The sequence below is a fragment of the Arachis hypogaea genome, chromosome 5, assembly GCF_003086295.3.
Source record: "Arachis hypogaea cultivar Tifrunner chromosome 5, arahy.Tifrunner.gnm2.J5K5, whole genome shotgun sequence".
Classification (NCBI taxonomy): Eukaryota; Viridiplantae; Streptophyta; class Magnoliopsida; order Fabales; family Fabaceae; genus Arachis; species Arachis hypogaea.
Genome location: NC_092040.1, coordinates 29,309,809 through 29,381,897, shown reverse-complemented (window position 1 = coordinate 29,381,897; position 72,089 = coordinate 29,309,809). Strand labels below are relative to the sequence as shown.

Genomic DNA, 72,089 nt, shown 5'->3' with positions numbered 1-72,089 from the left:
TTTTACGATACCAATATTAAAAAAATTTACAGGAACAAAACAAAAAAAGGAATATTTTATATTGATAAAAAATTAACAACAGAAATCAAAACTAAAACTTTTAAAATTTTATTGGACCAAAACCAAAAGAAAGATTTACAAAATCAAAATCCAAAACATGTGTTTTATAAGGGGGAAAAAAACTTATTTGACATCCATCAGCAAATATTCAAAACTTTAAACTATATAATAAAGACATTTTGAATAAAATATGAGTTATTACCTGACAATATTATTCTCTCTATGTATAATTTTACACTTTAAAATTCTCCATAAAATATTAATATGAATTTTTATTCTCCAGAAAAAATATGCTCATTAACAAAGCCATATTTGACAAAAACGCTCTGATTGGTTAATCATGGTGAACAATAATGGATGTAAATTATAGGCAGAAAGAGTTAGTGTGAATGGACAAAGCACACGTAGCTTGAGGAAGTATGTCATGTGATTATGTGAGGCAGCAGAATAATTAGGCGACAAAATTGACGATTTATCCTGTAATTAGCATTTAGCAATATGCTACGGAGCTTAGGGCAGTAGGTAGTTACCCTAAAGATAGATATATAATAGGGCCTAGCTGTTCTGTACCAGCAAGATTCCTGGGGAGAGGTCTTTTCCCTATGCATGCAAATATTGCATGGTTAACTCAACCGTCCCATCCACTTCATGCATCTCCATTATATTTTCATATCATATTATCACTACATGGAGTAAAAACCAAGGTTTTGAAAATCAGACTACGGTCATTACTCTGTTTTAGTTACTAGTATACTATTCAGTATTCAACTATTTTAATCGAAATTTAATTGAAAAAATTATTTTATAATAAATAAATTATAAATAAACACTCTAAATCATAATTATAATCTAATATAAATTTTGAAATATCTTCTAAATTTAAAACATTATATAAAATATAATTAACTAAAATTTTATAATCTTATAAAAATATAAACTCAAAAATTTACTTCATCAATTTTAGTTTTATATATATATTTATACAGGGACAGAGCTAAAAAATTTTTTGGGAGGGACGAACATGAAAAATATAAGTTAAGAAGAGAAAAAAATTAAAAATTAAAAATTAAATGGGAGCTAAACTTAAAAATTAGAGGCTTGGGAGGGGCCATTGCCCCCCTTTCCACTATAGCCTGGGAGGAGCCATAGTCTGAGGAGAGGGGCATGCGCGGCTGAGCACGAAGAGCAAACGGGTTGGATTGTTCAAGAGGAGTTGGACTGTTTGAGATTTCGACCATGATAACCACTGACGAAGACTACTGGTGACGAGCTCGAGAAAGATGAAGACCACTGACGATGAGTTCGAGAAAGACGAAGACCACCGATTGTTGAATGAGGAAGAAACACAGATGTTGTGGTGCCCGAGCGCCACGGATGGCGGCAGCGACTCTTACTCCTTGCAGTAGCGGTGGGAGAGACCACTTTCCTAGGGTTTCTCACTTTCTTTTCTCCCTGTTTTGGCTTTTGGAGGAGGAAAAGCTATTTGAGAATGAGAGGGAGGGCTAGAGGCTTGAGGAGGAAACCCCATTTCTTTCTCTTTTTTTTTTCTTTAACAATGAAACGACATCATTTGAACAAAACCAGTTGGGTTTTGGTTCGATTCGACCGACCGACCGATTCTCTACCAATTTAATGATTTATGAACGGTTTTAGAATTTTTGATTTTAATCAATATACCAAACCGCATTACTATATGGTTTGCAGTTGAATCGGTTCAGTCCGATTTTTAGAACCATAGTAAAAACCAAGATTGCGAGAATCGGACCGGTCATTAAACCGGTCAAGTAACTGGTTTAATGGTTCAATGGTTCAATCGGGGTCAAACCGTGGTCGAACTGGTTTAATTAAATATACAGTAAAATTATAAAAAAATTCAATATATAATCAAAAATTGAATATAGCATTAAAAAATTAAACAAATTTTCAACTAAATAAAGACACTACTCATTAGTAATCATAATCATCATTAAGTATTCCATTGTTTCCATCATAAAGATAATCCATATTACAAAATTGAATATAACATTCAAAAATCCAGAATTACAGAATCCAAAATCCAAAATATTCTATATAACATTCAAAATAAACTAAAAAGCAGATTTTGAGTGAACATCAAATTGCAAAAGAGCCTTTTATACTTTCTGTAACAAACAAACCACACAAGCAAAGATCATCCATTGATAACTCTTCTTCCAATATCAAATCAGAGATAAATCCACAAAGATCTCAATTGCATATTGACACATTCATTCCCAGTAAAGTACCACCAACAACTCAGAATTAGAAGAATTAGAAAAAATCAGGAACCAACAACTCAAAAATCAGAATCAGTATATTTATTAGAATCCAAAAACTTCTCAGCATCCAAAGCCATTCAAAGCCAAAGAATCCAAAAAAAAAAAGATCATAATCAACACCAAGTAAACTAACACAAGTGTTCAATATTAGCTAAGATCAATTATTTGGTATTCTTCAACCCAATTAAGACATTCCCATATAAAACACAATGTTAAGGAAACTAACATTAAGTCCTATATGCTACTAAGCAAACTTACACACAGGTTCATATAACATAGAATTCCACATCTCCAAAAGAATAATAAAGTGAAGTTTCAGGGCTTTTCAACAATTTTCTAGTCTGCAGGCTATGGCTGAGGCTATGTATTTCGCAACATTGGCATAGCGAGCAAGCTTATCAGTTTTCTCATTCGGGATTTCAACTGAAAACTCTTCTTCCAGTATCAAATCAGAGCTAGATCCAGTTGAAGAGCATAAGTATCTCAATTGTGTATTGACACATTCATCCCCAACAAAAGTACCATCAACAACTCAGAATTAGAAGAATTAGAAAAAAATCAGCAACCAACAACTCAAAAATCAAAATCAATATAACAAAACTCAGAAATCAGAATCAATATAACAAAAGTTTTTAAGTTTAACTAATTTCACTCTGACACAAGCCAACAACGAGTAAATTAAATCAGAATTTAAAAAAAATAGCACAAAAATAACTCAGAAAATTACCAATAATTAATAATAATTAACCCAGAAGACAGAACAAAACAACAACAATCCATCCCTATTAACAACAATGAACAACGAAGACAATTAACTCAGAAAACAACTAATTAACCCATAAAAAATCAACAAAACATAATTAAATCTAGAAAAATAGTAATTAACCCCAAAAAATGAAACTGAAAAAGCAGTAGAGGGATGGAGGCTTACCAATGATGACAGTGACTAAGCTACGAAAAAGAGAGAGAACAGAAACGAAGCAGAAAAATGCCGACGAGAAGCGAACGTGCGTGAGCGACGGCGATGAGAGAAGTCCACGACTGAGTTGAGGCGCGCCGGTGAGAGCCATAAACGAACCAAACTTAACGAAACAGAAAAATTAGCAACTCAGGGCCGACGACGACGACTACTGGCTTGACATTTGAGAGGGCCGAGCAGACCTTCCAGAGGGCTGTCACTGTCGGCGGCGAGAATGGCAGGGGCCGGCACGCGTTCTAGAACTTGAAGGTGGCTACAGCTCTGCTAGGGTTTCCTAAGTTCGTTTGTGAATTGTGAGAGAGAACTGAGAAGAGGGGGCTTTCTGGATTCGTTTGGCTTTTTTTTTAATATATATAGTAGCGAACCGGGATGCCCAAAAATCCGGTCGGTTCATACGGTTCGCCGGTTAACCGCCGGTTCAACCAATTTTTTCCGCCGATTTTCTGTAGGTCGATTTTCAGCATCAACCGGACCGGCCAAATGACCTTAATCCGATCGAACCGGTCGGTCCGGTCCGATTTTCAAAACCATGGTAAAAACATCACCCAAAATAATAATTCACCTAAAATATTGTACATAAAAGAATACTATATATACAAAAAAATCAATCTTATAATTAATTATTATGTATTTATATATAATATATATATATATATAATATATTAAAATAGTCAAATTTACCGATAAAATTTTTAAAAATGTCCAACAATAAAAATATTATCGTCGAATTTATTAAAATATATTCGAATAATAATACGTTCGTATGTAATAGATTATTGATGAATTTTACGGCGGTAAACAACTTATAAATAATGATTCTTAGAGAGGCATTACCGTCAGAAATTAAAATATTTATATTAGATGTACACCAAAATTTAATCATAAAATTAGTTATTTATGTAAAATACATATTAAAATATAAAATACACTACATAGTAATTATTTTTTAATGTATAAATATATGTAGTATTAAACTTATTTTTAATATATAATTTTAGTTTATTACGTATTTTATTTGAATAGTTAATTTGACCGTTAATTTTTTTATATATATTGCATGATTGATTATACATTGAAAAATATTTTTTTAAATATAAATATTCTTTTATTAGAAGTAATAATGTTTTAGCATTTGAGATTTTATAATAAAGAATTATGATTCTAAAAAAATTTAAGGCGTGTCTAATTTGTATGTTTATTTTTTATTGTTATTTTTAGTTTTTTTTTTACTTTTTTATCTAAAATTTTAAAAACAAAAAATATTTAAAAAAACACACAGTCGAATCTCCTTATTAATTTTTTTATATAATTATATTAATTATACACTAAAATAACTATTAAAATAGACTATTAGTGTATAAATATAAAAATACCCCATAATATCCAAAAACTGACAAATCAATCCCACCTTGGGTGATAAGCATGGTTCTGAAAACCGAATCAGACTGGCCGGTTCAACTGAAAAACCGGAAACCGGTCACCTAACCGGTCCGGGTAAGGTCAGAAATCGTCTGGCAAAAAACCGGTGAAAAACCGGTCGAACCGGCAGTTAACCGGTGAACCGGAAGAACCGGTCGGTTTTTTACGGTTTATTGGTTTGCATATTAAACTTCAAAACGGCGTCGTTTTGAAGAAAAAAAAAAGAAAAGGGCTACACAGAAGCCACGAACCCTAATGGCTAATTCAGTCCCAATCCTCATCTCACTATCTCAGTATCTCAGTCTCAACTCTCACCCTCTCACCCTCTTAGGAACCCTAATAGCCACCACCATCGCCACCGCATCCCACAGCCCCTCTTCGCCGTCCCACAGCCCCTCTTCACCGTCGCGGAGCTCCTCTCCTCTATCGCCGTCGCGGAGCTCCTCTCCTCCACCGTCGTCGCCGAGCTCTCCACCTCCACCGTCGTCGCCGGTAATACTCTGCCTTCCACCTCGGCTCCTATTTAATCGTCGCCTACTCTGTGCTTGATTTTATAATTTTTTGATTTTTCTGTTCATGATTTGTTAAGTCTGTGTTCATCTGTTCATGTTTTGTTAGCTGTGTTCATCAGAAGTTCAGAACATGTTAATAATTTGATTTTTCTGTTCATGTTTCTATTCCTATTTGTTCATGCTGGATTACATGATTTTGGTTGCTGCTTGATGTTTATCTGGATTACATGATTTTGAGTTGCTGCTTCATGTTTATCTAGATTACATGATTTTGGTTTCTGTTTGATGAATCTTCAATCTGTTTTTGGCTTTCTATTATGTTGCGTTTATTGGTGACTTGGGATTGAATGATGATCATTGCAAGCAATTGAGGCTGGGGCATTGAAGGCAGCTGGGGAATTTGTCATCCTTCTTTTCTCTGTGTGTTTATGTGTGCTTATTAATATTTATAGAGTTGTTTCTTGTTACTGTGTGTGTTTGTAATCAATAGCCAATAGTTGTGGATTTGAGAATATTTTTACTTTTTGCTGCTTCAATTTTGCTGCTTCATAAATCTGTTTAGAACTAGGGTTTTGTTGCTTCTGTTTGATTCAGTGACGAATATAGGGGTAATTCATGATTCATCCATTGTTTGCTTCTATTTTCTTGCCACTTTGTTCTTATTGCTTCTTGTCTTTGATTTTCTGATTGTTATAGATGGAACAATCACAAAGTATAAGAAGTTTGCTTGAATAAAATTTTTCTCCAATGAGCAGTTACTTTAAAAATTGGTCGAGCCTTAGAACCTTGAGCAATTGCAATGTCATCTATCTTTGTCAAAGAGAACACTCCTTCCACAACATGACTCAACCATTCAAGATGAAGCATCATGATCTTTACCTGCTCCGGAAACATTTGAAGCTTTGGAACAATAATACTCCGAAATCAATTGGTAAGGTGATAACAAAGCAGTGGCTAAATTGTTCAATGATCTTGAGAAGAACATTATCCATGAAACTTTTATTGCTGAGTATCTTTGTATCTGTATAATACTTGAATGCTTTCTGTAAACATCTTTGGCAGAGAAAAGTAGTCACACCTTTGTAATGCCAAAAAGAAAAGCTAGCAGTATTTAGTATTTACTATTGTGTCAATCACTAGTGATACTGTAGTATACTTCAAGGCTAAGCCTTGATTTTATATATTTAAAATTATTTTTAGGTTTTTTAATAATTTTATTTAATATTTAATTAAACCAGTTAAATTCCGGTCGAATCCCGGTCGAACCAATGAACCATTAAACCAGTGACCTCACCGGTTTATTAATCGATCCAGTTCTTGCAACCTTGGTCATAAGCGCTAAACTTCCTCTTCCCCTCCTATGATCTTTTAAGTCACGCTTCAAAACCAAAGTGGTGATACCGCACCAGGTGGGGATCTGACATCACACACAAAGAATGGCAGCATCACTTTGTATAAGCACTCCTCAACACTCGTGTTCCTTCTCAACATGGCCTCTCTTGGTATATCAGTGTGTTCTTCCTTATTAGCGCCGTACCCACATATATATTATTGGAAAAATTTCAAGTGTATCCGAAATACTTAAATTGGTTTAACCGTCGATTTTAATTAATATATAATATATATTTTTTATAATTCAGATTAACTGTTAAAATAACTAGAACATTAGTATTTTCGGTACATTTAAAATTTTTTCTATATTATTATATCCCTTTACTTCATTAGAAAATATCATAGGCCAATGTATGTGAATGAAAAAGTGAAAGTGTAGAAATAGTATTTTTATTAAAATTTAATCTGTATTTAATCATAAAAAAAAGTAAATAATTTCACGCTATTGGATAAAAACTCACATCATTAAAAATACAAATAATAGCTAATTAATGATTATAAATCACAAAATTTATTAGCGCATTAATACTTTTCCATAAAAAATCTCACCCGAACAAGCAATAATAAAGTCTTATTAATTAATATAAAAAACATATTGGGTAACAAAAAAATTAGTCAAAATTTGTCTAAATTATTTATTTTTGGCTTTATTTGTTAATTTTGATTTAGTGTCATTTATTTTGTTTCTTTCACGTGCATAGTTGTAATAATTTTGGTAATTACATTCATGAAGCCAACATACTATTCAAATCAGGAAATGGATTCTTTTCAGTTTTTTTAAAATTTGAAAAAATAAAATGTGATCTTTCATCATTAATTTTATAAGTGGAACTAAAATTAAATATGAGAGAGAAAACAATAAAAAATAAAAAATCATAATTGATACCATTCAATTTTTTTTTTTGAGAAGATTCACTCTCTTCAAGTCACGTAACGCAATTAATGATAAAAAAATTTCTTCAATAGATACCATTAATATACAATGCTTCAAGCAAGTATCCTTGTAACCGTTTATTTGTTAATTAATAATAGTAATTTTTTAAATTTGTAAATATTTTAATTTCATTTTAATAAGGCTCTATCGAGTTTAGAATCAGTTGATGATAAATATGGTGATGCACTTGTACCTCGAATAGCAATGAACGACAAAGTCTCAATAAGGAAAAAAAAACAAAAAAAAGAAGAAAAAGAAAATAAAAAATACTGATACTCAGATAAATAATAGAAGTAAATTAAGATTTTAAAAACCACATTAGGTATAAATATTTATTTTGCCATCTTAACTAATTGTTGTAATATTCAATTTGGTAAGGAAGATGTTATTATAGCACTCTCTATTAACTGACTCATCGTTAGAAAAAAACTTAAGAGACTAAATTAGTATTTTAATTTGAATTTAAAAGACTATTATAAAAAATTTTGCATTTAAGAAATCAAAATAGATAATTATATGAATCTCAAATACTAAAATAGAAATTTAGGTGACCAAATTTACTGTTGATACATGATCGGCCAGCATCTCCACTCTTCCTCTGACCAAAACAGCAACATTGTCAACAACAATAACTATACTATCAACTGCTATACCTCTCCGTTAGATCTATCGCGGCAACCGGTCTCCTTTCAACTCTATTATTGTCCTTTGTAGTGGCACCAGATCTTCTGAGTCTCACAAAAATGACAATAACAGTGGAACCGTCGAGGAGATGAGAGATGCGATTGATCAGAGAGAAACGATGATGACCTAAATTTTTTATTTGTTCTGGAAGGATTTTATGCGGATGATAGAATTGTGTTGTTTTATTTTGGCGCGTGAAAGATAAGTTGGGTAGCTAATCCATAAAGAGGAGTGTTAGGAGCATAAAATTAATAAAATATAAAAAAGATAAAAATTAATGAAAATAAAAGAAAATAAAATTAAAAAGAAAAAATAAATGAAGAACGAACGAAAAGTCTTAAAAGACTCGTTATACATGACAAAAACTTTATGTTCTTGGATAGATCTAAAGGAAACTAAGAGCTTTTTTTTTTTTACTATATCCTTTTGTTTTTCCTTTGTTTCTCTAACCCTACTAAACTTTTATATTCCCAAATAGCCAAATATGTATTATGAAAGAGTATGACGGAGGAAAGGGCCCATAAAGTTAATAAAAAATTGGAGGAGTCTGACGAAGATAAGGCTAATACGGCTCGTCTTTAGGTGTCCTCTTAAGGATAGCGTCATTTAAATAACGAGAGTCAGCACAGCGTTAAAAAAAAATCGGAAATGAATTTTCTGGAGTTACATAAGCCCAATTTGCGCGCTCTCTATTGCGTTGGAAAGTAGACATTTTGAGCTTTTCAGCTGTTTTTTTTTAATTACATATTTAATTTTTTTATTTATTTAAATTTTAATTAATGTTTATTAGATCTGCTGATGTTTTGTCTAATTAAATTTGTTGATTAATTTAAAAGTTATAGCCGATCTATAACCATACAAATTGGATAAACCGATGCCTATCTTTATCCATAATCAAACAAACTGGGTCTAATTTATTCTATATTTGTGAAAAAATAGAACTATCCAATGAATCGACTATTTCACAAAATGGATAGAGGCCCAACCACTAGTCAAAATAACGTCGCACAAGGTAAAAGGTTGAATTGGTTACCTTTTAATTTTAAACATTATAAATTTATTTATATTATATTCACATATAAAAAGTTGAAAATTTTTTTCATAAATATCCAATTAACAAAAATTTAAAAAGTTTAAATTTTTAAAATTAATTTATTCTATATTTGTGAAAAAAATAGCACTATCTAATGAATAAAAAAATATTCTTGACCAGTAAATTTTGTAATTTGTAGTCATTAATTAGTCATTATTAATATTTTTAATGGTGTGAGATTATATCTAAATTACTCATTTTTTATGATTAAATATTGACCAAATTTAATAAAAATACTGACCTCTTAAATTTTCTTATATTATATTTAGTTACATACCTATAAAATACATAAATATATATAGTGACTAATTTTAATATATAAATAGTATTTTTAAATACATAATAATTGATTTTAATTATTAATTTTAGTGTACAAATATTTTTTTTCCATATCATGACTCATCCGAAATCACTTTAATGAACGAAAAGCAATATATCTAGCACCCCAACAAATAGACTTGTTCTTCTATATCTATTTTTCTCTTTTCTTTCATTTTTACTTTTTTCCTTTTCTTTTTCTCCTATTCATCAATAAAATCACTCGCGTCTAGAATTTTTTACCAAAATCAGTTCATCCATCCCAATCTAACAAAATCTAATAAATAAAGTTTGAATCTCGCTCCCAACAAATTAAAACGTTTACCCCTTCCTTTGTATATGTGCAATGATTCTAGGCAGCTCACCAAAATAATGATGGTGACTATGCCTAATAACATGTCTCATATCTGAATTTTCAGGGATACCAACAAAACATCTTCATTTATTCATGCTATTGAATTCCAAACTAAATTTTACTTTAAATAATATTAGAAATTGATTATTTTTACTATTTTATTTTTGGAATTTAAGAAAGTTAATGTATCTAATTACCTAAAACATAAAAGAAACATGTATCTTGAGAAGGAGATGGAGTATTGCCATTTATGAGTTTAGGTGCACCATGAATTTGTGTTTGGTATTGGTGCCTTTCATTGTTAATTCAAATTCAATAATAGTATTTAGAAGGATTTTCAGAGTTTAATTGATACAATAGTCAATTCAAAATGAAGAGAAGCAATTCAAAGGTTGTTGCAAAAGGTGGGTACGTTGTCGTCCAAAATTTAATAATTTCAGATCTTCCTCTTTTTCTTTCCAACGAAGATTATGATAGTAATATAGTGCTAATAGTAGTAGCAGTATTCATATACTATATGTTAATGACTATAAATTAAAGTAATGAGGAGAGTCAGGCAAAAATATTTAAAATGTCGTTAAAAAAGAATATTTGATATTGTTCATTAAATAAATTGTCATGTATTAGATTTTTGATACATGACATAAATTAAAAGTATTTTTTATTAAAAAATAGTGTTATATTTTTTAAATTGTATGTTATTTTAGGTTTGATATTAATTTAAATTTTTAATAAAAAATTTATTAGAGAACTATTTTATCTTTTTATTATTTTATATAAATTTATTAATAATATTATTTTTCTACTTCTATTTCATTATTATTTTAATATTTTTTATTTTACAAATTTAATAATATTTTACGTGTTAAATTTTTATTTATAATTTATATAATTTTTTAAATATTTTTTAATTTTTAAAGATCTATATTTTAATCTATCGATTCTTATTGCTAATTGTTTTATTTTTAGTCTAACAATTTTTATTTATTTTTGAATTTTTTAAATAAAACTTATTATAAAATTGAATTTTGAAAAAATTATTTTATATTAATTAAAAAAATTCAGTATCATTTAATATTAGTTAAAATTATTAATTTATCGTCTATTAATTTACATAATTTAATTATTTTTTAAAATTTTTAATATAATTTACTTGTTTTCAATTTTATTCATAATGTACGCTTTTATTATTAACTCACATGTTTTAGAACATATTTTTTAACTGTAACTAAATAAACAATTAAAAAAAAAATTGTTTTTGTCGTCTTTATATACTCGAGTGGTGGTTTAAACTTTATAAAGTAATTATAAACATCATTACAAGTCTTGTTTGAAAGCTTTTCTCGAGCTGATAACCTTTAGGTTTGACCCCTTTATCATAAAAATGATGGTATACGAATCATTTTGATTATTATTAAACTAACCATGATGATTAACCGAACATGACAAATTAGATTATTTTTGTTAGAATAATACTACGCAATTAAATTTTTTTATAAACTAAATTCAATCAAATTAAATAATAAAACTTAGAATAATATTATTTATAATTAATTTTTATTAATATTAAACTAATTTAATTAAACTTAATTAATAAAAAAATTGAAATATATAGCATTATCTTTTTTATTAATATAAAATATTTAATTTTTTAATAGCTAATAATTTTATTATAAAAATATTAAAAATATGTGTAAAATAACACAGAAAAATATCAGACCATCATTTTTAATAAAAAATAAAGATTAATAAGTATTGATTTAAATATGAGACAAATACAAAAAAAATTGTTAATTTTCTAATATATATACACGGTAGTAACTAATTTTATTGGCGATAAAAGAATTGTTTTTATAGGAACTATATATATGGTTGTGACTGATTTTATTGGCAATAAAAGAATTGTTTTTATAGGAACAAAGCTAATATTTAAATAGTTGTAAAATCTATCTGAATAGAATAAGTAAGAAATTATTTTGTTTTATCTTCTAACGTGAAAAACTAAAAAAGAGAAGAGAAAGAAAAGTAATACAAATATATATCCTGGTTCAGCTATTCAGTACAATATAGCCTACATTCAGTCTCCATCACAATTATGAGGGAATTTTACTATCTTTGAACATGATTGTATTCACCAATTTTTCTAGAATTCTATCCAATTCTATATGGGACAAACACAATTTTTACCCCAAACCAGATTTGACTAAGAACTCACCCTAACTTTTAACAGCAAAGTGCTTACCCAACTTGTAAGAGAATTCCCTCAAGATCATGACAATAAAACAGAAATTTATACAAAGAATTTCTGAGATAAACATAGAGTTTTTTCTCCGAAGTCTAACTCTTTTCACCTATTTTTATTACTCAATGTTTTTTTCATACATTCTTCACTGTATTGTCTTTTACCATTGAAAAAAAAGATTAAATTAAGAAAACAGAATATTCAATAAGAACCATGAAGGAAAAGAATGGTAATAGCTCTATAAGTTATGAAAACCCAAACGTTATGTTTTCACTTCTTATTTCAATCCTTAGCCGTTCACTCCTTTATAGAGGAGTGAAGCTTCCGAAGTTTAAAACTTTGTTTTAGCACGTTGGACTTCTTCTCCCAAAAAATCAGTAGCAGTAGCGACGTCACAGAAGAGAGATAGAGTAGAGATAGTGACTGAATCATACATGCATTCATACCTTCTATCTTCTTTTTCATCTTTTTTTAAATTGTTTCTTGAAACTAAACCCTTCATTCTTACTTTGCCTCCAAATTTGATTCTTGAACGTTGATTCAGAGCAGAGTTTCATTATCTTTAACTTCTTCAACTTTTCACTTCTGTTTATATAAGGAGAAGATTTTCTCACCGAATTTCAATGAAGCATAAATGTAAAAATATTTTTTGTGATTTGTCCTTCGGATGTGATCTTTGCATTTAGCCCTAACTTCTTTTAACTTTTTTCTTCGATTGAAATAGGTAATCCACTTTTTGTACTTTGATTTTGTCCAAATCAAAGTTTCTCATTTTTGTTTTGCTTTGCTTCTAAGAAATCACGTAGGTAATAAAAAAGAAAGAAGAGATAGAAGAGAGAGTTTGGTCTCGGTGGTGTGATATTTAGTTCTGATGAGAGTGAATTTTAATTTTTTAGTTGGCTATTAAATTAGAAAAGAAATGGACTTGAATCACCTAGATAGGCTTGTGATTGTTGTTGGGAGAGATTCTTTCTTTTCTTTTTTCTTAAAGATTATCAACTCTTTTTTTGAATTAAACATGCCGATATAAGTACTTTGTTTAAACTGAACTAATGTTGAGCTTCATTAGTTTGTTGGGTCAATTTTCTTGTTCTTTGGACCAGTGTGATTAAATTAATTTCTTGCACATTAAACAAACTAATCACATATCTAATTAAATTTTTTACTCCAATAATAATGTTTAATCATCTATCATCTATAAAATATTGTTAGTTTTTTAAACTCAACAATAAATATATAATTTTAAATATTATATACACAAAATTATAAAAGTTAAATTAAATAAAATAATTTTAAATTATTTTCTCCTTAACATTATTACCCTTAAGTATTATTAGTGTACTACATATATCAACAGCAAAGGCTAGTAAGGTTATGAGAAAAATGCAGTTGAATCTGAAAACTAATGTTGATGATTTTCATCCTTTCTATCTTTTAAACACTTTTTAGTAATTTTAAATTGGATACACTCAGTCACCAAAAAAAAAAAATAATAATAATAATAATTGGATACACTCTCTTAAAAAAAGGTTAATACGTAGCTGAGAATTACGATTTAAACTTTGAGAAAGATAATTGTTAGGCAGCTTTTCTCTTAAACACTAGTCCAAGGATAGTGATTAGAATTGGAAATAGCACATAACCGACCAGATTTTATTTTAACAGCAGGTTAAACCTACAATAAAGTTTATTGGTTTAGAATTTGCTATAAATTATTTATTAAATAATAAATCTAACCTGTTGTGTAGTTTGATTTAAAATTTATTAAAAATCTAATAATTTTGAAAAGCAAACAATATAAAATAAAATAAAAGATATTATATACCAACAGCATAAGTAACCTAGTTGATAAAAATGTCTTTAAATATTATAAATACAAGCTCAAAATCTCACTATTCCATTTTTATTATATAATAAAACACTATATATCTATTTTCGCATGTCCATGCCGACTTAATATTTCATAAGTCTGAATTTAGTATATTAAACAATTTAAACTTTTAAAATAATTTAAATTACGTTTATTTTCTGTTAGTTAGGTCAGACTAGGCCAAACACGTAGATCGTACTGTAGGCTCTTAGCACGGTGGTTGATCTTTTATTTCCTGCTCCTAGTGGTGATTTATTTGTGAAAAATATACAATACTATCTAATTACAATTATTAATTAATATATTGCATATGACAAATGATTCAAAATAAGAGAAATGTCTAGTTCTAAAATATCTTGTTAGATCAAATATTTATCACTGGACAAAAAAGTAAATATACAAATCTTCTTACTTGATTTTAACTGTGTCTTAGCCTTATTAAAACAATTTACTTATTAATTACCAAGATACATAATAATTTCACAACAATGTTTGTGGAACCTTACAAAGTTACAATATAGGACAATATCTTGCACCATGGTTTATTTATACATTGGACCAACAACACCAATACAGCAACAAGCCAACAATTGAGCAAAGAAGACAAACATGTTTTTTAAGATTAATTTACGCTAATAAATGAATAAATATTAAAAAAATATAGATATCCTAACTTAAAATTGATTACACATCCTGGCTTAAATATTTTTATATAAATTGAATTAATTTGATTCGATTTACATTATTTACATATAAATTGAATTAAATTAAATCGAATTAAATTGATTTGATCAATAATAAATCGAATTAACTTGATTCGATTTATTATATATAATAAGTTTATTTGATTTATTATTAAATATATACGGTATCAATAATAAATGAAATCAACTTAAATTGATTTACTATTTGAATAACATATATATAATAAATCGAATCAACTTAATTCAATTTATATAAAAATATTTAGTACATGGCCTATAGCTAACCAATTTTTATTTAAGATATATGCATAATTTATTTTCTATTCATTTTATTAGTATAAATTACCCATATTTTTAAGGATTCATTTTTTTTATATTATAAATAATTTGGTGATATGCATTGATATTTTAGAATTATTATGTTTTATTCTACTATGATTCTGACTCAATTTTTTGAAACACATTTTGTGGATGAACAATAATTTTTATATAAATAAAAACAAAACGGCGTCAATGTTTTGTTTTAAAAGAATTTTTTTAATTTATTTATATATAAAATGGAAGTTACGTTTTGCATGATTATTATTTTTTTAATTGACAAAAAGAAAAATGGCGGTGACCGTTTGTGGCACCGTCAGAAACTTCCACAACGGCGTTAAACACGAATTTTTGACCATTTTTGTGCGTTAAGACTCCATCCACAGTAAATAATGTATCTCACATATTTGAAACTTTATTTTATTGTAAATAACGGGAAATTTTTTTCATTCTTTTTTCCTGTAAAAGAAGAATGTACTGAACTGAAATCATCAGACACAGGACATAAAAATAATAAAAAAAAATAAAAAATCCTGCACATTCATTGGAACCTGATTCTTTTTCCATAAAAGACAATAGCTTCTGCTTTTTTTTCCCCTACCTTCCTTACCATGTTTCATCAGAATTTCAGGTATTCAGAGATTCACATTACTGTTCATGATGATAAATAAATTAATTTTGGAAGCACTTTTTCTTGGATGGTTTATTTTGTTTTGTGTGATTGGGGGAAAGAATGTGGAGAAAGCAACTCTTGGCTTCATGTCCTTCATAACAACAAAAGAATTATAATAGTCCCTACCACCACCACCAAGAGCCTTTGAGAGTCCAATGTTTGGTTTGGTAGGAAGATTTTAAATTAAAAAGGGGAGAATGTTTACAAGCCAAGGTACAATACAAAACCAGTTTTTCTTTCTTTTATTTTTTTATTTTGACAAAGTAAAAACACCATTTATCATTTAGATTTTATTAGAAAAAAAATTTACCATTAAAAGTAATTTACCTTGACTCATATTTCATGAAATGAATATCAATTTCTCAACCATTTTTGTTAATTTAATTCTGATGCATTGATAATGTAAAACATTTTACATAGTCATCTAATCGCATCTATTCGTTTGGATAATCATTTACGTAGTTAATGTAAAATAAAAATTATTTTTACTGATGTAACAATACATAATTAGATGTATGTGTAAAATTATTTTACACTAATAATGCATCAAAATGACTTTTTTTCAAAATTCAATTTATAATTCCTAATTAAGAGATTAAGATATTCCATTTGTTGATAGTAGATTGATGTACAAAGCCATATATATATTACAAGAGCTTAATTTGGCACCCCATACAAGTTGCATATATATATATGAATGAGTATAATTGAGGTAGATTTCCATCAACTACAATATTTAAAACATGTCTTTTTCATTAGAATATTTTTTTCATACCCCAATTAAATAAGAAACGGGTAGATGCCATATTGATTTTCACATAGGACTAAGACTACTATATATAAAATAATAAGACTCATAAGAACCTATATAATAAGAAATAACATGAAGAGTGTAGTCCCCTACAGGGGTCATGTTTGAACAAGAAATAGTCCTTTCAATATTTAATATTTGAGGCAAAGTCACACCAACAGCTCACATGGCTTGTATAGACTGACATTTAAGGCAGAGATGTTTATACATGTGAATATCAAAGGAGAAATTTCAAACCTTCTTGGGGCAACCGTAGTTAGTTTAAGCAAAATATACTATATCAGATTTCTTTACAAGAATCAAAATCTTTCTTCAGAGAGATTTAACTCTCTTGTCCTGGCTTCAATGAGCATTGTTCATCCCAAGATATATCTATTTATATAGACAAGTTATTGAGCCAAAACATATAGAAAATGGTTATGCTCTATGCCAACAATTTTTCGGCTACATCATATATGTGGGGATTACATGTTGACAAAATGAAGACCCTTCTAAATTAAGGATATGACCCCATAAAAGAAGCATAAGTAGCAAGTTCTGTGTTATGACAGTACCCCAGAATAAATATAATTAAATGCAATATAAAACTAAAGCATATGCTTTCTTCCTAATGAACCATAGTGTTATGACAAAATGTTGGAGGTTTTTTTCCCCCCTCGATGAATAAATGCTTAGGTGCGATGGTCACCTTTTGACTTTGTAAAATTAGAACATATTTTAAATTTAATGAATACTTATATAAACATTTAAATTTTTTTTATTACAATAAGAAGAGAGAGGCTATTGTCAGAGACTGTTCTAAGTATATTGTTATGGAAGCAAGTGCCTCTATTATAATTAAAAAATTTTTTTAAATAGTAAATCACAATAGTATTTATTTACTTTTATTAAATTATTAAATTTGATTTCATAATAATATTTTATTTAATTTTTGATACTTAACTGTCAACTTTTTTTTTATATACACATAATATTTTTATTAAAATAATTATTGTCATGTTATATAGACTTTATCCTCACTGTAAAAATTTTATAAATCTACATACTATTGCTACATTCCTTTTATTAACTCTTTTATATACTTTTCCTAATGTATCCTTTTTTTGTATAACGAAATCATTCAAATGAATAAAGAAGCAATAATTTAATATCTTTTTCATTTTTATAGATTTGGATTGTAATGTTTATGTTGCTCTAAACTTAATATATTAATTAAATTTATATTTAATCCAATTAATATAAAATTTAGAAAAAATTTCACTTCTTTCCATTGAATTTTGAGAGATGCTAAAATAATATTTTCCTCTCTTTTATTTGTAAAATGTACATTTTTCTCTCTTATAATTTTTAAAAAACTTTTTCTTTAATCCATTTTAAATATTTTGTGTTAGCTAATGTTAATTTTATATATTTTTAAGAAAAAATAAATTATTTTTTACAAAAATATCCTTTAATAAAAATTTTATTTTTTTTTCATTAAATTTTGCTTACCAAAATATCCTTTAATAAATTATTTTTTATTGATTAAATTATATTTTTATCAAAATATTTTTTAAAAAAATTAACAATTAAATTATTTTTTTCTAAGATATCCTTCAATAATTTTTTATTATTAAATTATAATTTATCAAAAAAAATTTTAACAATTATTTTCATATTTTATTATTAATTTCTAATGCTAATATATATATTTTTAATATTAAATAAAAAATCTAACCACTATTAATATATATAACCATTAATATTAATAAATAATTTATTTCATAAAACTATTAAAAATTATTAACAACTTTATCAAAAGGATATCAAACCTTATTATTTGAATTAATAGTAACAGCGATGATTACACAAAGCTATGCAACAATGACAGCACCTAGGTAGCAATGATAGACAGGAGGAGGAGACAAATAAAAAAAATTGGAGAGATTAAAAGAGAAATAGCACAGGAACGATAATAGGTAAACAGATAATAGAGCGATTGCGAGAAAATTGGAATCCTGATTCTTCAAAAATTGAGTTTAGTTAGTAAATAAATATAAAGGAATATTATGATAAATTAAAATATTAATTTTATTGAATAAAATATTTAATTTTTTAAATATAATATTCTGTTAACATTTTTAATTGTGTTAACCAAATGAATTAAATTGTAAATTTAATAGAACAGAGAAAAGTGTTATTTTAATATCTCTCAGAAAAGGGGAGTAGAATTTTTTCTAAAATTTATGATTATTTAATTTTTAAAAAATATTTAGTGCCTTCACAACAATATAAACAAAAATGACAAATAGAAAAAAATGTTTTTATAGAGTTGTGCAATTAAAAGAAAAAGGTTAAATTAAATGAAATAAATGTGACAATAACTATATATGGTGTGACAGTAGTCTCTATCTAAAAATAATAACTCAAATCATGTTTTTATGAGACATGTTCTTAAGCTTTGTGCTTTCATGACCAATGAGTACTTAAGATTGTGGAGAAATAATGATACAGTATTATATTGTTAAAAAAAGAGGGGATAATTTCTAGTCAAAGTATACAAGATAGGCTCAAAAAACTTTGCTACATAAATCAATGAGGATTCTCAAAACCATAATTTGTTATTCATAAAGGTAAAGGAGTTTGTGAGTGAGTGATGCATCAGATTGTCATTAGCTCCAAACTACTAAATTAATAGTAGATCATCTTTTTCTCCAAAATGCAGATTATGATTAATGATGAACACTCTTTAAGAAGCCGTCTAAAAACATTTGTTTATATCAATGATAATACAATTAATTAATTGTCAATGGTTTATAGTGATTTGGTCTAACCCACTTTCAACAACACTATTAAGGATAAAGCTTAATTAAAGCGAATTTATTCAAACAAAGTAAAGTTTGCTAACTATATGTTAAAATTAGTTATTAAAATTAATTATTAGTATAAAATATATATTTAAAATAAATTAAATAATATATATTTATTCCTAAATATATAGTGATTAGTTTTAGTAATTAATTTTAATGTATAAATAATATTTTTAAAAATCTGCAATGGTTGCACACACATATACACTCTCACTCACACACAGTATATTTTATGCAATAATCATATATGATAATATGAATAACTAATAACAATATCATCAATTACTTGCCACGGCATAGGTCACTATGAAGCTACTTAAAATTTTATTGAACTTTGAAGCGCTCAAGAAAAGTTGTGAAATTTAAAATAGCTTTCTTAATATTATTCCCACAAAGATAATGGTGCCTTTAATTTTATTACTCTGTCACTATAGTAGTAAAACTGAGCACTAATCTTCCATGTACCAGGGAATAGTTGCATACATAAAGTTAGAAATGAAAATTTGGCAACATTCAATTTTCTAAAATAATCTTACTTTCCCATTTTCTCTATTTTTTTTCTCTTATATTTTCTAGGCAACCAAAACACTAAACAGGACATGCAAGTTTTTGTAAGGCGGATAAGATGGTGCTGTGTCCTTGTCTATCGCGTCCACTCAAAAGAATCTCTTTTTTTTTTCTAATTTTTTTAAAGCAAAAGTTAATTATACTTTATTTTAGTTTTAGAAATTTGTATAAAAAGATAAAAAATAAAATTTTATTATTTTTACCTTTAAAAAAAATTAAAAACAAAAATATTAGAAATAAAAAACATTTTGACAAACTAAAATGTTACCAATTATGGTAACCGTGCTAACTCCTTGATAAAGGAAGCAAAAGCTTGTTGAAACGCACGCTTTGATAACCCAATACTTTTTTCCATTATGAAAATTATTTTATTTTTAGTAGGAAGTAGCAATGATAATATGTAAGTCCCATTTGTCTTACCTTAAATCTAATGCTTGACCCCGTCGACATCGCCGAACACATCCGTCCAATTTCCCTCTCCTCCTCGTCCCTCCACGTGGCATTTCCACCATTCTTTACAGGCCGGTGCCGGTGCCAATCACTCCTTCCTCAACATTAAATTACATTAAATTAAATAATAAAAAAATTGATCTTGCAAAATTGCAAACATTATCTCTAACTAGATTGAACAATTATTAACAACAACAACAACGTACACACACTCTCATAACACACAATATTTTTTTATCATGCCCCTCTCTACCCTCCTCCTATGCAATTTAAAGGTCAATCCGTTAGCTTAAATTGACTTGCCTAGCATAAGATGAGTTAGTTGAGAGAAGAAAACAAGGTTATAAACATAGTGAGTTTTTATTTTCATTGTGGGGTGCTACTAGGAGCTGTATAGATAGAGACCTTTGCTTACTACTACCTCATTCCTTCTTCCTTCCTTCCTTCCTTCCCTCCCTTCATTCATTCATTCATTCTCCCTTATCTCCTCAGCCATATTTTCCCTTCATCTTTGTGAACCTTAGAGAACAGAAACAATTAGAAAGGACTATTGGATGGGGAATTGCCAAGCTGTGGATGCTGCAGTTCTTGTGATCCAACACCCTTGTGGGAAGATTGATAGGTTATATTGGCCAGTAACTGCAAGTGAGATTATGAGGAGTAACCCAGGTCACTATGTTTCTTTGATAATACCATTGCCAGTTCCTCCACCACCACACAGACAAGAACAGAATAATAGTAATAATAATAATAATAATAATCATAATAGTAATAATCAGGAGCAGCAGCAGCACCACAAGACTGTGAGGTTTACACGTGTTAAGCTTCTAAGGCCTAATGAGACTCTCAATCTTGGCCATGCCTACAGGCTCATCACTACTCAAGGTACATACATATATATATATGTGATGTGTGTATGCATATGTGTGATGATAGTACCATCAAATCTTTCTTATGAATCAAAGAAGGGTGACTTCAGTGTTTTAGTTTGTTGTTCTGGAAGAGTGATGAAATCTTGTTCTTGTTGTTCTGGTTTCAGAGGTTATGAAGGTCTTGAAAGCAAAGAAGAATCCTAAGAGCAGAAAGCAACAGGTTGAGGCAGTTGAGAAGAAGCTGGAAGAAAAGAAGATTTCAGCTACTGAAACAGGAGGGGAGTCTGAGACAGGAAATACATATCAGGTATATATGAGTATATTTTATTGTCAATATTACTTTTCTTTCCTCTTTCTTTTCTTTCCCTTTTGGTTTTTTGTACTACTACTCCATGAAAAATATTCTGGTAGCAAGTTTTAATTAATCCTTTCCAAAAGGTGAATCCATTGAAGAATTTGATCTACAACTTCACATGGTCTTGTGACCATAAGTGCAGATTCTCTCTCTGGTGGATTCATCTTTTTGAAAAGAAATAGGTACTCATAGAATCATGGCATTAGAAACAAAGATTACTCAGCAAAGAAAATAAGTCATCATAACCAAATCAAATATAATCCACAGTAGTCTTTTGAACAATAGTTTACTAGAATTGAATTTAAACTTTGATCTTCTTTTCATAAGTTTGGATAGTCATGAGTAATCATCAATTAGTATTGATGTGTTATTGCATAATGAAATCCAGGCAATGAGAGCAGAGAGACATAGGCCTCGGACGGCGGCATCGGTAAATCCAGCAGCACTAAGGTCAAAATCATGGCGCCCCTCTTTACAAAGCATCTCAGAATCCGCAAGTTGATTGGGGTTCTGTTGTGACATGCATAATGTTTCACAGAATAGAACATAATTCAACTGCCTCTTTGATCTTGCAAGTTTTCCATTTGGATGATTCATAGTAAATGAGCATGGAAATTCAACCAAGACTTGAAGCAGGATTTCTATTGCATCACCAATCACACCCTAAGGCCTCAATGGCAAAGGCATGTTTCAGTGATAGCGTATTTGTATAGCACTGAGAAGAGAAGCAAGGGAAAAGGGAAAAAAAATTTGAAAAAGTAAAGAAAAGAAAAAGGAGCAATGATGTATAAATCTATTAGAAGTGAGTAAAAGAAAAGAAAAAGGAGCAATGATGTATAAATCTATTAGAAGTGAGTTTTGTTATTGATATAGTTACAGCATCCAGTCATCCACATCTTCCTTTTTGTTATGATTTAATAAGCAAGTTATACCTATAACTTGGATCAACCTTGTAAAAAGGAAAAATTAGAAGACTATAAGTGTAAATCCCTGTAGTTTTGAGTTCCAAACTTCCCAGCTAATCAACATAAATTTAGGATCAAAATACTCACACCCTTGAAGACAGGTATTCTTGGTAATTACCTCTTCCTCAGAGGAACCAACATAACTATGAATAGCTTATCACAATGTCCCAGGACCTTCACACTCCTTGTGCAATAATTCACTAAATTCCTGTTTTTTTAACCAAGACTGGTTAAAAGTTAAAATATAATAACTCTATGCTGAAGATCAAATTCAAATATTCCATTCTTGGCTTCATTGCAGAAGAAGAATCAAACAACAGTAGCATGTCAAAACACTGTTAGCTTTGAGCCAAACATGTCAGAAAATTTAAAATAGTTTTATAAGTTGTCTAAAAATATGTGCTTACTTTGTAGTACAATTTTTATATTTTATACATGTTGGGATCAGTTATTGTACCAGCTGATATGAGGTCTGCCATCCGATTGAAAAGAAAGTAAAATAAGTTCCTTATTTCAGAAGCAAGCATTTATCTGATTATGGAAAGCTTAAATTAGGAAAAGGTTTCTATAATTTAAGGGCTTTCGTGCACAAGCTTAGATTCTCCAGTTGGTATTCGATATTAGATATATATCATCAGAATACTTCTTAATTCTTTCTCTGTCCCTGCATGACAAGAACATGATGACACATAAAACTGACTGTTAATCAATTATGCAGTGGGAAACTAATGCAAATAAGTGTCTATTGTTACCTAATTGAATCTCTAATATGTAGAATCTCAATTTGGCCCTGAAATTTGAAGCCGAACTCAAATTGATCTCTAAAATTTCAATTGACCCAAATTGAATCCCCAAATTTACAATGGTAACTTGCATGAGCTCCTAAACTCATTTTCGTTAACGTTGTGCTAATTTGACACATTAATTTGTCACACCGAATAAGACAAAACATCTTTTCATATTGGCGCCTACTCTTCAATGAAATGACATCGTTTTACACAAAACACATCTCTTTCCCATTAGTGATGATTATAAAATGATGTTTTTTAAACCTATTTGTGTGAAATGACGTCATTTTGTTGAAGATTAAGCGCCAATATAAAACGATGTTATTTTATTTTATCCAGCATGGTAAGTTAATGTGTCAAATCAACACGCATTAACAAAGATGAGTTCAGGAGCTAACGTGAGTTACGATTGTAAATTTGGGGGTCCAATTTGAATCAATTGAAATTTTATAGGTCAATTTGAATCCAACCTTAAATTTTAAGGCCAAATTGAATATTAACTCCTAATATGTATGTCCTAGCAAAATTCTAACCATGATTATATTAAAAAAAGCTGATGTCCATTCGATTTTAGTTGATATTCTGAGGGAATGAGAATGACTTAATGCACCAAGTTGTGCATGATAAACCAAGATAATCCAATGGTATAAAATGGTATAGATCTATTATGTATACCGTTGGATTATCTTAAATCTTAATGCTTTACTTGGTGTATGTATCATAGCATTTTAGGTTGTCCTCTAACTAAATTGTATTATCATAGCATTTTAGGTTGTCCTCTAACTAAATTGTATTTATCCTCAACCACGATTTACTTGCAAAAAATAGGAATATGACAGAAATTCCAGCCAGATCCATCAAGATCTGCAGGGACCTGACTTCATAGCTATTGAGAACTAGCATGGGCCTACTCCATCAATAACCAACTTGGAAGAACATGCTAATGTGAAACAACATGCAAAATGGACTCTAAATCATCTTTTTAATACCATTAATGGATGTCACCATTAATTTTCTTAGATGGACTTACTATTTTCTGATCCTTGCCAGTTGCCAACTGTATTTAAAAAAAAAAAAAGAAAAGAAAAAAAAAGAAAAGAAATAAGTCCATGTAACTTAATTCACAATTTTCCAAATTCGAATTTTGAATTATCAACATAACTAGCTTTCATCCTCCCCATCATCCAAAGAAACTGTATAGACACATGAATAGTTCCAGATCAGACTGCCTTAACAGATTGAGGTCCACAATAATCAAACAGGCAAACCTAACTAGGATTTTTTTTTTCTTGCAATCATTGACCGGAAATCCAGTAATAATAACATTCTGCCAACTTAGGACCACAGATCAAATCTACAATAAATTCTCAATGACTCCGAAAGGGATAAGAAAAGGTACACATAACATAAAGGCACGTGCAATTGGGGCCATGTTGTGACATATCATATCAGTAAACATTTGTGATATCCTTATTAAATATTACAAGATTTCCTCAAGGGAAAGAATGTTGGCCAAAAACATTAATGAACAAACTCCTTTATATGTACGAATTCTGGCCACAAAAATTATGATATGGGAATGTTCTTAGTGAAGGTGTGGAAATCAAACAATGGTATTAAATGCAGTACCTTCGACTTGGTTTTAAAATTATTTGTGATGACTGATAAGTGATTAAATTCCCATTTCCCAAGCCCCTGTGCCCCCAGTCCCTCTCCCTCCTATAAACATCTCTCCATACTGAAAGTTGAAGTAATCTAATGTGTGTTTGATATGAAACAATATTAGGCCAAGTTTAACAGGTCAACAATCAAATTCACAAGAAAGAAAGACATATCTTCATTCAAGCATTTTCACAAGCACGTGGCGCCAATGGGACACCCACATTGACCACCTTCACAACAAACGTATGAACTAAGTGAACCAAAGGAAACCATGACATCGAAAAGCATCTTTTAACCGAACTCTGAACCATATAACCATGGAACATTGTCATGCGTAACTAACATATGAAATTTCAGATAGAACAATGAAAAGGGAAAGAAATCCTTAAAAGCCTTGGCTTTCTAATAAAGTTTGGTTGTTTAGTGGGAAAACGCATTCACCTGAGAGCACTAAGGTCTACGACGACTGGTTCTGATGGGGCATTGAAGGTGTTTGTAGAAATGTGTCTGACGCGAAGAAAGGGACAGTGGCAACATAGGCGCAGGATAAGAGTGTCCGAGGTAGGTGTGTTGGTAATAAGAAAAAAACGGTTAGGTGGTTTGGCGGGAAATACCGGTACCAGGAAGATTAAAGGATAATCTAATGCTTTATATTTTAGGCACATTCTCAAGTCTCATCAAAGTTAGTGGGAGCTATAAACAAGGTTGGCACAGGATTCGGTGGTTCAGGAACTGTTTTTAGAGTTTTTTTTATCAATTGTTACGTAGTTTTTGAACTAATTTTAATTACAAATCAACTCCATATATTTTATTTAATTATAAAAATAGTTTTTTATTTTATAAATTATTATTTTATCAATTATCTATTATATTTATTAACAATCAAATACAAAAATAACAACCAATTATATCCTTCATTCATCCTAATAATTCCAATTGATTAAAAAATTAACTTTGATCTCGTTACGTTCGTCTATGGCTTCCAAATCGTGTTTCCTTGAAATTCAATCGATTGGTTTTTCAAAACAATCGATTGAATGATAACTCAATCGATTGGTTTACACTATATCATAAAACAATCGATTGAAAGTTGTAAGGTAGAATGGTAAAAAGCTTATACCAATTGATTGTTTATACTTTCCAATCGAATGAATGCCTCAAAACAATCGATTGAATTCATGAAAACAACATCGATTTGCCAAATACAATCGATTGGAAAGTGATGACATTGAAGTTTTAGCCAAATTCAATCGATTGGTAATATAATCCAATCGATTGGAATGTGATGAAGTTGAATGTTTTGCCAATTTCAATCGATTGGTAATGGTACATAAAATTAATTTATAGATTGGTAATTTATAAAATTAATTTTGCCGATCAATAGTACCTTTTGCTTTTATTCAAGTAAGGCAGAGTAAAAAATACAAAAAGTATATGATATTGATAAGGTAGCAGCGTATCAAGTAGTAAGTATGCTTAATTTATTTATTTGTGTTATGCACAAATTTAGTTTCGTTAAAATATTAGTAACCAGTGCTCTAATTTTTGTAAATATGTTTTGGGATAAGTGTTTGCAATTAGTTAAATGTTAGAATATATTGAGTAAATTCTTTTAATATATTTAGAGTTAATATAAAACTGAGGGTAAAAAACGTATTTAAGCCGAGGAGAGAAGTTTATTACGCATATAAGCCAAACAAGAATCTGTACAAGAATTCACCAAAGCACACTTTAATGTAATTCGAAACAACTTTATTCGAATTACATTCCTTAATAATTCAAATCAATACAGCTCCAATTATTCCCAACCATTGCATACAAGTAATTCGAATCAACTTAGAACGAATTATAAAAGCATAATTCGAATTGTATCAATCCGAATTGGTAGGAACACGTGAGTAGGAGGAAGTTCGAATCAAATTGATTCGAATTACTCACATTTCGAACCAAATGGTAATTCAAATTACACATTGTACAATAAGATACTAGAAAAAATACTATATAATATAAAAAAATATACTAAAAGAAGTATAAAATAAAATTATAGTAAATTAATTTTAGTATAAAATTATTAAATATAAATTAATTTTAACTCCTATTAGTATATTGAATTAAAAATAACATATAAAAATGTACTTGTATTTATTAAATTTTAATAACATATAAAAATTTAATGACTTTTTAAATATTTTTTTATAATAGGAGTATATTTTTATATACTTTAAATACTTTATATGAAAATGTACTTATATTTATCATACAAAAATAAAGTGTTGTGCCAATATAATAACATTATAATATTTTAAATCAATTTTTTTCTAGGATTTTAGATTAAAAGCAGCACATGAAAAAGCATTATTGGTATTTTAAAGCTAACTTAATTAAAAAAGATAGAACTGTATTTTTTAGGATTTTATGTACATAATTAGGCTAATTTTTTTTAATATTGATCAAAGATGTGTGTTACACTATGTTATTTGGTTTCAACTAAGTTTTACTCTACTATAAATTTTTTTTTTACTTTTCATAAGACACAAATCTAAAAAATTTTATAAATTAATTTTAAAAAAATATCATTGACGTTTTATAAATTTTATGTACCATTACCAATCGATTGAAATTGGCAAAACATTCAACTTCATCACCTTCCAATCGATTGGATTACATTACCAATCGATTGAATTTGGCTAAAACTTCAATGTCATCACTTTCCAATCGATTGTATTTGGCAAATCCATGTTGTTTTCGTGAATTCAATCGATTGAGTAACAACAACAATCGATTGTTTTGAGGCATTCATTCGATTGGAAAGTATAAACAATCGATTGGTATAAGCTTTTACCATTCTACCTTACAACTTTCAATCGATTGTTTTGTGATATAGTGTAAACCAATCGATTGAGTTATCATTCAATCGATTGTTTTGAAAAACCAATCGATTGAATTTCAAGGAAATACGATTTGGAAGCCATGGACGAACGTAACGAGATCAAAGTTAAATTTTTAAATCAATTGGAATTATTAGGATGAATGGAGGATATAATTGGTTATTATTTTTGTATTTGATTGTTAATAAATATAATTGATAATTGATAAAATAATAATTTATAAAATAAAAAACTATTTTTATAATTAAATAAAATATATGGAGTTGATTTGTAATTAAAATTAGTTCAAGAACTACGTAACAATTGATAAAAAAAACTCTAAAAACATGTTTTCTACTTGGACCACTAAGTGGTCCAAAAGTTCCTGGACCACCGAATCCTGTGCCAACAAGGTTAACAAGCAAGTAATAAAGTATAGCTTAAACAAAGTTAATGAATTTACTACTCTTATATTTATCTATTAAGTTTAAATTTGAGACCTTAGATTTATGTCCATACAAGAATATATATATTTTTTATATTTCTATCCAATTTAATAATATTCTAAAACACTATTTATTAAGCTTGAGACAAGTTAATTGGAAGAAAATCATGATTAAATTAAGTACGGCAATTAAGGTAACTAGTACAAATTAAATTGGTTTTCTAAAAGAGAAATATTAGAGAGTTATTAAAATTTATTGTTTTAGTTATCAGTTAGTCATTAATATTTAAAAATATGAGATAAAATATATTGTTAGATTTCTAAACTAAAGGAATTAGACTAAAAAAATTAAATTAATAATTACATAATAGCCAAAACAAATAGATTCTGATGGTCTCCTAATATTTCTCTTCCTAAAATGTTATTTTGGTGACAACTTTAAAAACTTAAGACTTTTGTAACACAAACTTAGAAAAAACTAAAAGAAATAAATTAAGGAGTATTATTATGGATATTTTATCATAGAGTATTATCATACATAATAAAGTATGAAATATTATCAATTATAAATGTTCTATTATAATGGAGTATAGAGCATTATCAATTAAAGAGAAATTAGTTTTCATGTGTTTCCACTAATTAGTGAGTTACATAAATAACACTCTACTATTATTTAATTCAAAATCTTTAATTATAAATAGATTCTAAAGAAAAGATTTCAAGACACACTAAAAATAACACATAGTAGAGAACACACATATTTACTTATCTTAAGTAGTGTTTTGGCTCTTTTGAAAAGAATATTGTATATACAATATTAGTGTGGATGCGTTATATTGAATGATACATATTGAGAATTTTCTTACTCTCATAATTTTCTAACTATATTTCTATTTATTCATCTTAATTTCACATCACATTATCAGTATAAAAACTCTTAAGGTAATAAATTTTAATTATATCAAATCTATTTTCATTTGAAATTTGTACCACTTCATATTTTTTAAAAATATTTTTGAAATTAATCGTAATTTAATGGGTATCGATAGTGCCATTAAGGCAAACAATAATATAATGCTAAAGAATTGCGTTACCGCAAATATTTTTCTCCATTATTGTTTTGACGAAAGATTGAAAAATGAATATCTTACTATAAAAAATTCAACAGAACTACCAAAGAGTCTATGCCCAATATGAATAGTTACATTTGCGGTTACAGGATTTTAAATCCATCGCTAAATATATTTTCACAATATTCGAAATAACCTCACAATTAAAATTAGGTAGAAAAAATATTACCGATAAAGATATATTGGAGAAAATATTTTTAACGTTTTATATCCCGAATCTACTACTGCAATAGCAATATCGAGAGAAGGAATTTACAAATATCTTAAATTAATTGTATGCCTTATTATAGCAGAATAGAATAACGAATTGCTCATGAAAAATATGAAGCTCGTACTTCTGGTTCTACTCTATTTTCTAAAGTGAATGTAGCACATTGTAATCCCAAGAATGATAAATATCACTATTTTGATAACAAATATAACAAAGAAAAAAAACAACAAGATTATTCAATAATAGAAGATCCTACAAAAATGGGATAATAAAGAAAAGAAAAATAGGCACAATAAAAATATAGAAAGTAGATATCATCGTTGTGGTGGTAACGCTCATTAGTCACGTACTTGTTGTTCACCAAAAAATTTAGTTGAACTTTATCAAACATCTTTAAAAAGGAATAAAAAAAAGATAGAAACTAATTTTTATCTCAAAAGATGCTTCTACCACAACTCATTATGATGTATTTGATTTCTTTAAAGATGTTGAGAAAAATATTAGTTATCTAATCAATAATAAAAATGATGAATAATTTCTTTCTGTTATATGTTTGATTTTTGATATATTAATATATGTTTTTATTTATTTATTTGAATTTATTTATTTTTAAATTTGTCCTTCTAGATAAGTTTCAAAGAATCAATAAAATAGTGAAGGTTATTGATGAGCGGATAATTTATACGCTTTTTGGTATTATTTTTAGGTAGTTTTTAGTAAGTTCAAGCTACTTTTAGGGATGTTTTCATTAGTTTTTATGTTAAATTCACATTTCTGGACTTTACTATGTGTTTGTGTGTTTTTCTGTGATTTCAGGTAATTTCTGGCTGAAATTGAGGGACCTGAGCAAAACTCTGAGAAGGAGGCTAACAAAGGACTGCTGATGTTGTTAGAATCTGACCTCCCTGAACTCGAAATGGATTTTCTGGAGCTACAGAACTCCAAATGGCGCTCTCTCAACGGCGTTGGAAAGTAGACATCCAGAGCTTTCCAGCAATATATAATAGTCCATACTTTATTTGGGAATTGACGACGTAAACTGGCGCTCAACTCCAGTTCCATGTTGCTGTCTGGAGTTAAACGCCAGAAACACGTCATGATCCGGAGTTGAACGCCCAAAACACGTTATAACTTGGAGTTCAACTCCAATAAAAGCCTCAGCTCGTGGATAGACCAAGCTCAGCCCAAACATACACCAAGTGGGTCCCGGAAGTGGATTTATGCATCAATTACTTACTCATGTAAACCCTAGTAGCTAGTTTATTATAAATAGGACTTTTTACTAGTGTATTAGTCATCTCTGGACGCCTAGTCCTTAGACCTTCATGGGGGCTGGCCATTCGGCCATGCCTGAACCTTTCACTTATGTATTTTCAACGGTAGAGTTTCTACACACCATAGATTAAGGGTGTGGAGCTCTGCTGTACCTCAAGTTTCAATACAATTACTATTATTTTCTATTCAATTCTCTTTTATCCTTATTCCAAGATATACGTTGCACTTCAACTTGATGAATGTGATGATCCATGACACTCATCATCATTCTCACCTATGAACGCGCGTGACTGACAACCACTTCCGTTCTACTTTAGGTCGAGCGCATATCTCTTAGATTCCCCAACAGAATCTTCGTGGTATATGCTAGATAGATGGCGGCATTCATGGGAATCCAGAAAGTCTAACCTTGTCTGTGGTATTCCGAGTAGGATTCCGGTATTGAATGACTGTGACGAGCTTCAAACTCCTGAAGGCTGGGCGTTAGTGACAGACGCAAAAGAATCAATGGATTCTATTCCAACCTGATTGAGAACCGACAGATGATTAGCCGTGCTGTGACAGAGCATTTGGACCATTTTCACTGAGAGGATGGGATGTAGCCATCAACAAGGGTGATGCCTCCAGACGATTAGCCGTGCAGTGACAGCGCATAGGACCATTTTCCCGAGAGGATGAAAAGTAGCCATTGATGATGGTGATGCCCTACATACAGCTTGCCATGGAAAGGAGTAAGAAGGATTGGATGAATGTAAGAAGAAAGTAGAGATTCGAGAGGAGCACAGCATCTCAATACGCCTATTTGAAATTCCCACTATTGATTTACATAAGTATTTCTATTCCTTTTTATTTTATTTATCTTTATTTATCCAATCTAATCACATTTGACTTTATGAGTCCACTTAACTGGGATTTACAAGATGACCATAGCTTGCTTCATACCAACAATCTCTGTGGGATCGACCCTTACTCACGTAAGGTTTATTACTTGGACGACCCAGTACACTTGCAGGTTAGTTGAACGAATTTGTGACTTCAAATAGAGCCAATTATTAAATTTCATACAAGTACAAAGAATATGGATCACAATTTTGTCCACCAGTTATAGAAGGCTTAGAGAAGGAGGGTTGAATCTATGACTATCTTTTACTTTAATGAACTTAGTCTTTAATTACAAACTTTCACTTAGAACCTGGTTGAACTGTGCAGCGAGAACTTTATGAGACAATTCCATTTTGTCTCATAAATATCAGAAAACATAACTCAGAGAAAGAGAAGAGAAATAATACAGGCATGTATCCTGGTTTAGTTGCCTTTTACAATGCAACCTACATCCAGTCTCCACCACAACAGTGGTGGAATTTTCACTATAGTTAAAGTATTACATACACCAATTTGTTAGGATTCACCCAATCCTTTCTCTTTCAAGTTTTCAACTAAACATGACTTGGTTATGCTAATACCTAACTCTTCACTCTAAGTACTAATCCAACTTAGAAAGGGGCACCTCACAAGTACAAGACACAAGACACATGAAACAACCTAAAGAAATATGAAATTACTCTAGACTTTTCTCTCAAGTGTTTCACTCAGCCTTTTATCACTCATAGACTTTTTCTTGATTTATCTCTTTTAACCTTTTACCTCTCAAGAAATTACAGAAAGATATATATTGAAAATGAAATACAAACTGTAAAACATGAAGGAGATTCATGCTTCAACAGCCTCTGTTGCTATAAGTTGAACCGGGTTCAGCTGACTCTGATTATGTTCTTCATCTTGGCGGAATACTTTTTTTGACTTAAAAAACAGTGTCCAAGATTGATGAACTCTTCAGAACTATACTCAAAATCTGGTTCTCTCTCCTTACCCTTCATAAAAATGAAAATTTTCATATTCGTATCTTTTTCAAAATTGCTGTCTTTCTTTGGAGTCAACTCCTTGAGCTGTGTGCTTCCCAAACTTGTCATTTCACTTTCTTCAATTAACCACCAAATTAGGGATTTCAAAGCTATCTTCTTGCTTGACCGAAGACCTCAAATTAGCAAAGAGAAGTGTTTCAATGGTAAACCTAAATCTGAACCTTGAGCAAGTACTTTGTCCCTAAAAAATAATTTTAGCCTTTGATTCACAGCAGTGATTATCAGAGAACCCTTTCTCCATTTATACCAAATTAAAGTTGTAAAAAATTGGAGAAGAAGCAAAGAAAGTAAATTGGAAATAAATCACCTTTATCCTCTGAATTAGCTTAGCTTTCTTTGATTTGGGTGATTAGACATTAGCTTTTTGTGATTTACCTTTCTCTTTCTTTCTTTTCTGATGAATGAACAACAAGAAGAATGAAGCTCTCTCTCTTTCTTTCTGATTATGACCGAAGCAAGCATGTGAGGTGCTTTGGAAGGCTTCAACTTGATGGTATCTCCTTGGATTTGGGTTGAATAATTTCCATTCAGCCCAGCTAGTTTCTTTGCATTATTCTTCTTTGGACTTTGACTGTTAGGAGGCCCATCAAAGATCTTGTTTCTGTTTTATTTGTATGGGCCACTGCAACTTTGATTTTTGGCCTGCATCACTTAATCAAATGCAATAAAAACTAATTGCGTGTTTAACCCAATTCATAAATGTTTATCATCATCAATTAAGTTAGTTATATACTTAACTCAACAATCTCCCCCATGATGACAAAAATAATTGATTAATCAAAGGGATTGAATTTAATAAGGTTAAAGTACTTCTCTTTAGGTGATTTTGCTTGCTTTTGAATTGCTCCCCCTTTCCTTTCTAAGAGTTGCTCCCCCTGAATTTGTGTTCTTCTTTTCTTTCATGTTTACATATTCACATAGGAAACACAATAATATACTATATACAATTTATTGTCCATGGTTGAAGCATTTAGCAAGATTTTCAAACAATTTCAACAGAGCCAAAAAATGTACCAAAAATAGTAATACCAGTTAGCCCAAATAAAACAGAGCAACACAAATGAGCATACAGACATGATACAAACTTAATACCAATACTACTCCCCCTTTTATCATCAAGGGAGGAAATAAAACCAAAACCGAACCTGCAAAAGAGCTGTTAGTGTGCAAAGTCCATAAAACTAAATGAACCAAGTGTAAAATAAACAGTTGTTAAACGGTTTACAGTCATCTAAGACAAATAATGAAAGTCCAAAACAAATTACAAGTGTTTCATGAGACAAAATAAAGAGGACATAATAGAGACTAAAAAAGGAGACATTCTCAGGCATCCGAACCATCCTCTTCATCAGAATCAGCAAGATCTTTAGGGTCAGTGGCCATGGTTTCATCCTCTTGAAGATTATCAATGAACTTCATGGAAACTGCCACTCTATCTCTGGATTTTCTAAGGAATTTTTCATGTTTTGCAACAAGTTTTCTTTGTTCTTTGCTCATTACAATCATATGGTTGGATTGAGAGACAAATTCCTGGACTACATCTTTCACCACTCCATATAAAAGAGATTTGTGGCCAGTAGAAGCTGAAGTCCCAGAGGCAGATGGAGGAGGGGATCCTTCTGGTTCATAGTCATCATCATCATCATCAAGAACTACCCTTTCAGTTTGAGTTGGTCCCTTTTTCTGCTGTTTCACTGAACCACCTCTTTTTAGATATGAGTGTCTATGTTCATATGTCTCATTTAACAAATCAACACCAAAATGTTCAAAGATATAGGTTAAGAACGCCATAAGGAAGAGCTTTATCTTTCTCATTTCTAACACAATCAAATATATACTTTACCATTAAGTAAGCAAAAGAAATTTCAGTTTTTGTGAGATTGGCATACAAAACCAAAGTATCACAGAAGGATGCCCTTTGATATGAGCTACTTTGAGGAAGGATGATATAGTTCACTATGCGATGTAACTGAGCACGAGTTAACCAAGAGCTTTGTGAGTTGGAGTGATGCCATCAATCAAAGATATGTGTTCACATACATAAGCCAGAGCATCATTGTAAGAGAGACCTACCCCTTCATCCCACTTACCCAAGGTGTATGCACAAGCACCAACATCAGTGTATTTCAAAGAATCACTGATGGTTTCATCATTTAGAATATCTCGGCCTTTGATATAGGAATGAATACTGCCCTCATGATAGGTCATGTTTGCATAAAACTCTTTGACTAAAATAGGATAAACTGGTTTTTTTATTTTAAAAATATGATTCCAGCCCAGAAATTTAAAATTTTTAGCATAAACAAAACCTTTCTTTCTCAGATTTGGTAAATCAACCAAAAAGGTGGGACATATGGTACGATAAGCAATAAAGCCTTCACAGAAATCATTGTTCATGGCATATCGAAAATAGTAAGGATTGTAGTTTGAGTGAGAGGTCATGAAGTGTGATTTGTGTGCAAAAGGATCAATGGAGGGCTCTTAACAGATTTGAGAGGAATGCGAGGGTTACCTCTTTGAGGACGAGAAGGAGCAGACCTAGGTTTAGGTCTTGTAGGTTCAGGCGCAGGTTCTTCTACAGCAGGGCGCTTCCCTTTTGAGGTGCTTGGCTTAGAATGAGCACTAGGTGGTGCGGTTGGCTTGGAGGAAGATGGAAACCTCGAAGGGTTCTTCGTTCAAGCATGGGGTCTGTGCGAAGAGGAGAGGTAGGAGGAGAAGGAGAGGTGTAATGGTCTGGTCTTGGGAGCGAGTAGATAGTCTTGGCTTCTTTAGAAGTTTGAGGATTTTTTTCCTTGGACTCTTTTGGATCATGGTTTTCTTCCTCATTGGATTAAACTCAGGTTTTGAATGAAACAAAACACTAATGTTAGTGGGGAGGAACCGAAGAGGTGGAGGAAGGAGTTATTAAGAAAGAATTTTGGTAACTGCACCAAGAAAGGAGGTTTCTTGAAACATGCAACTACATCACTTATGACTAGACCTTAAGAAGACTTGACATCATGGAAAAAGCTGATTTGATTTTCTTAACAAATAAAACAAAATATATTTAAATGAAACTTTTTCACTAAAAGACAAAACACACAAAAAAATCACATGGATAATGTAACACTCATTGGGCCCAGAGATGGTAGTGTTTAAGGAAACATATTGGACCAACGTAGTTCTAAACTGATGGGTTGGCCCAAAAGATTCAGATCGTGCAACATAGCCCAGAAAGAGAATATTCAGGAAGATGGTTGATAAATCCATATTTCATGAGTTCTTTTGTGCTTAATTTGAGTGATTTATTCAATCCTTCACCTACTTATTCACATTAATTGCATGATTTTACTTTCCCTTCCTTATTATGTCATATTGTGAAAAACATGTTTCCTAAGCTTTAAAATTAATTGTTTTAATTACCTTTATTTCCATTCGATGCCATGATTAGTGTGTTGAGTAGTCTCAGGTTTTCTAAGGCTGAATGACTTAAAGGATGAAAAAGAAAACATACAAAAAAGGAAGGAGAAGGCAAAATGGAGCTTTAAGGAAACTGGTATCCACGCGATCGCATGGACGACGCGATCACGTGCCAGAAGCGAAGAAGCAGCGACGCGGCCGCATGACTGACGCGACCGTGCGCCTCAAGTAGAACACCCATGATGCGGACGCGTGACCGACGCGACCGCATGGCAAGGAAAAGCTCCAGACGACGCGGCCGCGTGACCCACGCGGACGCGTGACAGAGGCCACGTATCAGAATTCACAAAATACGCCCCAGCGATTTCTGAAGCCCTTTTTGGCCCAGATCCAAGCACAGACAGCATAGATTAGAGGTTATAAAGTGGAGGAATGCATCCATTCAGGGAGAGCTCGCCAATTTCTAGTTTTCATGATTTAGATTTAGTTTAGAGAGAGATTCTCTCTCTCTTTTTAGGATTTAGGATTTCTTCTTGTTTTGAGAGTAACTCTGGATCCAGGTTTAATGTTCTTTTATTTTCAGTTTACTTTTATTTATTTATTTGCTTTTAATATTTGAATTGATTTATGAATTATTCCATGTTACAGATCTCTATTTTGAATTAATGATATTTGAAGTATTTTCAGTTAAGATTGTTCTCTTTGATTTAAGTTACTATTGCCTTCCATCTAAGGTCACCTCTATTATTCTAGCAATTTTACTTTTTTCCCTTTTGGTTTTGGTTAAGAAATCAGTAACTCAACAGTTATTAAACTCAACATATTTGATAATCGTTATCTTGCTAATTGAGCTGAACTTAAGTAATTCCAACCTTTTCTTAGAAAATAAATAGGTTTCAAAGTTCAATTTAATTAGTCCCTTGACTTTCCTTTGCTTTAGTAAAGGTTGACCAAGTGGAGTTTAGATTCAACTTTGCTTATAGTTGAGAGAGATAACTACGTTGGATCTCCAATTTCTCATACCTTGCCCAAAAGTTTACTTTACAGTATTTATTCATTTTTAATTGCCATTTAAATTATTTGTCATATAACATATTCCCACTTTACTTTCAAAACCCCAATTTACAAACTCATAACCAATAATAAGAACATACCTTCCTCGCAGTTCCTTGAGAAGACGACCCGAGGTTTAATACTCGGTTATCAATTTTAAAAGGGGTTTGTTACTTGTGACAACCAAAATGTTTGTACGAAGGGATTTTTGTCGGTTTAGAGACTATATCTACAACGCGACTGTTTTTATGAAATTCTTTACTGGCAAAAATCCTAACGTCAATGGTTCTTCATGTGCCCAGAATTGTCTCATCCCAACCTGAGAGACAAAAACTTCAACAAACACATCAGTAATGCGCAAATAATGAATCATGACTTAAAATCCCTAGATTAGTCCTAAGCTTGCAAAATCTGTCTTCAACTAGAGGTTTGGTGAAAATATCTGCTAATTGATCTTCTGATTTAACAAATTAAATGCTAATATTCCCTTTTTGAACATGTTCTCTTATTGAGTGAAATCTCACCTCAATATTTTTAGTTTTAGAGTGTAAGACTAGATTTTTGAAAATATTTATGACACTCATATTGTCATAACAAGAAAATATTTTCAGCATTTAATTTATAATCAGCAAGTTGTGCTTTCAACCAAATAAGTTGAGAGCAACAAGAAGAATCAGTGATATACTCAGCCTCTACAGTGGATAATATCACTGTGGACTGCTTCTTACTTGACAAGACGTTTAGGGACTTCCCAAGAAAGCAGCAAATGCCTGATGTACTCCTTCTATCCACTCTATCTCTAACAAAGTCTGCATCACAATAACCAACTGCAGAAAATTTATCAATCTTATAATACCATAAACCATAATTGGATGTGCCATGAACATATCTAATAATCCTTTTAGTTGCTGAAAGATGTGATTCTTTTAGTTTTAATTGGAATCTTGAACACATTCCAACACTTTGCACTATGTTAGGTCTAGAGGAAGTTAGGTACATAAGAGATCCAATCATTCCTCTATACCTAGTCTCATCAATATCTTTCTTAGTTTCACCCTTTTTTAATTTTGAATTAGGGTGCATGGGAGTTTCCATGGGTTTGGCATTTTCCATACCAAATTTCTTAACTAGTTCCTTGACATACTTCTCTTGGTGAATAAAAATGCCATTTTCAGTTTGCTTAATTTGAAGCCCAAGGAAACAAATTAAGTTCACCCATCATACTAATGTTAAATTCACTTGTCATGGGTTTTTCAAATTCAGTATAAAGGGTCTCATTTGCTGATCCAAATATAATGTCATTAACATAAATTTGGACTAGAATCTTAGAATTTTTAAAAAATAGAGTAGTGTCTGTGGTGCCTCCTTGAAAATAATTTTTCAAAAGAAAAGAGCTAAGTCTTTCATACCAAGTCCTAGGAGCTTGTCTTAACCCATAAAGGGCTTTTGAGAGTTTGAAAACATGATTAGGAAATTTTTCATTTTTGAAACCAGGGAGTTGTGCCACATACACTTCTCTATCTATTACACCATTTAGAAAAGCACATTTCACTTTCATTTGATACAATTTGAAACCACAATCAACAACATAAGCTAGAAGAAGTATTATGGCTTCCATTTGGGCAACGGGTGAAAAGGATTCATTAAAGTCTATCCCTTCCTCTTGATCATATCCTTGTGCCACTAGTCTTGGTTTGTTTCTAACAATGCTACCATCCTCTCCCATCTTTTTCCAAAATATCCACTTGATGCCAGTCACTTTCTTTCCAATTGGCTTTGGAACACGTGTCTAAACTTGATTCTTTTCAAATTTACCAAGTTCTTCCTCCATAGCCTTATCCAAAAAGGGTCAGTGAGAGCTTCATGAATGGTTTGAGGCTCCATTTGAGAGAGAAAAGCTAGATTTGTTTCTTCATTTGCTTTTCTTATAGAAGAATAAGTCTTGACACCTTGAGAGACATCTCCAATAACAAATTTTTGTGGATAATTCTTTAAAAATCTCCACTCATGGGGTTTTGAAGACTTAGGAGTAGTTTTGGTTACTGTATGATCCAAAGAAGTCGTTTTGTCAGAAATTTTGCCAGATTCATGAGAAAAAATGGAATTGTCTCTTGCAGCAGCTTTATCAGATTCAGTTGGCCCAAAAATTTCTTTCTCTTGATTTTGGGATTCTCCAACTTTGTCTTGAACTTGATTTCCTGCATCACAGTCTTCCAAGATACTTTGAACCAAGTTAGTGTCACAAAAAGTAATATGTATGGACTCCTCTATAATTCTAGCATCTTGATGATAAACTTTATATGCTTTTGTAGTTGTGGAATATCCTACAAACAAACATTCATATGCCTTTGGATCAAACTTTCCTAGATTTTTTTTGTTATTTAGGAGAAAACATTTACATCAAAAAATATGTAAGTAATTCAAGTTTGATGGACGACCTTTCAAAAGTTCATAAAGAGTTTTCTTCAAAATTTTCTTATGATTGTTTTCTTCAAAGTATGGCATGCTGTGTTAATAGCTTCAGCCCAAACGAATTTTGGAACATTGCTTTCACAAAGCATAGCTTTGGTCATTTCTTGAATGCTTCTGTTTCTTCTTTCAACAACATCATTTTGTTGCGGTGTTCTTGGACAAGAGAAATTGTGTGATATCCTAAATTCCTCACAAAAGGATTCAAATAAATTGTTTTCAAATTCAGTTCCATGATCACTTCTTATTGAGGCAATCTTTAAATTCTTTTTGTTTTGATTTTTCTTACTAAAAATCTCAAAAGCCGAAAATGCTTCATTTTTGTGTGAAAGAAATAAAATCCAACCAAATCTAGTGTAGTCATCCACAATTACTAAACCATAATGTTTACTACCTAAGCCTTGAGTTCTTGTTGGACCAAATAAATCAATATGTAACAATTCTAGTGGTCTTTTAGTAGAGATGTCTTCTTTTACTTTAAATGAACTCTTTGTTTATTTTCGCATTTGATAAGCATCACAAGTGATATCTTTGTCAAATTTTATCAAAGGAAGATCTCTCACTAATCCTTTCTTGACAAGTTTGTTTATTTGAAACATGCTAGCATGACCCAATCTCTTGTGCCATAGCCACTTTTCAGATTCTTTAGAATAAAAATAAGCTACATTTTGATCCTTTAGTTCATCAAGAGTAAGTCCATACACATTATCACAATGCTTAGCAATAAACAATACATCATTTGTCTTTTCACTCACAACACAGCATTCCAATCTTTTAAATATCACCAAGTAACCCAAATCACATAATTGACTTATGCTCAAAAGATTATGTCTCAAACCATTAACCAAAAAGACATCATCAATGAAAGTGGAATGATTGTTACCTACTTTTCCGACAGCAACTATTTTACCTTTTCCATCATCTCCAAAGGTCATAAAACCTCCATTATACTTGTTGGGTTTGATGAAGAAATTTGACCTTTCAGTCATGAGTACCACATATCTCTCTTCTTCTTGGATGCTAGGCAAATCTGCATAAAATTTCAAGCACCCTTAGGTATCCAAATTAATTTGGATCCTTTGAAGTTAATCCACCTTGGTTGCCCAAGTACATTAAAGTTACAAACAACATTATAAGTTTGGTTTCCTACTTTTCTTTTTTCAATGAAGCATTATAAGTAAGAGTGACCAATTTTCTTACAATTAACACAATGATTTCCTGATGCTTGTTGCTGAAATTGATTTAGATTTTTATGCTGGAAATGATTAAAAGGTTGGGGTTTTCTGGTTTTTGGAAAATGATCATTTCTCATGACAAATTTATTTTTGCTGTTTTTGTTTCCTTTTTCAGATCATTCGAATTTGAATTTTTGAAAGCATATGGGCTTCTTGAATAAGAGGTTCCTTTGTGAAACTGTGGAATTTTGAAAACAACTTCATTATTTGAGACATAGCCCAAACCTGACTTGTTTGATATAGGTTCAATTCTTGAGTATGATGCAGTTTCATAAGAATAAGAATTTTCAAATTCCTCTTCACAAGAGGGAACATGTCCTAAACCAGATTTGTTGATGATAGATTTTGTTTTTGAAGAAGAGGCCATGAATTTTGTAGAAGAACTATAAAAAACTGCATTATCTTTTGTTACATATCCTAAACCAGATTTTTCAAACAATGGTCTTTGATTTGCGAGTAATTTGTCCACGTTGCTAGAACTTTGAGCAAATTTTGCTAAATCATTATTCAATCTTTTAATCATTTCATTTAATCTTTCATTTTCAGCAACAAGCTCTTGAGAAGGATCCTTAATGTGCTTTCCTTTTAGTTTCTCAAGTTCAGATTTCAGAAATCTATTTTCTTCAATAATATCTAAAGCACATTCAGTTTCCTTCACCTTTTCTCTCAAAAAATCATTTTCAACTTTCAGCATTTCTTTTTCAGATTTGCATTTATTGTATTTGTTTAGCAGTATTTTAGAATTCAAAGTGAGATCATCTATGGATAGGTCATAGTAATTTACCTCATCAATTTGATCCTCACCAGCCATAAAACAAATTTGAGCTTCACATTCGGAGTCTTCTTCCTTATCCAAATCATTCTCAAGATCCTCCTAAGATGCCATGAGCACTCTCTTCTTTTCTTTCTTTCCTTTATCCTCCTTTTTGAGTTTTGGACAGTTGTACTTGAGATGCCTGATGACATGTCACCATGTCATTTTTTTCTATGCTTTTTCATACAATAAATTGATGATTAGTGCTTAAATATTGCATTCTTTTGTGCTTAATTGGAATATTTCCTTGATCTTTTAGTTTTATAAATCTTGTAGGAAATAAGAAGAAAAAGAAGCAAAGAAGCACAAAATAAGCTAAAGAAGAGAAAAAAGAGCTTTGGGCACACTTTGAAGTTGGAGCACACTTTGGAGCCTTAGGCCACGCTTTTAAAAGCGTGGCCCATGACCAAATCAAAGAAGGAAGTAACCAGCACACATAATGCTCCACTCTTGCCAAGAGCAAAGCATTATCGTGATGAAAAAAATGAGCTTGGAAGCAAAATTTCCGCTAAGTTAAAATCTGGGCACTCACAACATTACCATGCCTTCTTCAAAGGGCTATAACTCGAGCTACAAATGTCTGATTGATGTGCTTTCAGTTGCGTTGGAAAGCTGACATTCAGAGCTTTTCAACGATATATGGAAATCCATATTTGGCATGAAATTGAGGCACAAGTGAAAGGCATCTTTAAGAATAAAAAACAAGCAAAAAAATCAGCCAATGCTTCCACCAAGGTTTGAAGCTGGAGCCTCACTCCAAAGCAAAGTAGCGCTCTCAAGGAGAGCAGAGTGCTCTCTTAGAGAGCATTGTCGTGCTCTCTCCGAAAGAAAATGCAAGGAAATTGGGCAAGAATGCAACCCCCAAGGCTTGAACACAGGTACCTCACCAAGGAAGCCAATGCTCCGCTCCCCACAAGAGCAGAGCACTCTCCTGATGCCTCACAGCCTTGGCGCGCAACAAAAGGATCCCCACACAAGGCACCAATGTTCCACTCTCCACAAGAGCAGAGCATCCTCCTGGGAGTGTCATCCATGGGCCAAAATTCAACCAAAAATCCATTTAAATTCAATTCTTCACCAATTGAACCAAGGCCATCTAGATCTTCAAATTCAAAGCAAGCTAAGCCCACATCATCACTCAAAGGCACAAGAACAAGCTAGAGTTAGGATTTTCATTTAATTTGTTTTTCATTTCAATTTCATTTTATTTTGTAAAAAGCCTATATAAAGGCATCATTCTCATTTTCATAAGAGGGCTAGCTCCAATAGGGAGTTTTGCACTCTTTAGTTTTCATTTTTCTCTCTCTTTTAGTTTTTATTTTTGTTTTGAATCTTGGGTGGAGATTGGAAGGAATTCTGTTTTCATTCTCCATCTGCAACTTCTCTTGTTATTTTTCTGCATAATTCAAGAAATTAAGGATTTGAATCAAAACTATCTTTACTGCTTGCTTCTATATTTCTTCTGCAATTATTTTCTATTGGATCAAGGAAGGATTTGAGATATAGACTTGTTTTCTAGTCTCACTGAATCCCTGAGATCTTCAACCTCTCCTTTAGATTCTACAATTGACTTGAGTTCTCTGCTGTTTAAATTTGCTGCACTTATTTCATCTTCCACTTCTCTATTTGATTGCTACTTATGCTCTCTTATTTAATTTCTGAAATCCCAGCACCCAATCCCCTTTTATTCTTCAAGTAATCTACATTTCTTGCACTTTAAGTTTTTACAATTTACTTTTCTTTCAATTTAAGTTTCGGCTCTTTTACTTTCTTGCTCTTTAAGTTTCAACAATTTAATTATTCTGCACTTTTAATTCCCTGCCATTTACTTTCTGTTGGCTACATTTCATCCAATTTCACTTCAATGTTAGCTTGACTAAACTAATCACCCACTAAAGTTGCTTGATCCATCAATCCCTGTGGGATCGACCTCACTCTTGTGAGTTATTACTACTTGATGCGACCCGGTATACTTGCCGGTTAGATCTATGTGTTTGGAAATTTATTTTTCCACAGAAACACCATCAACGCCTAGCCTCCGTGCAGTTGTGACAAACCACTTTGCTCATGTACTTTTTGTACTCCTTTGAGCTTGAGCCCTTGTACTTGCCTTTGTTCCTCATTAGCCTTCTAAGTCTCCTAGCGAAAAACACAAGTTCATCATTTGAAAAACTGTCACTAGACTCACTTTCTTTTAATTCAACTTTTGACTTAAGGGCTATTCCTTTTTCTTTGACTCTTAGCTAGTGTGTGTGGTTTTATAAGCAAGAAGTTTCCCTCTCAGCTCATCATATGTTATGGGACTCAGGTTATTACTCTCGGCTAGGACAATGGCTTTTGTTTCCCATTCCTTTGGGAGGCTTCTAAGGACTTTTTTCACTAGGGTTTATTCTATGTGAGTTAAACCCATAGCATCAAGACTGTTTATTATGATTGAGAATCTCTCAAACATTTTATCAATACTTTCTCCATCCTTCATGTTGAACATTTCATACTCTTTTTGCAGCATATCTGATGAGCGGATAATTTATACGCTTTTTGGCATTGTTTTTAGTATGTTTTAGTTAGTTTTTATTATATTTTTAATAGTTTTTAGTTAAAATTTACTTTTCTGGACTTTACTATGAGTTTGTGTGTTTTTCTGTGATTTCAGGTATTTTCTGGCTGAAATTGAGGGACCTGAGCAAAAATATGATTCAGAGGCTGAAAAGGACTGCAGATGCTGTTGGATTCTGACCTCCCTGCACTCAAAGTGGATTTTTTGGAGCTACAGAAACCCAATTGGCGCGCTCTCAACAGCGTTGGAAAGTAGACATCCTGGGCTTTCCAGCAACGTATAATAGTTCATACTTTGCTCGAGATTTGATAGCCCAAATAGGCATTCCAAGTCAGCTCAAGAATTCTGGCGTAAAACGCCGGAACTGGCACAAGAATGGGAGTTAAACGCCCAAACTGGCACGAAAGCTGGCGTTTAACTCCAAGAAGAGTCTCTACACGAAAATGCTTCAATGCTCAGCCCAAGCACACACCAAGTGGGCCTGGAAGTGGATTTTTATGTCATTTACTCATATTTGTAAACCCTAAGCTACTAGTTCTCTATAAGTAGGACCTTTTGCTATTGTATTTTCATCTTTTGATCACTTGAATCTTTTGATCACTTTAGATCTCTAGATCATCTTTGGAAGTCTAGTTCTTAGATTATTGGGGGCTGGCCTCTCGGCCATGCCTAGACCTTGTTCTTATGTATTTTCAACGGTGGAGTTTCTACACACCATAGATTAAGGTGTGGAGCTCTGTTGTACCTCGAGTATTAATGCAATTACTATTGTTCTTCTATTCAATTCAGCTTATTCTTGTTCTAAGATATTCATTCACACCCAAGAACATGATGAATGTGATGATTATGTGACGCTCATCATCATTCTCACTTATGAACACGTGCCTGACAACCACTTCCGTTCTACAAGCAAACAAGGCTTGAATGTTTATCTCTTGGATTTCTTAATCAGAATCTTCGTGGTATAAGCTAGAATTGATGGTGGCATTCAAGAGAATCTAGAAGGTCTAAACCTTGTCTGTGGTATTCTGAGTAGGATTCAAGGATTGAATGACTGTGACGAGCTTCAAACTCGCGATTGTGGGGCGTTAGTGACAGACGCAAAAGAATCACTGGATTCTATTCCGACATGATCGAAAATCGACAGCTGAATAGCCGTGCTGTGACAGAGCGCGTTAAACATTTTCACTGAGAGAACGGGACTGTAGCCATTGACAACGGTGATGCCCAACATACAGCTTGCCCTGGAAAGGAGTAAGAAGGATTGGATGAAGACAGTAGGAAAGCAGAGAGACAGAAGGGACAAAGCATCTCCATACACTTATCTGAAATTCTCACCAATGAATTACATAAGTATCTCTATCTTTATTTTATGCTTTATTCATAAATCATTTATAACCATTTGAATCTGCCTAACTGAGATTTACAAGATGACCATAGCTTGCTTCATACCAACAATCTCCGTGGGATCGACCCTTACTCGCGTAAGGTTTATTACTTGGACGACCCAGTGCACTTGCTGGTTAGTTGTGCGAAGTTGTGATAAAGAGTTGAGATTGCAAATGAGTGTACCATGTTGATGGCGCCATTGATGATCACAATTTCGTGCACCAAGTTTTTGGTGCCATTTCTGGGGATTGTTTGAGTTTGGACAACTGACGGTTCATCTTGTTGCTTAGATTAGGTATTTTTCAGAATTTTTAAGAATGAATTCTAGTGTTTCAAGGTGATGTTCTTATCATCACCAAAGCTGATTGATCTTTATCAATTTAGCTCTTGAATGCAATGTCCTGTTGAAGCTTGGCTAGCCATGTCTAATTCCTTTAGACTAAAGCTTTAGACTAACATTGCATGATTCCTAGAATTCTTATTAAAAATTTTGAATTTCTTTATTTTCTTCTCCATATAATTTTCGAACAAAAACCAAAATAATTACAAAATCATAAAAATAAAAAATATTTCTTGTTTGAGAGTAGTGTACAAACTTCTAAGTTTGGTGTCTTGCATGCATTGTTTATTTGATTTTAGTTGCATTTTGATTTTTCCTCATCATTAAAAATCCAAATATTTTTTAATTTGTGTCTTTTCAAGTCAATAATACAAATAATTGAAGATTCAAAACATTCAGTAGAGGAATTACACAGAAAAAGCTGGGCGTTCAAAACGCCCAGTGAAGAAGGAAAACTGGCGTTTAAACGCCAGCCAGGATACCTGGCTGGGCGTTTAACGCCCAAAAGGGTAGCATTTTGGGCGTTAAACGCCAGAATGTATACCATTCTGGGCGTTTAACGCCAGGATGGCACAAGAGGGAAGATTTTGTTTTTAATTCAAATTTTTTTCAAGTTTTCAAAATTTTTCAAAATCAAATCTTTTTCAAATCATATCTTTTCAATCATCTATTTTCAAAATCAATTTCTTTCCATTTTCAAAAATACTTGCTAACAATTAATGATTTGATTTAACATTTCAAGTATGTTGCCTTTTCTGTTGAGAAAGGTTTAATGTTTGAATCATATGTTTTCTTGTTAGCCAAATCATTGATTTTAAAAATCAAATATTTTTAAATTGTTTCTCAATCATATCTTTTTAAAACTATATCTTTTCAATCATATCTTCTTAATCACATCTTTTTCAAAAATAGTTTTCAATCATATCTTTTTGAGTTCTAATTTCAAAATCTTTTTCAAAAAACACTTTATCTCTTTCCCAATCATATTTTTTCGAAAATCATTCTTCAATTTTTCAAAATGTTTTTAAAATGTTTTTAAATTTATTTTCAAAAATTTCTTCCCCTCTTCTCACATCCTTCTATTTATGGACTAACATGTACAATTCGAACTCTATCTTTCTAAGTTCGAATTCTTCTACCTCTTCCTTCTATTTTTCTTTTTCCTCTGACACCTCAAGGAACCTCTATACTGTGACATAGAGGATTCCATATTTTCATGTTCTCTTCACATGAGCAGGAGCAAAGACAAAAGCATTCTTGTTGAGGCTGACCCTGAACCTGAAAGGACCTTAAAGCGAAAGCTAAGAGAAGCTAAAGTACAACTTTCTGTAGAGGACCTAACAGAATTCTTCAAAGAAGAAGACATGGCAGCCGAAAACAACAACAATGCCAACAATGCAAGGAAGGTGCTGGGTGACTTTACTACACCTACTCCCGACTTCTATGGGAGAAGCATCTCTATCCCTGCCATTGGAGCAAACAACTTTGAGCTTAAGCCTCAATTAGTTTAATGCAACAGAATTGCAAGTTTCATGGACTTCCATTGGAAGATCCTCATCAGTTTTTAGCTGAATTCTTGCAAATCTGTGACATTGTCAAGACCAATGGGGTTGACCCTGAGGTCTACAGACTTATGCTATTCCCTTTTGCTGTAAGAGACAGAGATAGGATATGGTTGGACTCACAACCTAAAGAAAGCCTGAACTCTTGGGAAAAGCTAGTCAATGCCTTCTTGGCAAAGTTCTTTCCACCTCAAAAAATTGAGAAAGCTTAGAGTGGAAGTCCAAACCTTCAGACAGAAGGAAGGTGAATCCCTCTATGAAGCTTGGGAAAGATACAAACAATTGATCAGAAAGTGTCCCTCTGACATGGTTTCTGAATGGAGCATTATCTTCTATGATGGTCTGTCTGAACTGTCCAAGATGTCATTGGATAGCTCTGCTGGAGGATCTCTTCATCTGAAGAAGACGCCTGTAGAAGTTGAAGAACTCATTGAAATGGTTGCAAATAACCAATTCATGTACACTTCTGAAAGGAATCCTGTGAACAATGGGACGAATCAGAAGAAAGGAGTTCTTGAGATTGATACTCTGAATGCTATATTGGCTTAGAACAAAATATTGACTCAGCAAGTCAATATGATTTCTCAAAGTCTGTCTGAAATGCAAGCTGCACCAGGCAGTACTAAGGATGCTTCATCTGAAGAAGAAGCTTATGATCCTGAGAACCCTTCAATGGAAAAGGTGAATTACATGGGAGAACCCTATGGAAACACCTATAATCCTTCATGGAGAAATCATCCAAATCTCTCATGGAAGGATCAACAGAGACCTCAACAAGGTTTCAACAACAATAATGGTGGAAGAAACAAGTTTAGCAATGGCAAGCCTTTTCCATCATCTTCTCAGCAACAGACAGAGACTTCTAAGCAGAACTCCTCTGACTTAGCAACTATAGTCTCTGATCTAATCAAAACCACTCAAAGTTTCATGACTGAAACAAGGTCCTCCATTAGAAACTTTGAGGCACAAGTGGGTCAGCTGAGCAAGAAAGTTACTGAACTCCCTCCTAGTACTCTTCCAAGCAATACAGAAGAGAATCCAAAAGGAGAGTGCAAGGCCATTAACATGACCTACATGTCCGAATTTGGAGAGGAGGAAGAGGCAGTGAGCGCCACTGAGGAATACCTCAATGGACGTCCACTGGCCTCCAATGAGTTCCCTAATGAGGAACCATGGGAATCTGAGGCTCACACTGAGACCATAGAGATTCCATTGGATTTACTTCTGCCATTCATGAGCTCTGATGAGTATTCTTCCTCTGAAGAGGATGAAGATGTCACTGAAGAGCAAGTTGCTAAATACCTTGGAGCAATCATGAAGCTAAATGACAAGTTATTTGGTAATGAGAATTGGGAGGATGAACCCCATTTGCTCACCAAAGAACTAGATGACATGACTAGGCAGAGATTACCTCAAAAGAGACAGGACCCTGGGAAGTTCTCAATACCTTGTACAGTAGGCACCATGACCTTCAAGAAGGCTCTGTGTGACCTAGGGTCAAGCATAAACCTCATGCCTCTCTCTGTAATGGAGAAGCTAGGGTGGTGGACGAAATTGTGATCACATACTCTTTGTATTTGTATGAAATTTAATAATTGGCTCTATTTGAAGTCACAACTCCGTTCAACTAACCAGCAAGTGCACTGGGTCGTCCAAGTAATACCTTACGTGAGTAAGGGTCGATCCCACGGAGATTGTTGGTATGAAGCAAGCTATGGTCATCTTGTAAATCCCAGTTAAGTGGACTCATAAAGTCAAATGTGATTAGATTGGATAAATAAAGATAAATAAAATAAAAAGGGATAGAAATACTTATGTAAATCAATAGTGGGAATTTCAGATAGGCATATGGAGATGTTGTACTCCTCTTGGAACTTTACTTTCTTATTGCATTCATCCAATCCTTCTTACTCCTTTCCATGGCAAGCTGTATGTAGGGCATCACCGTTGTCAATGGCTACGTCCCATCCTCTCAGTGAAAACGTTCCTATGCTCTGTCACAGCACGGCTAATCATCTGTCGGTTCTCAATCAGGTTGGAATAGAATCCCTTGATTCTTTTGCGCTTGTCATCACGCCCAGCCTTCAGAAGTTTGAAGCTCGTCACAGTCATTCAATCCCAGAATCCTACTCGGAATACCACAGACAAGGTTTAGACTTTCCGGATCCTCATGAATGCTGCCATCTATCTAGCTTATACCACGAAGATTCTGTTGGGGAATCTAAGAGATATGCGCCCGGCCTAAGGTAGAACGGAAGTGGTTGTCAGTCACGCGCGTTCATGGGTGAGAATGATGATGAGTGTCATGGATCATCACATTCATCAAGTTGAAGTGCAACGTATATCTTGGAATAAGAATAAAAGAGAATTGAATAGAAAGTAATAGTAATTGTATTGAAACTTGAGGTACAGCAGAGCTCCACACCCTTAATCTATGGTGTGCAGAAACTCTACCGTTGAAAATACATAAGTGAAAGGTTCAGGCATGGCCGAATGGCCAGCCCCCAAAACGTGATCACAGGATTCAAAATACAATCCAGGATGATAATATGATAGTAAAAAGTTCTATTTATAATAAACTAGCTCCTAGGGTTTACATGAGTAAGTAATTGATGCATAAATCCACTTCCGGGGCCCACTTGGTGTATGTTTGGGCTGAGCTTGATCTATCCACGAGCTGAGGCTTCTCTTGGAGTTGAACTCCAAGTTATAACGTGTTTTGGGCGTTCAACTCCGGATCATGACGTTTTTCTGGCGTTTAACTCCAGACAGCAGCATGTACTTGGCGTTCAACGCCAAGTTACGTCGTCAATTTCCGAATAAAGTATGGACTATTATATATTGCTGGAAAGCTCTGGATGTCTACTTTCCAACGTCGTTGAGAGCGCGCCAATTGGAGTTCTGTAGCTCCAGAAAATCTATTTCGAGTGCAGGGAGGTCAGATTCCAACAGCATCAGCAGTCCTTTTGTCAGCCTTTTTCAGAGTTTTGCTCAAGTCCCTCAATTTCAGCCAGAAATTACCTGAAATCACAGAAAAACACACAAACTCATAGTAAAGTCCAGAAATGTGAATTTAACATAAAAACTAATGAAAACATCCCTAAAAGTAGCTTGAACTTACTAAAAACTACCTAAAAACAATGCCAAAAAGCGTATAAATTATCCGCTCATCACAACACCAAACTTAAATTGTTTCTTGTTCCCAAGCAACTAAAAATCAATTAGGATAAAAAGAAGAGAATATACTATAAATTCCAGAATATCAATGAATATTAATTATAATTAGATGAGCGGGACTTGTAGCTTTTTGCTTCTGAACAGTTTTGGCATCTCACTTTTTCCTTTGAAGTTCAGAATGATTGGCTTCTCTAGGAACTTAGAATTTCGGATAGTGTTATTGACTTTCCAAGTTAAGCATGTTGATTCTTGAACACAGCTACTTTTGAGTCTTGGCCGTGGCCCTAAGCACTTTGTTTTCCAGTATTACCACCGGATACATAAATGCCACAGATACATAACTGGGTGAACCTTTTCAGATTGTGACTCAGCTTTGCTAGAGTCCCCAGTTAGTGGTGTCCAGAGCTCTTAACCACACTCTTTTTGCTTTGGATCACGACTTTAACCACTCAGTCTCAAGCTTTTCACTTGGACCTTCATGACACAAGCACATGGTTAGGGACAGCTTGATTTAGCCGCTTAGGCCTGGATTTTATTTCCTTGGGCCCTCCTATCCATTGATGCTCAAAGCCTTGGATCCTTTTTACCCTTGCCTTTTGGTTTTAAGGGCTATTGGCTTTTTCTGCTTGCTTTTTCTTTTTCTTTCTATTTTTTTCGCCACTTTCTTTTTTTTTCGCAAGCTTTCTTTTTCACTGCTTTTTCTTGCTTCAAGAATTAATTTCATGATTTTTCAGATCATCAATAACATTTCTCTTTGTTCATCATTCTTTCAAGAGCCAACAATTTTAACATTCATAAACAACAAGATCAAAAATATGCACTGTTCAAGCATTCATTCAGAAAACAAAAAGTATTGTCACCACATCAATATAATTAAATTAAATTCAAGGATAAATTCGAAATTCATGTACTTCTTGTTCTTTTGTATTAAAACATTTTTCATTTAAGAGAGGTGAAGGATTAATGGATTTATTCATAACTTTAAGACATAGTTACTAACTACTAATGATCATGTAATAAAGACACAAGTATAGATAAACATATAACATAAAAAAAATGAAAAGCAGAAGAAAAATTTAAGAACAAGGAATGAGTCCACCTTAGTGAGGGTGGCACCTTCTTGAAGGACCATTGATGTCCTTGAGCTCTACTATGTCTCTGAATTATTGTAATTTAGTTTCTCTTAGTTTCCTCTTCAGAGTCCTTTCAGGTTCTGGATCAGCTTCAACAAGAATGCCTTTTTCCTTGTTCCTGCTCATATGAAAGAGAAGAGGAAAAGAAAAGGAAGAGGAATCTTCTATGTCATAGTGAAGAGGATCCTTATTATTAGTAGAAGAAGAAAGGGGATAATGGAAGGAGAGGGATGAATAGTCTGTATAAAGAGTAAGGATAGGGGAGGTGATAAGAGATGAAGAGAAGTGTTAGTAAATAAATAAATAAATAGAAGAAGATGAGAGAGGGATTTTCAAAAATATTTTTGAAAAGGAGTTAGTAATTTCGAAAATTAAAGATGAATTAAAATTAAAATTAAAACTTGAAACAATTAGTTAATTAAAAAGAATTTTTTGAAAAAGAGGGAGGTATTTTCGAAAATTAGAGAGGGAAAGGTAGTTAGGTGGTTTTGAAAAAGATAAGAAACAACCAAAAAGTCAAATTTGAAAAAGATAAGAAAATAAGTTAGATAAGATATTTTGAAATCAAATTTTGAAAAAGATAAAATTTTAAAAAAGATAAGATAAAAAGATAAGATAATTAGATAAGATAAAAAGATATGAAAAGATAAGATTAAAAAGATATTTTTTTTGAAAAGATATGATTTTAAAAGATATGGTTTTAAAAATATATGATTGAAATTAGTTTTGAAAAAGATTTAATTTTTAAAATTAAAATTAATTACTTAACTAACAAGAAACTAAAAGATAAGATTCTAGAATTTAAAGATTGAACCTTTCTTAACAAGAAAGTAACAAACTTCAAATTTTTGAATCAATCACATTTACTTGTTAGCGAATTTTCGAAAATATGATGTAAAAGATAAGAAAAAGATTTTGAAAAATATTTTAAAAAAGATTTCGAAAATTAATAAAAAAAAGGAAAAGATTTAATTTTTGAAAAAGTTTTGAAAAGATAAGATTTTTAAAATTGAAACTTTGACTTGACTTGTAAGAAACAACTAATTTTTAAAATTTTTGACTAAGTCAACTCAAATTTTCGAAAATTAGGAGATAAAAAAGGAAAAGATAATTTTTTTATTTTTTTGAATTTTTTTATGATGAGAGAGAAAAACACAAAAATGACCCAAAACGTAAAGATTTTGGATCAAAACACAAGATGCATGCAAGAACACTATGAATGTCAAGATGAACACCAAGAACACTTTGAAGATCATGATAAACATCAAGAACATAATTTTGAAAAATTTTTGATGCAAAGAAAACATGCAAGACACCAAACTTAGAAATCTTTAATGCATGGACTCTAACAAACGAAAAATGCATATGAAAAACAACAAACAACACAAAACAAGAAAACCTCAAGATCAAACACGAAGACTTGTCAAGAACAACTTGAAGATCATGAAGAACACCATGAATGCATGAATTTTCAAAAAAATGCAAGAAAAAAATTTTAAAGCATGCAATTGACACCAAACTTAAAAATTGACTCAAGACTCAAACAAGAAACACAAAATATTTTTGGTTTTTATGATTTTATGATTTTTTTTGTATTTTTATTATTTTTTTCGAAAATATTTTTGGAAAAACGAAAAATAAAAGAAAAATTTTTGAAAAAGATTTTTGAAAAGAAAATTACCTAATCTGAGCAACAAGATGAACCGTCAGTTGTCCATACTCGAACAATCCTCGGCAACGGCGCCAAAAACTTGGTGGACGAAATTGTGATCACATACTCTTTGTATTTGTATGAAATTTAATAATTGGCTCTATTTGAAGTCACAACTCCGTTCAACTAACCAGCAAGTGCACTGGGTCGTCCAAGTAATACCTTACGTGAGTAAGGGTCGATCCCACGGAGATTGTTGGTATGAAGCAAGCTATGGTCATCTTGTAAATCCCAGTTAAGTGGACTCATAAAGTCAAATGTGATTAGATTGGATAAATAAAGATAAATAAAATAAAAAGGGATAGAAATACTTATGTAAATCAATAGTGGGAATTTCAGATAGGCATATGGAGATGTTGTACTCCTCTTGGATCTTTACTTTCTTATTGCATTCATCCAATCCTTCTTACTCCTTTCCATGGCAAGCTGTATGTAGGGCATCACCGTTGTTAATGGCTACATCCCATCCTCTCAGTGAAAACGTTCCTATGCTCTGTCACAGCACGGCTAATCATCTGTCGGTTCTCCATCAGGTTGGAATAGAATCCCTTGATTCTTTTGCGCTTGTCATCACGCCCAGCCTTCAGAAGTTTGAAGCTCGTCACAGTCATTCAATCCCAGAATCCTACTCGGAATACCACAGACAAGGTTTAGACTTTCCGGATCCTCATGAATGCTGCCATCTATCTAGCTTATACCACGAAGATTCTGTTGGGGAATCTAAGAGATATGCGCCCGGCCTAAGGTAGAACGGAAGTGGTTGTCAGTCACGCGCGTTCATGGGTGAGAATGATGATGAGTGTCATGGATCATCACATTCATCAAGTTGAAGTGCAACGTATATCTTGGAATAAGAATAAAAGAGAATTGAATAGAAAGTAATAGTAATTGTATTGAAACTTGAGGTACAGCAGAGCTCCACACCCTTAATCTATGGTGTGCAGAAACTCCACCGTTGAAAATACATAAGTAAAAGGTTCAGGCATGGCCGAATGGCCAGCCCCCAAAACGTGATCACAGGATTCAAAATACAATCCAGGATGATAATATGATAGTAAAAAGTTCTATTTATAATAAACTAGCTCCTAGGGTTTACATGCGTAAGTAATTGATGCATAAATCCACTTCCGGGGCCCACTTGGTGTATGTTTGGGCTGAGCTTGATCTATCCACGAGCTGAGGCTTCTCTTGGAGTTGAACTCCAAGTTATAACGTGTTTTGGGCCTTCAACTCCGGATCATGACGTTTTTCTGGCGTTTAACTCCAGACAGCAGCATGTACTTGGCGTTCAACGCCAAGTTACGTCGTCAATTTCCGAATAAAGTATGGACTATTATATATTGCTGGAAAGCTCTGGATGTCTACTTTCCAACATCGTTGAGAGCGCGCCAATTGGAGTTCTGTAGCTCCAGAAAATCCATTTCGAGTGCAGGGAGGTCAGATTCCAACAGCATCAGCAGTCCTTTTGTCAGCCTTTTTCAGAGTTTTGCTCAAGTCCCTCAATTTCAGCCAGAAATTACCTGAAATCACAGAAAAACACACAAACTCATAGTAAAGTCCAGAAATGTGAATTTAACATAAAAACTAATGAAAACATCCCTAAAAGTAGCTTGAACTTACTAAAAACTACCTAAAAACAATGCCAAAAAGCGTATAAATTATCCGCTCATCACTAGGGATCTTTGAGGTACAAGCTGCAAGAATCTCACAAGAGATGGCAGAAAATTCAGGAAAACAAGCTTATGGACTTGTAGAGGATGTTCTGGTAAAGATTGAAGACCATTACATCCCTGCTGATTTTATAGTCCTAGAGACTGGGAAGTACATGGATGAATCCATCATCCTTGGCAGACCCTTCCTAGCCACAGCAAAGGCTGTGATTGATGTTGACAGAGGAGAATTGATCATTCAAGTGAATGAAGAATCCTTTGTGTTTAAGGCTCAAGGATATCCCTCTGTAACCATGGAGAGGAAGCATGAAGAGCTTCTCTCAAAACAGAGTCAAACAGAGCCCCCATAGTCAAACAGAGCCCCCATAGTCAAACATCATAGGTATCTTAGAGTTTGACTATGGGGGCTCTGTTTGACTCTATTTTGAGAGAAGCTCTTCATGCTTCCTCTCCATGGTTACAGAGGGATATCCTTGAGCCTTAAACACAAAGGATTCTTCATTCACTTGAATGATCAATTCTCCTCTGTCAACATCAATCACAGCCTTTGCTGTGGCTAGGAAGGGTCTGCCAAGGATGATGGATTCATCCATGCACTTCCCAGTCTCTAGGACTATAAAATCAGCAGGGATGTAATGGTCTTCAATCTTTACCAGAACATCCTCTACAAGTCCATAAGCTTGTTTTCTTGAATTGTCTGCCATCTCTTGTGAGATTCTTTCAGCTTGTACCTCAAAGATCCCTAGCTTCTCCATTACAGAGAGAGGCATGAGGTTTATGCTTGACCCTAGGTCACACAGAGCCTTCTTGAAGGTCATGGTGCCTACTGTACAAGGTATTGAGAACTTCCCAGGATCCTGTCTCTTTTGAGGTAATCTCTGCCTAGTCAAGTCATCTAGTTCTTTGGTGAGCAAAAGGGGTTCATCCTCCCAATTCTCATTACCAAATAACTTGTCATTTAGCTTCATGATTTCTCCAAGGTATTTAGCAACTTGCTCTTCAGTGACATCTTCATCCTCTTCAGAGGAAGAATACTCATCAGAGCTCATGAATGGCAGAAGTAAATCCAATGGAATCTCTATGGTCTCAGTGTGAGCCTCAGATTCCCATGGTTCCTCATTAGGGAACTCATTGGAGGCCAGTGGACGTCCATTGAGGTATTCCTCAGTGGCGCTCACTGCCTCTTCCTCCTCTCCAAATTCGGACATGTAGGTCATGTTAATGGCCTTGCACTCTCCTTTTGGATTCTCTTCTGTATTGCTTGGAAGAGTACTAGGAGGGAGTTCAGTAACTTTCTTGCTCAGCTGACCCACTTGTGCCTCAAAGTTTCTAATGGAGGACCTTGTTTCAGTCATGAAACTTTGAGTGGTTTTGATTAGATCAGAGACTATAGTTGCTAAGTCAGAGGAGTTCTGCTTAGAAGTCTCTGTCTGTTGCTGAGAAGATGATGGAAAAGGCTTGCCATTGCTAAACTTGTTTTTTCCACCATTATTGTTGTTGAAACCTTGTTGAGGTCTCTGTTGATCCTTCCATGAGAGATTTGGATGATTTCTCCATGAAGGATTATAGGTGTTTCCATAGGGTTCTCCCATGTAATTCACCTTTTCCATTGAAGGGTTCTCAGGATCATAAGCTTCTTCTTCAGATGAAGCATCCTTAGTACTGCCTGGTGCAGCTTGCATTTCAGACAGACTTTAAAAAATCATATTGACTTGCTGAGTCAATATTTTGTTCTAAGCCAATATAGCATTCAGAGTATCAATCTCAAGAACTCCTTTCTTCTGATTCGTGCCATTGTTCACATGATTCCTTTCAGAAGTGTACATGAATTGGTTATTTGCAACCATTTCAATGAGTTCTTCAACTTCTACAGGCGTCTTCTTCAGATGAAGAGATCCTCCAGCAGAGCTATCCAATGACATCCTGGACAGTTCAGACAGACCATCATAGAAGATACCTATGATGCTCCATTCAGAAACCATGTCAGAGGGACACTTTCTGATCAATTGTTTGTATCTTTCCCAAGCTTCATAGAGGGATTCACCTTCCTTCTGTCTGAAGGTTTGGACTTCCACTCTAAGCTTTCTCAATTTTTTGAGGTGGAAAGAACTTTGCCAAGAAGGCATTGACTAGCTTTTCCCAAGAGTTCAGGCTTTCTTTAGGTTGTGAGTCCAACCATATCCTAGCTCTGTCTCTTACAGCAAAAGGGAATAGCATAAGTCTGTAGACCTCAGGGTCAACCCCATTGGTCTTGACAATGTCACAGATTTGCAAGAATTCAGCTAAAAACTGATGAGGATCTTCCAATGGAAGTCCATGGAACTTGCAATTCTGTTGCATTAGAGAAACTAATTGAGGCTTAAGCTCAAAGTTGTTTGCTCCAATGGCAGGGATAGAGATGCTTCTCCCATAGAAGTCGGGAGTAGGTGTAGTAAAGTCACCCAGCACCTTCCTTGCATTGTTGGCATTGTTGTTGTTTTCGGCTGCCATGTCTTCTTCTTTGAAGAATTTTGTTAGGTCCTCTACAGAGAGTTGTGCTTTAGCTTCTCTTAGCTTTCGCTTCAAGGTCCTTTCAGGTTCAGGGTCAGCCTCAACAAGAATGCTTTTGTCTTTGCTCCTGCTCATGTGAAGAGAACAAGAAAATATGGAATCCTCTATGTCACAGTATAGAGATTCCTTGAGGTGTCAGAGGAAAAAGAAAAATAGAAGGAAGAGGTAGAAGAATTCGAACTTAGAAAGATAGAGTTCGAATTGTACATGTTAGTCCATAAATAGAAGGATGTGAGAAGAGGGGAAGAAATTTTCGAAAATAAATTTAAAAAGATTTTAAAAACATTTTAAAAAATTGAAGAATGATTTTCGAAAAAATATGATTGGGAAAGAGATAAAGTGTTTTTTGAAAAAGATTTTGAAATTAGAACTCAAAAAGATATGATTGAAAACTATTTTTGAAAAAGATGTGATTAAGAAGATATGATTGAAAATATATAGTTTTAAAATGATATGATTGACAAACAATTTAAAAAGATTTGATTTTTTAAAATCAATGACTTGGCTAACAAGAAAAGATATGATTCAAACATTAAACCTTTCTCAACAGAAAAGGCAACATACTTGAAATGTTGAATCAAATCATTAATTGTTAGCAAGTATTTTTGAAAATGGAAAGAAATTTATTTTGAAAATATATGATTGAAAAGATATGATTTGAAAAAGATTTGATTTTGAAAAATTATGAAATCTTGAAAAAAATTTGAATTGAAAACAAAATCTTCCCTCTTGTGCCATCCTGGCGTTAAACGCCCAGAATGGTATACATTCTGGCGTTTAAGGCCCAAAACGCTACCCTTTTGGGCGTTAAACGCCCAGCCAGGTGCCCTGGCTGGCGTTTAAACGCAAGTTTTCCTTCTTCACTGGGCGTTTTGAATGCCCAGCTTTTTCTGTGTAATCCTCTGCTGTATGTTCTGAATCTTCAATTCTCTGTATTATTGACTTGAAAAGACACAAATTAAATTTTTTTTGGATTTTTAATGATGAGGAAAAATCAAAATGCAACTAAAATCAAATGAACAATGCATGCAAGACACCAAACTTAGAAGTTTGTATACTACTGACACTAACAAATTGAGAATGCATATGAGAAACAACAAAACACACAAAACAAGAGAATTTAAAGATCAGAGCAAGTAAATCATCAAGAACAACTTGAAGATCAATGAAGACACATGAATGAATGCAAGAAGAACAGAAACATGCAATTGACACCAACTTAAAGTGAAACACTAGACTCAAACAAGAAATATTTTTGGTTTTTATGATTTTGTAATTTTTTGGTTTTTTTCGAAAATTATATGGAGAAGAAAATAAGGAGATTCAAAATTTTTAATAAGAATTCCAGGAATCATGCAATGTTAGTCTAAAGCTTTAGTCTAAAGGAATTAGACATGGCTAGCCAAGCTTCAGTAGAACATTGCATTCAAGAGCTAAATTGATGAAGCTCAATCAACTTTGGTGATGATAAGAACATCACCTTGAAACACTAGAATTCATTCTTAAAAATTCTGAAAAATACCTAATCTAAGCAATAAGATGAACCGTCAGTTGTCCAAACTCAAACAATCCCCGGCAACAGCGCCAAAAACTTGGTGCACAAAATTGTGATCATCAATGGCGCCACCAACATGGTACGCTCAATTGCAATCTCAACTCTTTATCACAACTTCGCACAACTAACCAGCAACTGCACTGGGTCGTCCAAGTAATAAACCTTACACGAGTAAGGGTCGATCCCACGGAGATTGTTGGTATGAAGCAAGCTATGGTCATCTTGTAAATCTCAGTCAGGCAGATTCAAATGGTTATAGATAATTTATGAATAAAGCATAAAATAAAGATAGAGATACTTATGTAATTCATTGGTGAGAATTTCAGATAAGTGTATGGAGATGCTTTGTCCCTTCCGTCTCTCTGCTTTCCTACTGTCTTCATCCAATTCTTCTTACTCCTTTCCATGGCAAGCTGTATGTTGGGCATCATCGTTGTCAATGGCTACAGTCCCGTCCTCTCAGTGAAAATGTTCAACGCGCTCTGTCACAGCACGGCTATTCAGCTGTCGGTTCTCGATCATGTCGGAATAGAATCCAGTGATTCTTTTGCGTCTGTCACTAACGCCCCACAATCGCGAGTTTGAAGCTCGTCACAGTCATTCAATCCTCGAATCCTACTTAGAATACCACAGACAAGGTTTAGACCTTCCGGATTCTCTTGAATGCCGCCATCAATTCTAGCTTATACCACGAAGATTTCGGTTAAGAAATCCAAGAGATAAACATTCAAGCCTTGTTTGCTTGTAGAACGGAAGTGGTTGTTAGGCACGCGTTCATAAGTGAGAATGATGATGAGCGTCACATAATCATCACATTCATCATGTTCTTGGGTGCGAATGAATATCTTAGAACAAGAATAAGCTGAATTGAATAGAAGAATAATAGTAATTGCATTAATACTCGAGGTACAGCAGAGCTCCACACCTTAATCTATGGTGTGTAGAAACTCCACCATTGAAAATACATAAGAACAAGGTCTAGGCATGGCCGAGAGGCCAGCCCCCATAATCTAAGAACTAGACGTCCAAAGATGATCTAGAGATCTAAAGTGATCAAAAGATTCAAGTGATCAAAAGGTGAAAATACAATAGCAAAAGGTCCTACTTATAGAGAACTAGTAGCTTAGGGTTTACAAATATGAGTAAATGACATAAAAATCCACTTCCGGGCCCACTTGGTGTGCTTGGGCTGAGCATTGAAGCATTTTCGTGTAGAGACTCTTCTTGGAGTTAAACGCCAGCTTTTGTGCCAGTTTGGGCGTTTAACTCCCATTCTTGTGCCAGTTCTGGCGTTTTACGCCAGAATTCTTGAGCTGACTTGGAACGCCTGTTTGGGCCATCAAATCTCGGGCAAAGTATAGACTATTATACATTGCTGGAAAGCCCAGGATGTCTACTTTCTAACTCAGTTGAGAGCGCGCCAATTGGGTTTCCGTAGCTCCAGAAAATCTACTTCGAGTGCAGGGAGGTCAGAATCCAACAGCATTTGCAGTCCTTTTTAGCCTCTGAATCAGATTTTTGCTCAGGTCCCTCAATTTCAGCCAGAAAATACCTGAAATCACAGAAAAACACAAAAACTCATAGTAAAGTCTAGAAAAGTGAATTTTAACTAAAAACTAATAAAAATATAATAAAAACTAACTAAAACATACTGAAAACAATGCCAAAAAGCGTATAAATTATCCGCTCATCAATATCAATCCTCATTTCTTTGACTTGCTTGGTGCCTTTGTGTGTAACCTGGAGTTTCTCCCAGATTTCTTTGGCCGTCTTGCATCTTGACACCTTTCGATACTCCTCAAATCTAATAGCACAGTGTAGAAGGTTGATGGCTTTCGTGTTCAGCTCCACTTTCTTTTTGTCATCATCGTTCCATTCAATTTCTTCTTTTAGAGTCACCACTCTATTAGCACTTGTCTTTGTTGGAATCTTGGGGCTGCTCACAATAATATTCCATATGTTGTAATCAATGGATTGGATGAAGATTTGCATCCTCTATTTCCAGTAGGCATAGTTCTTCCCGTTGAAGAATGGAGGCCTGCTGTTTGACTGTCCTTCTGTTAGAGTGTAGGCAACTGTGGTTATGCCCAAGTTGTTCACCATTGGACCTTCCCTCAAAGCGGTGAAACTTGATTCTTGAGACATTGGCTTTGATACCAATTGAAGGTTATAGAAGGAGAGTAGAGGGATTGGATCTATGGCCTTCTTTTACTTTAATGAACTTAGTCTTTAATTACAAACTTTCACTTAGAATCTGTGTGAACTATGCAGCGGAAACTTTATGAGACAATTTTGTTTTGTCTCATAAATATCAGAAAACATAACTCAGAGAAAGAGAAGAAAAATAACACAGGCATGTATCCTGGTTCAGTTGCCTTGTGCAACGCAACCTATATCCAGTCTCCACCACAACAATGGTGAAATTTTCACTATAGTTAAAGTATTACATACACCAATTTCTTAGGATTCACCCAATCCTTTCTCTCTAAAGTTCTCAACTAACTTGACTTGGTTATGCTAATACCTAACTCTTCACTCTAAGTGCTAACCCAACTTTAAAAGGGGTACCTCATAAGTACAAGATACAAGACACATGAAACAACCTAAAGAAATCTAAAATCACTCTAGGCTTTTCTCTCAAGTGTTTCACTCAGCCTTTTATCACTCATAGGCTTTTTCTTGATTTCTCTCTTTCAGCCTTTTACCTCTCAAGAAATTACAGAAAGATATACATTAAAAATGAAATACAAACTTTAAAACATGAATGAGATTGATGCTTCAACAGCCTCTGTTGCTATAAGTTGAACTGGATTTAGCTAACTCTGATTGTGTTCTTCATCTTGGTTGAATGCTTCTTTGACTTAGAAAATACTGTCCAAGATTGATGAACTCTTCATAGATAAACTCTTCAGAATAATACTCAAAATCTGGTTCTCTCTCCTTACCCTTCAGAAAAATGAAATTTTTCATATTTGTACCTTTTTCAAAATTGTTGTCTTGATTGCTTATGAGTCAACTCCTTGAGCTGTGTACTTCCCAAACTTGTCATTTCACTTTCTTCAGTTAACCCCCAAATTAGGGATTTCAAAGTTGTCTTCTTGCTTGATCGAAGACCTTAAATTAGCAAAGAGAAGTGTGATGAGCGGATAATTTATACGCTTTTTGGCATTGTTTTTATATAGTTTTTAGTAAGTTTGAGCTACTTTTAGCGATGTTTTCATTAGTTTTTATGTTAAATTCACATTTTTGGACTTTACTATGAGTTTGTGTGTTTTTCTATGATTTCAGGTAAATTCTGGCTGAAATTGAGGGACTTGAGCAAAACTCTGAAGAAGGCTGACAAAAGGACTGCTGATGCTGTTGGAATCTGACCTCCCTGCACTCGAAATGGATTTTCCGGAGCTACAGAACTCCAAATAGCGCGCTCTCAACGGCGTTGGAAAGTAGACATCTAGAGCTTTCCAGCAATATATAATATTCTATACTTTATTCGGAGATTGACGACGTAACTTGGCATTGAACGCCAAGTACATGCTGCTGTCTGGAGTTAAACGCCAGAAAAACGTCATGATCCGGAGTTGAACGCCCAAAACACGTCATAACTCGGAGTCCAACTCCAAGAGAAGCCTCAGCTCGTGGATTAATCAAGCTCAGCCCAAGCATACACCAAGTGGGCCCCGGAAGTGGATTTATGCATCAATTACTTACTCATGTAAACCCTAGGAGCTAGTTTATTATAAATAGAACATTTATCTATTGTATTAGATATCTTTTGATCACTTTAGGTCTTTGATCAGTTGGTCTTGTGACCACATGGGGGCTGGCCATTCGGCCATGCCTGAACCCTTTGCTTGTGTATTTTCAACGGTGGAGTTTCTGCACACCATAGATTAAGGGTGTGGAGCTCTGCTGTACCTCAAGTATTAATGCAATTCTATTTTCTTTTATTCAAATCTCTCTTATTCTTATTCCAAGATATTCATTCGTACCCAAGAACATGATGAATGTGATGATAAGTAACCCTCATTATCATTCTCACTTATGAACGCACGTGATTGACAACCACTTCCGTTCTACCTGCAACAGAGCTTGAATGTGTATCTCTTAGATTCCCCAACAGAATCTTCGTGGTATAAGCTAGATAGATGGCGGCATTTATGAGGATCCGGAAAGTCTCACCTTGTCTGTGGTATTCCGAGTAGGATCCTGGGAATCCGGAAAGTCTAACCTTGTCTGTGGTATTCCGAGTAGGATTCCGGTAATGAATGACTGTGACGTGCTTCAGACTCGCAAGTGCTGGGCGTTAGTGACAGACGCAAAAGAATCAAGGGATTTTATTCCAGTAGGAGCGGGAACCAACCAGTGATTAGCCGTGCTGTGACAGAGCGCGTGAGCGTAGTTTTCACTGCGAGGATGGGATGTAGCTATCAACCATGGGTGATGCCTCCAGACGATTAGCCATGCGAGTGACAGCCGCAGAGGATCATTTTCCCGAGAGGATTGAAAGTAGCCACCGCTGATGGTGAACCCCTATACACAGCTTGCCATGGAAAGGAGTAAGAAGGATTGAGTTGAAGCAGTAGGAAAGTAGGCGTCCTTGAGCCATACAGTATCTCCATTCGCTTATCTGAAATTCCCACCAATGAATCTGCATAAGTATTTCTATCCTTTTTATTATTATTTCTATTTTCTTAACTCTATTTTCGAAACCATAAATCAATTTAATCTGCCTAACTGAGATTTACAAGGTGACCATAGCTTGCTTCATACCAACAATCTCTGTGGGATCGACCCTTACTCACGTAAGGTTTATTACTTGGACGACCCAGTACACTTGCTGGTTAGTTGAACGGAGTTGTGTCCACTCGTGCCAATTTCAAATTCCATAATTTACAATGAAAACAACTTAAAGAATAGTGATCACAATTTCGTCCACCAAGTTTTTGGCGCCGTTGCCGGGGATTGTTCGAGTATGTACAACTGACGGTTCATCTTGTTGCTCAGATTAGGTAATTTTCTTTTCAAAAACTTTTTCAAAAATTTTTCTTTTGTTTTTCGTTTTTCCAAAAATGTTTTTCGAAAAAAAAAAATTTAATAAAAATACAAAAAAAATTAGAAAATCATAAAAACCAAAAAATATTTTGTGTTTCTTGTTTGAGTCTTGTGTTAATCTATAAGTTTGGTGTCAATTGCATGCTTTTAAAATTTTTCTTGCATTCTTTTCGAAAATCTCATGCATTCATAGTGTTCTTCATGATCTTCAAGTTGTTCTTGATAAGTCTTCTTGTTTGATCTTGATAATTTCTTGTTTTGTGTTGTTTGTTGTTTTTCATGTGCACTTTTGCATTCATATTTTCCATGCATTAAAGATTTCTAAGTTTGGTGTCTTGCATGTTTTCTTTGCATTAAAAATTTTTCAAAATTATGTTCTTGATGTTCATCATGATCTTCAAAGTGTTCTTGGTGTTCATCTTGACATTCATAGCATTCTTGCATGCATTCATTGTTTTGATCTAAAAACTTCATGCATTGAATATTTTTGTTGTTTTTCTCTTTCATAATTAAAAATTCAAAAAATCAAAAAAATATCTTTTCCTTATTTTCCTCCAAATTTTCGAAATTTTGGGTTGACTTGGTCAAAAATTTTTAAAATTAGTTGTTTCTTACAAGTCAAGTCAAAATTTCAATTTTAAAAATCTTATCTTTTCAAAATCTTTTTCAAAAATCATATCTTTTTCATTTTTTTTTATAAATTTCGAAAATTTCAAAAATATTTTTCAAAATATTTTCAAAATCTTTTTCTTATCTTTATATCAAATTTTCGAAAATTAGCTAACAATTAATGTGATTGGTTCAAAAATTTGAAGTTTGTTACTTTCTTGTTAAGAAAGGTTCAATCTTTAAGTTCTAGAATCTTATCTTGTAGTTTCTTGTTAGTTGAGTCTTTTTAAAAATTAAATCTTTTTCAAAATATCTTTTTATTAAAATTTTTATCTTATCTTTTTATCTTTTATCTTATCTTTTTCAAAAATTTTATCTTTTTCAAAATTTGATTTCAAAATATCTTATCTAACTTCTTATCTTCTTATCTTTTTCAAAATTTGATTTCAAATCTTTTTCAATCAACTAACTAACTTTTTGTTTGTTTCTTATCTTTTTCAAAACCACCTAACTACTTTCCCCTCTCTAATTTTCGAAAATTTTCCCTCTCTTTTTCAAAAATTCTTATTGTTTCAAGTTTTAATTTTAATTTTAATTCATCTTTAATTTTCGAAAATACTAACCCCTTTTTCAAAAATTATTTTCGAAATTTCTCTTCTCTTCTCTTATTCTATTTAATTAATTAATTACTAACACTTCTCTTCACCTCTCTTCATCTAAGAATCCGAACTTCTTATATCCCTTGTATTTGGATTCTTCTACCCCTTTCTTCTTCTACTAACACAAAGGAATCTCTATACTGTGACATAGAGGATTCCTCTTTCTTTTCTTGTTTTCTTCTCTTTCATATGAGCAGGAACAGGGAAAAGGGCACTCTTGTTGAAATTGATCCAGAACCTGAAAGGACTCTGAAGAGAAAATTAAGAGAAGCTAAATTACAACAATCCAGAAACAACCTTTCAGAAATTTTCGAACAAGAGAAGGACATGGCAGCTGAAAATAATAATAATAATGCAAGGAGAATGCTTGGTGACTTCACAAAGCCAACGTCCAAGTTTGATGGAAGAAGCATCTCCATTCCTGCCATTGGAGCCAATAACTTTGAGCTTAAGCCTAAACTAGTTGCATTAATGCAAAAACTGCAAGTTTTATGGACTTCCATCTGAAGATCCTTATCAGTTTTTAACTGAGTTCTTGCAGATCTGTGAGACTGTAAAGACGAATGGAGTTGATCCTGAAGTCTACAGACTCATGCTTTTCCCTTTTGCTGTAAGAGACAGAGCTAGAATATGGTTGGATTCACAACCTAAGGATAGCCTGGACTCCTGGGATAAGCTGGTCACTGCCTTCTTGGATAAATTCTTTCCTCCTCAAAAGCTGAGCAAGCTGAGAGTGGATGTTCAAACCTTCAAACAAAAAGATGGTGAATCCCTCTATGAAGCTTGGGAAAGATATAAGCAGTTGACCAAAAGATGTCCATCTGACATGTTTTCAGAATGGACCCTATTAGATATATTCTATTATGGTCTCTCTGAATTTTCGAAAATGTCATTGGACCATTCTGCAGGTGGATCTATTCACCTGAAGAAAACGCCTGAAGAGGCTCAAGAACTCATTGACATGGTTGCAAACAACCAATTCATGTACACCTCTGAGAGGAATTCCGTGAATAATGGAATACCTCAAAAAAAAGAAGTTCTTGAAATTGATGCTCTGAATGCCATATTGGCTCAGAACAAAGTGTTGACTCAACAGGTCAACATGATCTCTCAAAATCTGAATGGGCTGCAACATGCATCCAACAACACTAGAGAGGCAGCTTCTGAAGAAGCTTATGATCCTGAGAACCCTGCCATGGTAGAGGTTAATTATATGGGTGAACCTTATGGAAACACCTATAATCCATCATGGAGAAATCATCCAAATTTCTCCTGGAAGGATCAACAAAAGCCTCAACAAGGCTTTAACAATGGTGGACGCAATAGGCTAAGCAATAGCAAGCCATATCCATCATCTTCTCAGCAACAGACAGAGAATTCTGAACAAAACACTTCTAATTTAGCCAATATTGTCTCTGATCTGTCAAAGGCCACTTTCAGTTTCATGAATGAAACAAGATCCTCCATCAGAAATTTGGAGGCACAAGTGGGCCAGCTGAGTAAGAAAGTCATTGAAACTCCTCCCAGTATTCTCCCAAGCAATACAGAAGAAAATCCAAAAGGAGAGTGCAAGGCCATTGATGTGATCAATGTGGCCGAATGCACAAGGGAGGAGGAGGACGAAAATCCTAGTGAGGAAGACCTCCTGGGACGTCCCTCAAGCAAGAAGGAGTTTCCTATTAAGGATCCAAGGGAATCTGAGGCCCATACAGAGACCATAGAGATTCCATTAAATCTCCTTCTGCCATTCATGAGCTCTGAAGACTATTCTTCCTCTGAAGAGGATGAAGATGTGACTGGAGAGCAAGTTGCTCAACATTTAGGAGCTATCATGAAGCTGAATGCCAAGCTGTTTGGTAATGAGACTTGGGAAAGTGAACCTCCTTTGCTCATTAGTGAACTAGATACTTGGATTCAGAAAACTCTACCTCAAAAGAAACAAGATCCTGGCAAGTTCTTAATACCTTGTACCATTGGCACCATGAGCTTTTTCAAAGCTCTATGTGATCTAGGGTCAGGGATAAATCTTATGCCACTCTCTGTAATGGAGAAGTTAGGGATCATTGAGGTACAACCTGCCTTGTTCTCATTGCAATTGGCAGATAAGTCATTGAGACAAGCTTATGGAATAGTAGAGGACGTGCTAGTAAAGGTTGAAGGCCTTTACATCCCTGCTGATTTCATAATCTTAGACACTAGGAAGGAAAAGGATGATTGCATCATCCTTGGAAGACCTTTCCTAGCCACAGCAGGAGCTGTGATAGATGTCAACAGAGGTGAATTAGTCCTTCAATTGAATGGGGACTACCTTGTGTTTAAGGCACATGGCCATCCCTCTGTGACAAAAGAGAGTAAGCATGAAGAACTTCTCTCAGTTCAGAGTCAAGAAGAACCCACACAGTCAAACTCTAAGTTTGGTGTTGTGAGGCCACAACCAAACTCTAAGTTTGGTGTTAAGACCCCATATCCAAACTCTAAGTTTGGTGTTGGGACTACACTAACATTGACCTGATCACCTTGTGGCTCCATGAGAGCCACTGTCAAGCTATTGACATTAAAGAAGCGCTTGTTGGGAGGCAACCCAAGTTTATTTATCTAATTTTTATTATATTGTTATTTTGTGTTTTATTAGGTACATGATCATGAGGAGTCACGAAAAAAATCAAAAAAATTAAAAACAGAGTCAAAAACAGAAGAAAAAAATTTTTCACCCTGGAGGACGCACGGGCTGGCGTTCAACGCCAGTAAGGTGCATTTGGCCGGCGTTCAACGCCAGAACAGAGCACCATTCTGGCGCTGAACGCCAGAAACAAGCAACATCCTGGCGCTGAACGCCAAGAATGTGCCCAGAGAGGAAAAACTGGCGCTGAACGCCAGTAACAAGCATGAAACTGGCGTTCAACGCCAGAAACATGCTTTACATGGGCGTTGAACGCCCAGAACGTGCACCAATGGGCGTTTAAACGCCAGAATGGTGTGCCAAGGCAATTTACATGCCTATTTGGTGCAGGGATGGAATTCCTTGACACCTCAGGACCTGTGGACCCCACAGGATCATCTCAGGATCTGTGGACCTCACAGGATCCCCACCTACCTCGCCCTCTCTCTTTCCATTCATGGTCGTTCCTTCTATTTTTCATTCACCACCTACATCTATCCACTCTTCCCCATACACCCCACCTACCTTTACAATTCAACTTCTCTTTCCCACCCAATCCCACCCATATAGCCGAATCCATCTCCCCTCACTCACCTCCACTTTCTTCTTCTTCTTCTTCCTCTCTTCTTTCTTCTCTTGCTCGAGGGCGAGCAATATTTTAAGTTTGGTGTGGTAAAAGTATAGCTTTTTTGCTTTTCCATTACCATTAATGGCTCCTAAGGCCAGAGAAACCTCAAAGGGAAGACAAAAGCTTCCACCTCTGAGTCTTGGGAGATGGAAAGACTATAAGCCGTCATAGCTCAGTGGTAGAACATGTGGCTGCAAATCAAGAGATCCCTGAGATACCTCAGGGAATAAGTTATCCTCCACACAAATATTGGAAGCAACTAAGGGTAGAAACACCAAAATTACTAGGAATCATTCAACAGAAGCAAGGAAGAGACATAGAGGAGCTCAAAAAGCACCATTGGACCTTCAAGAAGGCGCCACCCTCACTCAGGTGGATTCATTCCTTGTTCTTTATTTCTTTCTGTTTTCGGTTTTTAATGTTGTGTTTATCTATGTTTTGTGTCTCTACTTCATGATCATTAGTATGTAACCATGCCTTAAAGCTATGAATAAAATCCATTAATCCTTCACCTCTCTTAAATGAAAAATGTTTTAATTCAAAAGAACAAGAAGTACATGAATTTCGAATTTATCCTTGAATTTAATTTAATTATATTGATGTGGTGGCAATACTTTTTGTTTTCTGAATGAATGCTTGAACAGTGCATATTTTTGATCTTGTTGTTTATGAGTGTTAAAATTGTTGGCTCTTGAAAGAATGATGAACAAAGAGAAATGTTATTGATGATCTGAAAAATCATGAAATTGATTCTTGAAGCAAGAAAAAGCAGTGAAAAAGGAAGCTTGCGAAAAAAAAAGTGGCGAAAAAAAAAGTGGCGAAAAAAATAGAAAGAAAAAGAAGGAGCAGTAGAAAAAGCCAATAACCCTTAAAACCAAAAGGCAAGGGTAAAAAAGATCCAAGGCTTTGAGCATCAATGGATAAGAGGGCCCAAGGAAATAAAATCCAGGCCTAAGCGGCTAAATCAAGCTGTCCCTAACCATGTGCTTGTGTCATGAAGGTCCAAGTGAAAAGCTTGAGACTAAGTGGTTAAAGTCGTGATCCAAGGCAAAAGAGTGTGCTTAAGATCTCTGGACACCACTAACTGGGGACTCTAGCAAAGCTGAGTCACAATCTGAAAAGGTTCACCCAGTTATGTGTCTGTGGCATTGATGTATCCGGTGGTAATACTGGAAAACAAAGTGCTTAGGGCCACGGCCAAGACTCATAAGTAGCTGTGTTCAAGAATCAACATGCTTAACTAGGAAAGTCAATAACACTATCCGAAATTCTGAGTTCCCAGAGACGCCAATCACTCTGAACTTCAAAGGAAAAAGTGAGATGCCAAAACTATTCAGAAGCAAAAAGCTACAAGTCCCGCTCATCTAATTAAATTAATATTCATTGATATTCTGGAATTTATAGTATATTCTCTTCTTTTATCCTATTTGATTTTCAGTTGCTTGGGGACAAGCAACAATTTAAGTTTGGTGTTGTGATGAGCGGATAATTTATACGCTTTTTGGCATTGTTTTTATATAGTTTTTAGTAGGTTTGAGCTACTTTTAGGGATGTTTTCATTAGTTTTTATGTTAAATTCACATTTCTGGACTTTACTATGAGTTTGTGTGTTTTTCTGTGATTTCAGGTAAATTCTGGCTGAAATTGAGGGACTTGAGCAAAACTCTGAAGAAGGCTGACAAAAGGACTGCTGATGCTGTTGGAATCTGACCTTCCTGCACTCGAAATGGATTTTCTGGAGCTACAGAACTCCAAATGGTGCGCTCTCAACGGAGTTGGAAAGTAGACATCCAGAGCTTTCCAGCAATATATAATAGTTCATACTTTATTCGGAGATTGACGACGTAACTTGGCGTTGAACGCCAAGTACATGCTGCTGTCTGGAGTTAAATGCCAGAAAAACGTCATGATCCGGAGTTGAACGCCCAAAACACGTCATAACTCGGAGTTCAAATCCAAGAGAAGCCTCAGCTCGTGGATTAATCAAGCTCAGCCCAAGCATACACCAAGTGGGCCCCGGAAGTGGATTTATGCATCAATTACTTACTCATGTAAACCCTAGGAGCTAGTTTATTTTAAATAGAACATTTATCTATTGTATTAGATATCTTTTGATCACTTTAGGTCTTTGATCAGTTGGTCTTGTGACCACATGGGGGCTGGCCATTCGGTCATGCCTGAACCCTTTGCTTGTGTATTTTCAACGGTGGAGTTTCTGCACACCATAGATTAAGGGTGTGGAGCTCTGCTGTACCTCAAGTATTAATGCAATTCTATTTTCTTTTATTCAAATCTCTCTTATTCTTATTCCAAGATATTCATTCGTACCCAAGAACATGATGAATGTGATGATAAGTAACCCTCATTATCATTCTCACTTATGAACGCACGTGATTGACAACCACTTCCGTTCTACCTGCAACAGAGCTTGAATGTGTATCTCTTAGATTCCCCAACAGAATCTTCGTGGTATAAGCTAGATAGATGGCGGCATTTATGAGGATCCGGAAAGTCTCACCTTGTCATTGGTATTCCGAGTAGGATCCTGGGAATCCAGAAAGTCTAACCTTGTCTGTGGTATTCCGAGTAGGATTCCGGTAATGAATGACTGTGACGTGCTTCAGACTCGCAAGTGCTGGGCGTTAGTGACAGACGCAAAAGAATCAAGGGATTCTATTCCAGTAGGAGCGGGAACCAACCAGTGATTAGCCGTGCTGTGACAGAGCGCGTGAGCGTAGTTTTCACTGCGAGGATGGGATGTAGCCATCAACCATGGGTGATGCCTCCAGACGATTAGCCATGCGAGTGACAGCCGCAGAGGATAATTTTCCCGAGAGGATTGAAAGTAG

The 72,089-nt window shown here is 33.5% G+C and overlaps 1 protein-coding gene, 1 long non-coding RNA gene and 3 other non-coding genes across 5 annotated transcripts; 2 read left to right on the top strand and 3 right to left on the bottom strand.

Moving 5' to 3' along the window:
• Positions 1-2,011: 2,011 nt before the first annotated feature.
• On the bottom strand, positions 2,012-3,649 carry LOC140184571 (uncharacterized). The gene is made up of 2 exons (XR_011881641.1): positions 3,289-3,649; positions 2,012-2,888 (listed from the first exon to the last, which is right to left on the bottom strand). It is a non-coding gene; the product is annotated as an uncharacterized lncRNA (long non-coding RNA).
• A 17,016-nt stretch (positions 3,650-20,665) lies between these two features.
• On the top strand, positions 20,666-22,643 carry LOC112801059 (uncharacterized). Its single transcript, XM_025843585.3, has 3 exons — positions 20,666-21,412; positions 21,567-21,706; positions 22,143-22,643. The coding sequence occupies exons 1-3, from the start codon at positions 21,082-21,084 to the stop codon at positions 22,254-22,256; spliced, it is 585 nt and encodes a 194-aa protein (XP_025699370.1). The 5' UTR covers positions 20,666-21,081; the 3' UTR covers positions 22,257-22,643.
• A 25,398-nt stretch (positions 22,644-48,041) lies between these two features.
• On the bottom strand, positions 48,042-48,150 carry LOC112804943 (small nucleolar RNA R71). Its single transcript, XR_003203560.1, has one exon. It is a non-coding gene; the product is annotated as a small nucleolar RNA R71 (small nucleolar RNA).
• A 9,353-nt stretch (positions 48,151-57,503) lies between these two features.
• Positions 57,504-57,612, top strand: LOC112804942 (small nucleolar RNA R71). Its single transcript, XR_003203559.1, has one exon. It is a non-coding gene; the product is annotated as a small nucleolar RNA R71 (small nucleolar RNA).
• Positions 57,613-66,677: 9,065 nt separating this feature from the next.
• LOC112804302 (small nucleolar RNA R71) lies at positions 66,678-66,781 on the bottom strand. Its single transcript, XR_003202916.1, has one exon. It is a non-coding gene; the product is annotated as a small nucleolar RNA R71 (small nucleolar RNA).
• Between the last annotated feature and the right edge of the window lie 5,308 nt (positions 66,782-72,089).

Excerpts from the sequence above, each read along its gene's own strand:
- LOC112801059 (XM_025843585.3), top strand. The coding sequence starts at position 21,082 with ATGGGGAATTGCCAAGCTGTGGATGCTGCAGTTCTTGTGATCCAACAC. Across the intron at positions 21,413-21,566 it reads CAGGCTCATCACTACTCAAG|AGGTTATGAAGGTCTTGAAA; the intron begins GTACATACATAT and ends TTCTGGTTTCAG. Across the intron at positions 21,707-22,142 it reads AGACAGGAAATACATATCAG|GCAATGAGAGCAGAGAGACA; the intron begins GTATATATGAGT and ends AATGAAATCCAG.